The 64307-nt window shown below is 43.9% G+C and overlaps 2 protein-coding genes across 3 annotated transcripts; one reads left to right on the forward strand and one right to left on the reverse strand.

Annotated features, from left to right (window-relative positions):
• The first annotated feature begins 7089 nt into the window (after positions 1 to 7089).
• On the forward strand, positions 7090 to 37833 carry Ube2n (ubiquitin conjugating enzyme E2 N). The gene is made up of 4 exons (XM_051206280.1): positions 7090 to 7458; positions 35840 to 36086; positions 36261 to 36401; positions 37012 to 37833. Exons 1-4 carry the CDS (start codon positions 7429 to 7431, stop codon positions 37050 to 37052), a joined length of 459 nt encoding a protein of 152 aa, XP_051062237.1. The 5' UTR covers positions 7090 to 7428; the 3' UTR covers positions 37053 to 37833.
• A 5706-nt stretch (positions 37834 to 43539) lies between these two features.
• Positions 43540 to 57793, reverse strand: Nudt4 (nudix hydrolase 4). 2 transcript variants are annotated; one of them, XM_051206279.1, is made up of 5 exons: positions 57364 to 57793; positions 47976 to 48086; positions 46866 to 46910; positions 45396 to 45480; positions 43540 to 45165 (listed from the first exon to the last, which is right to left on the reverse strand). In XM_051206279.1, exons 1-5 carry the CDS (start codon positions 57457 to 57459, stop codon positions 44963 to 44965), a joined length of 540 nt encoding a protein of 179 aa, XP_051062236.1. In that variant the 5' UTR covers positions 57460 to 57793; the 3' UTR covers positions 43540 to 44962. The 2 variants fall into 2 exon arrangements, with proteins under 2 accessions (XP_051062236.1, XP_051062235.1); XM_051206278.1 differs by having other exon boundaries at positions 45396 to 45483.
• Between the last annotated feature and the right edge of the window lie 6514 nt (positions 57794 to 64307).

Genomic DNA, 64307 nt, shown 5'->3' on the forward strand with positions numbered 1-64307 from the left:
TAGGATGTTATTTGCCGGGTATTAATCCCAGCACTGGGGAGGCAGAGGCAACCCTGTGAATTCGAGGCCAACCTGGTCTAGAGAGCTAGTTCCAGGACTGGTTCCAAAGCAATACAGAGCAACCCTGTCTCAAAAAAAACCAAAGAAAAAAAGAAAAGAAAAAGAAAAAAAGAAATAGGGTGTTATTTATTCTCTTGAACCAAGATAATTTGTAGAAGTGGAAAGAGAGGGGAGACATGGTATGGGCCAGAAGAGCTGAGAAAAGCATGATAAGCAAAGTGGAAGTCGGGGTCGCCAGAGCAATTGCTTTGCTTTTCTTGACCAGATCAGATAACCTGACCTGGGCTGTCAAGCTTTGGACCGTTGTTATTCCTTGAGCTTGCTGCATACACGGATGCAGGACCTTGCATCTGGAACTTGGGATGACATGTGTCTAAGGAGCCTCTGAGGGGAGAAAACATTCCGAAGACTGTCAGGTCTGTGCCAGGCTTGACTTGATCCCAAACCATTACCCTCTGTCTCTACAGTTCTGATTGGTGCATTCTAAAACAAGGAATTGAGAGCTGGGAATGGTGGAGCGTGTCTTTAGTCCCAGCACGCTGCAGGCAATGCCAACCTGGTCTACCTAGGGAGTTTCAGGTCAGCCAAGGCTACACGGACACTGTCTCAAAACCCAAGGATTTGGGTCAGTTCAACCTAGTCTTGTCCCTTCTTCCTCTTTTTCCTTTCTCCATCTTTCTTTTCGTTTTTTATTTTCCAAGACACGGTTCCTCTGTGTAATAGCTCTGGCTTTCCTAGAACTCACTCTATAGACCAAGCTGGCCTTGAACTCACTGAGATCCGCCTGCTTCTGCCTCCCTAATGCTGAGGTTAAAGGTGTATGCCACCACCACCAGCTCCTCTCCCCACCTTTTTTTTTTTTTTTTTTCTCTTTCCAGTGCTGAGTTCGAATCCATGGCTGTTAGGTGAATAGGTGAACACTCCTCCACTGAAGAAAACAAACAAAGGTTTCAAGACTCTGCCCAGTCCTTCTAGAAGTGGGCCATTTCCTGAAGATAGGGATGCACTTGGGGGATGGGTGGGACTTGAGACAGACTGGTCATGACTGGGAATGAAAGGCAGGGGAGGCAGCTGGAACACAAACTCGGGTGGGGCTCACCAGGTGGGAAGAAATGACAGGACAGTTCAGGCTGGGCTAGCTGAGCATGCAGTCACCAGCAGATGCTCGGGGACATGAAATGCAAGACTTCTGGGAAGCCGAGAGGGTGGTGCACTGAGGCAGCCGGCAGGCCCTGCTGTTACCTGCTCCTGCCAACCTTCTTGCCAAAAACTGAGTCACCATCCTCTGGAATTCTGTTTCCATGGAGAACTGGCCCAAAGTGGAGAGGAAGGTGTGTATGGGGCCTCCCCCTCCTTTTAGCACGGGCAAGAAGTGGGTCCTACAGAATCAGGCTTCCTGCTCTTAAAGGCTCTTCATAAGCCTTGGGAAACAAAGCACCAACACAGGCAAGTGTTATTACTCAGAACCTCCTGGGACGTGTCTCCTCCCATCCAGGATCTTCTACTGACATAATGCCATTAGGGACAGGCGATGACCCGGGATGACTCTCCACACATTCCTCAGGCCCTGTGTTGCTTAACAGTTTCTACCGGGTTGACTGACTTTGGAGGCATGCGGCAGGAGGTTGGAGGCTAGGCGGCAGGCGTTTTCCCCATCTTGTTTTGTATTAGTGTTTAGCCTTTTCTTCCTCCCCACCCACTGCCTGCCTGAGTCAGCATACATGAGCCCTTCTATCACAGACACTTCTGTCTTGACCACCCACGAAACAGTTTCCCTGCACTGCCAGAAACAATAAGGGGACTTGCAAACAAATACTTCTTGCTGAAGACTGTTGTGGATTGAAGCAGGGCTTCTGTTAAGTGACTAATAGACCATTTTCCAAATGAATTTTCTTTTCCTTCGTTCCTTCTCTCTCGTTTTGAAAACAGGACTTACTACACAGCGCAAGCTGGCCTCTGACGTCTGAGTTGTAGGATTACAGGTTTATACCATCATCTCAGGTCTTGTCCTTTTGAAGCACTGGCTGTGGAAAGCTGTTACGGTCACAGGCATGGGTGGCCATGTCTATTTTTTTTTTTAACTTTATCTGCATTGTGTTTTGTTTTGCCATGGATGTCAGATCTCCTGGAACTGGAGTTAGACAGTTGTGAGCTGCCGTGTGGGTGCTGGGAATTGAACCCGGGTCCTCCTGAAGAGCAGTCAGTGCATTTAACCACTGAGCCATGTCTCCAATCCCCCTAGCTTTTTTTTTTGTCTAATAGGAGTGTTGGAGATTTCAACCCAGGTCTCCTTGCTTTCACAGCGAATGCTCTTATGCACTGAGCCTTTTCCCTAGAACCCCAAGAGACGCCTTATGATCCAAGTACACCCCATTGTGACACCAGGCACGAAAGTCTTTATTGTTTCTCTGATACCGTAGGTAAATAGTTTCCTGTTTCGAGCTCCTGCCATGATATGATGCTCCTCCTCCAGATGCCCCAAACAGCACAACAAACCATGGATTTAAACCTCCCTCTTCCTTCTCCTCCTCCTCTTTTTCTCTTTTGAGACAGGGTCTTGCTATATACATACTATGTAAGCCAGATTGGCCTGGAATCCAAAGCAATCCTCCTGTCTCGGCCTCCCATTTTGGAATTATGTGAACACCATCACCTCTGGCAACCTTCTCTTTTTTTAAATTGGGTCAGACATTTTGTAATAGAAGCTGAAAACTAACACAAGAGTATAATGTTCCCGTTTTATTTCTGTGTTCTCTACATGGCCAACACCTCTTCCCTGAAGGAATGGGTTCAGTTGGTTTTATACTTGTCATATTTCATTCCTGTTGTGTTGATTAAATAGTTCTGTGGTTGTTTTTCAAGACAGAGTTTCTCTGTGTAACAGCCCTGGCCATCTGTAGACCAGGCTGGCCTTAACTTCACAGAGATTCACCTGCCTCTGCCTCCCAAGTGCTGGGATTAAAGGCATGTGCCACCACTACTTGAAAAATAGATTATTTATTTTCATTGGTAGTGTTTTTTTGAGACAGGATCTTATGCATCCCAGGTTGGCCTCCAAATCAGTATGTAACTGAGGGTGACCTTGAACTTCTTCAAAAATTTCACTTAATTGATTTAATGCTGTGTGTGTGTGTGTGTGTGTGTGTGTGTGTGTGTGTGTGTTTACAAAGGCATGGAAGTCAGAAGACTTTTTGCTTTTACTTGTTTTTCTGAGACTAGGCTCTTCTGTGTATCCCTGGCTGGCCTATACCTCATTGTATAAACCTGGCTGGCACCAGGTGATAAACCTTTAATCCCAGCACTCGGGAGGCAGAGGCAGGCAATCTCTGCTAATTTGAGCCCAGCCTGGTCTACAGAAATAGTTCCAGGACAGCCAGAGCTGTTACTCAGAGAAACTGTCTCAAAAAACAAACAAACAAAAAAATGGGGTGGGATGGGGTGTCGGCTGCTGGAGAGATGGCTCAGTGGTTAACAACACTGGCTGCTCTTCCAGAGGACTCAGGTTCAATATCCAGCATCCACATGGCAGCTCACAACTGTCTGTAACTCCAGTTCCAGGGACTCTGACACCATTACAGCAATGCGCACAAAATAAAATGAAATAGTTTACAAAATACTTCATTTGAATGAGTGTCAAATTGGTTTTTTGTGTTTTGTTTCATGTACCTAAGGCTGGCCCCAGATTTGCTATACAGCCAAGGATGGTCTTAGACCCCTGTTTATGCTTCACTAACCAAGTGCTGGGGTTACAGCTGTGTGTCACCAGGCCCAATTTGGTCTTTAAAAAAAAAAAAAAAAAAAAAAAAAAACAGTAGTCCAGGCTGATCTTGAACTTACGGTTTCTTCTTTGTCTTGGCTTCTTAGATGCTGGAACTATAGCTGTGAGTCACCACAGCTGTCCACTTTTTATTTCTGTAGGTACATATGTGAGTGGATGGTATATGCACACATGTATGTGGAGGTATGCACACCTGTAAATGGCAGATGCCGGAGGATGCCCAATATCCTGTTCTACTGCTCTGTGCCTTATTTCCCTAAGACATTGTCTCTCGTTGAATCTGGAGCTAGGCTGACAAGCAGCAACCTCCAGCAGTCATGCTGTCTTTGCTTTCTTGACAGTGCTGGCATCATCGACGTGCACCACCATGACCAGCTTTTTACATGCGTTTTGGGGCTTTGAACTCAGGTCCTTATGCTTACCTAGAAGTAATTTTACCCATTGAGTCATCTCCCAAGCCATGCTGTTTTTTTTTTTTTTTTTTTTTAATGTGTTGATGTTCAAACTCTTTTTTTCTGAAATGTTATATTAGGTTCTATCAAATCTTTGCTGATAAAATGCAGTTCTCAGGCTTCCGCACTGAGGTAGGGAATTTGAGTGTCTGGAGGAAATGATTCAGAGATGCTCTCTTTAGCCTACCTCCAAGATCATCTAAGGCAGGTGGCACTCTGAGCAGTTTACCATGTAGCAGAAGTGTCCAAACACAGTTCCATCATTCATATTCTGGTAGTTTCTAGCATCCAGACATTCTTCTTCCAAAGGTAGGCTCCGTGTCTGTCACCTCCCCTTAGAACTGAGTAGGGTTTTTGTTGACCAGTGGATTTTGATGCTAGGATGCCATTGGCTTTAACTGTTAAGAAGGTATCGGCTTCCACTTTTGCATACCAGAATTGCCTGCTCTCTTGTAGCTCAGCCACCTGGTCTTGGGGGTATTCAAGAAACCCACTTAAGAGGAACTAACTACCAGCAGCAACTTGGCAGCACTGTGAGATGGCTGGGAATGGGCTTTTCTGGCCATCGTGAAGCTGTCCCAGCTGATAAAGCATGGAGCAGAGTTGGGTCTTCCTTGAGTAACCCAATGCATACTGTAGCTTTGCGTATTTCTAATCTTATGTTTGCTCTATCTTCCTGCAAGGGTCAACTCTCTCATGCTTTTCTAAAATCTTCTGAAGATCTCTTTGGGTCATCTCCTTTCTGGGGTTTTTTAAGCATAGAACCAACCATCCCAGATTTCTGGTTCCTTATAATTCTTGATTTCCAGTTGTCACTACTTTTCATCTAAAAGCTGGGGGACGATGTGGGCTGGAGAGATGCTCAGCAGTTAAGAGCTTTGGCTGCTCTTCCAGAGGTCCTGGGGTTTGCTTCTCAGTACCCACCCACATGGTGGCTCACAACTGGGGTCTACAACTCCAGTCCCAGGGGATCTGATGTGATCTGCTTCCATGAGCGTCAGTAGCCTTCACTGTGGTGCGTGCGCGCGCGCACACACACACACACACACACACACACACACACACACACACACACAGACACAGTATCCATACACATAAGTTAAAATTGTTTTTGCTAGGTGTTGGTGGCAAATGTGGGGACTGTATTGACTTCATTGATTTTTTGGACACCTACTTTAATTGTGGGTGTGACCTGGGCTGTATAAGTGCTAGCTCCCAAAATTCCTGATTGTGTATTCCATGTGACCAGCTGTCTTAACTGCTGTGACTATCTCCTTATAAGGGACTGTAATATTTGAGCTGAAATGAACACCTTTTCCTTTAAGTTGCCTTCATGGGGTATTATGGTAATATTTGGTTTATGATCTAATAAAGCTGGCCTGAAGATCAGAGTGCAAAGCTAGCCACAGCCATAGAGGCCAGGCAGTGGTGGCCACACCTTTAATCCCAGCACTCAAGAGACAGAGGCAGATGGACCTCTGATGGGAGATGTACTCCTTACAGACCTCTGTGAGTCCACGGCCAGCCTGGGCTACATGAGATCGGATCAGTCTAAAAGAGAAACAGGGCTCGCACCTTTGATTCCAGCACTTGGTATGATATGCCTTTAATCCCAACACTATGGAAGTGGAGATAGGAGTTATATGCCTGGGCAGAGAGGGGACTGCAAGGCGGGAGGAGGCAGGAGTGCGTGGACTCAGAGGTTTGGTGGACAGCAGTGCAGGCTGAGGTTCAGGGGATCGCCACGCCACTTAGGTCTGGGTATCGGTGGAGGGTGACAACTCTCTAGTGGCCGGCCACTTTTTCTGATATTCAGTTTTAACCCCAGCATCTGTGTCTGAGTTATTATTATTACCAATGTCTCAGTTTTTATTATGAATATCAACTATTATTTGTGCCACAGGGTATTTTATCATAGCAACAGGAAAAGAAATGGTAACACCCAACAATCCCATTTGGAACCCTCCACTTTTAGGGCCTCCACTCTGAAGGTACTCCAATTCCTTAAGGGTTACTCTGAATTCTGTGATCCTCCAGGTGGACCATTCTAGTTAGGAAATACGGTCTCCATTACTCGGCTCAGCCTAAAGTGGTGGCAATGGTCTATAATCCTCAGGGGGCTGAGGAAGAAAAATCAAGGGTTCCCAGGTAGCTCAAGGGTACAGTACATAGAACTCCAGGCCAGACCAGGTTACATAGCGAGCCATTTCTCAGAAAAGCCAATAAACCCAAAGGATAAAAATCCTGCTAGGCCTAGGCATTTAGGGGCATTACTTTTGCCTCCTCCCCTGCTTGTTGCAAATTCTGTTTTTTTTTTTTTGGAAGGGGTCAGAGAGACCCCCCTCTTTTTTGTTTGCTTATCAAAACAGGGTTTCTCTGTGTAGCCTTGGAGCCTGTCCTGGACCTAGCTCCGTAGACCAGGCTGGCCTTGAACGCAGAGACGCTCTCGCCTCCGCCTTCTGAGTGCTAGGGTTAAAGGCATGCGCCACCTCCGCCGGGCGAGGAGCACCCCCCCCGCATTTTTTTATTTTTAATGTGAAATCAAAACATTTAGAATTATGTGTTAGGGCCTTGATAACCAGTTTCACGGTTAGAAGCTTTGCCATCGAGTTCCGGCCTGCCTCTTGCTCCGGCAGACGGAAAACCGCAGCAGCGTCAGCCGGCCGCGCCGTGCGGGAGGGAGCGCTGAATGAACAAACGGAACGAATGAATGAATGGGCTGCGTCGGGGGCCGGGCCTTTGTTACGTCGCCCCCGGGCGCAGGCGTGGTCGGTCGCACGTACGCCGCTGGTGGACGACGGACACCCGGCGTCGCGCAGATTCTGCCGCGGGCGAAAAGGCTCGCCTCTGCCTCGCGCCGCCTCCCCCAAGTCCCTGCCCCGCCGCGGAGCGTCACTTCCGCCACCCCGGGCTGGGGTTGGGGCGGGGAGTGCGGGGGAGGGGGCCGTCAGGTCGGACGGAAGGCCGCCCGAAGCCCGCGCCCAAGCCGGGACTACATTTCCCGAGGGGCCTCGGCGGAGGCGGCGGCGGCGGCGGGCGCGGCGACGTCCCCCGGAAGTGGAGTCCGGGACTTCCACTCGTGCGTGAGGCGAGCGGAGCCGGAGACAAGAGCAGAGGCCGAACTCGGGATCTGACAAGATGGCCGGGCTGCCCCGCAGGATCATCAAGGTAACCGCCCAGGCGGGCTTCGGGCCTCTCGCTCGGCTGGCTCCCCGCCGCCAGCGCGCCAGGCCGTGCGGCCATCCGCTCCCCGCGGCAGCCGCCGAGCGGCCCGAGGCACCGCGGAGAAGGGTCTGGCCTCGGCGGCGAGGAAGTCGGGCGCTGAGGAGGGGGCGCCGCGGAGACTTCCGGCCGCCGCTGGAAGCCGGGCGCCGGGGGCTGTCGGGCCGCGGGGCCGCGGCAGCGGAGGGGAGGCCAGGCCGGTGCCGGGTGCCGGGTGGAGGGCGGGGCGGCGGGCTCCGCGTCCGGCGCGGGCCTCGGCTGCCTTTCTTCGCCCCGCGGGCGGGAACCGCGCCGCGGCCCGCACTGCCGGCGTGGGTTGTGGCCGGGACTGGCCGCTTGGGCCCGGAGCCCCCTTCTCTCGGTCGGCGGCCCCGGGTGCGGAATGAATGAACGGGCCCCGAGGACCGGGCGGGGCCGCGGGCCGCGAGAGGCGGCTCCGGGAGGGCCGCGCGTCCCGCCGCCGGCCGCACATGCTGGTCCCGGCTGCCCGCACTCGGCCACGCCGCGGCCCTCCGTGGTCGCTGCCCCGCGTTGCTGCCGGTTGGTTATCACTGCGAAGTGATTTTTCTCCGGTTGGCAAACTCTTTTATTTTATTTTTTACTTATCTTTTGCCAACTGTTCCGAGGTGTCTGGAGGGCCTCGGTTTTGGGGGGTGATCTGTGATAGTTCGCCTCCCGGTTTTCGTGCGCCTTACATACCGAGCGGTCCTCTTCTGGAATACTGTGTGTTGAAAAGCACCCATGGGACCGTGAAAAAAACCCTATAATGATTTCCTAAAGTCTTTACATAACCGTTGAGTCTTGACACGATAGGTATTGTAATCCAACGAAAGTAGATTTTATATATATATATATATATATATATATACACACACACACATGCATACATATATATATATATATACACACATATGTATAGTGCATCTGTTTTTTGTGAAGGATATTTAGCTAAAAATCTGCACTGCTCAACATGCCAGGGAAATGCCCAAATTTGAAGCCTTGTTTTGCTTGCTGTAATCTAGTGAGCTTGAATTTACAGCAGTGTTAACTCTGCTGATGTTTTGGGCGAAATTTGTGTTAATTAAATAATTGAGGGCCTCTGTGAAAGATGGGATGCACCTCAGGCAGTCACAAATGGGTGTGAGGTTGGGTGTGGAGAGAAAGGTGCTTAAATTAGAAAACAAGAGCATTTATAGGACAAACATTCTTAGGAAGAAAGAATAAATTGTCAGTGAGCACTGGAGTCTTGACATAAAACTTTTACTGCTATATTATGAATCTCAGATTCTCTCAAAGTCGATTTTCATTGTTAGGTCTGGCATTGGAAGGTCTTCACTGATACAGACACATGAACACTAGTGATTGAAAAATGATTGCATCCCACCAGACCATTGAGTTTTTATTTATTTTTACTTTGGTTATGGACTAAACTTAGCACAGATTGATAATAAATAGAATTTTCTAAAATTTACAGTGAACTTAACAGTTGGTGTTATTTTTCAGTTTTGCTTGGTTCTGAAGATTAATATTCTGTAGTAATATAAAAGTCTTGGGGAAATAATTCTGTGGAATATTGGTTATGAATATACAGAAATGGTTTAAAATAGAAAGTTGAAGAGCTCTTTGTTCAATTCATTTGGTACACAATGCTTAAGCATATATTCAGTGTTGCCATTTTACTATTTTATAACAAGTTAGTGGTAAACTTGTGCTGCAACATATAATCTTTACAGTATTTTATTGCAGGCACCTCTAATTTATGTACTGTTAGTTGACTTTACTACTTATAGCTTTAAAGGACCTTTTTTTTTTTCCTTTGATCACTAGGGCAGTTTAAGAGATTAGAATATTTTTTAGTGTTCATTTTTGTATTAATGTAGGTTTAATCAGTTAAAAATATTCTTTTTCTAGTGTTAGGGATTGAATTGAAACTAGTTAGGTCTTTGTGCTCTGGAAATGCTTTACCACCAAGCAACACCCCAAGCAGAAAACATACTTACATTAAAATTTATTTTGAAAAGTAACTTTTGGGCCAGAGTTAGCTCAGGTGTGATGCTTACAAGCTTTCTGAGTTCTATCCTCAATATTGCACATAAACCACTCAAGGTATTGTATGTAAGTTTGTTTTGTTTTTTGTTTTTGTTTTTGTTTTGTTTTGTTTTTCTCCAAGACAGGTTTCTCTGTATTGCTTTGGTGTCTATCCTGGAACTTGATCTGTATGTAGACCAGGCTGGCCTAGAACTCAAAGAGATCCACCTATCTCTTCCTCCAGAGTGCTGGGATTAAGCGTGCGCCACCAGTGCCCAGTGGTGGTATATTTCCTGAGACAGTGGTTCACTACAGCCCTGGCTGGCCTGGAACTCAAATTTGCCTGACTCTGCCTCCAGTGCTGGGATTAAAGATGTGTGCCACCACACCTGTCATGGTGTTTTATACTCACACTTATAATTCCAGTGTGGTAGAGGCAGGGAGGGTTTAGAAGTTGATCATCCTTGGCTGCTTAGGGGGTTGTTTATTTCAAACACATTACTACAATACAGGGGTTTGTGTCATTGGAACAGTGAATGGGTAGGGGTAGCTGAGGCCATAGGAACATACTTTCTTCTATTGGATTATTTTATTTCTTGGTAGCCTTTGGCTTTCAAAGGAAAAGATTGCTATTACTAATAGCCCTTTTTAATTTATTTTATTTTTGAGACAATAACTCCATGTAACTTCTGTTGGCCTCAAACTCAGAGATCTTCCTGGATCTGCCTTCCTGTTTTGGAATTAAAAGTATTTAGGACACTATACCTGGCAATATTCTCATCTCACAAAATTCCTGTTTTGGAATTAAAAGTATTTAGGACAGTATACCTGGCAATATTACTCTTCTCATCTCACAAATACTAAGTAGTTTGATTTAGACAATTTGGTTTGGGCAGTTATTAATATGGTGCTTTCTACCTCTTGATGGCCATTGTATTTGTATATTTCTAAAGCCATTTGTTTCTTGATGACACTTTGAACTAGATAAAGTGTTTCACACCTAGTGACAGATTCAAATGGCTTTCCCATGATCCTAAAACTGGAAGTGTGACCTTTCCATCTCTTATTTGGAAGTGACATAAGGTATGTACAAATACCTTGATAGCGCGCTGGAGAGATGGCTCAGCCGTTAAAGGCTAGGCTCACAACCAAAAACAGATACCTTGATAGCAATAAAGTGCAAGGTATCCCTGTAGTGAGATAACCATTCCAGTGAACCTGTTGCACTGAATACTCCCATTGGGGCGTGGGGACAGGTGTGGCCTGGGGGGGACTAGGTCTGGGGCCCTGGACCCCAGCTCACTCTCTTACCTTCTGGCTGGAGACAAAGATCTGGAGGCATCTTTGGAACGGGAACTTGCAGTGGTCATCTGTTTGTGGTGTTAGTGATTTCTCCCTGAATTAACATCCATCAGCCAATACTGTGTCCCAGAATCTTATTTCTCATGAGATATACCTCCCCCCTTCACTTTAGACAGGGTCTCTGTGTAGCCTTTGCTGGCCTGATTGCTGGGATTAAAGGCTTGGGCCACCATACCCAGATGAGATGACTTTTTGATACTGTTCACTCAGTGGCAATCTCTCAGATTCCTGTGTTCGATCCATTAGAAATTCTGTAGGCTCTACTTTCTTTCTATGTTAGGCATACTTTTCCCATGTGTCTGAAGCCCCTGGTCAAGTCTGTGTTTGTTGCATTAACATTTCGAAAAACTACAGTGGTTTCTCATCACATGTTAAAATCAACATCTTGACAAACCACCCCAGCTACAAAGGCCTTCATACATCTGGGATCAGCTCATCTGAACTTCCATTGTGTTGCCTTTGCTCTCCCTTGGATACTGAATGGTTAAGGTTATTCAGTCATGGGGTAATGTATTGTGTTCTTCTCTTGGAAGTCCTGTCCTTAGAAAGGGCTACCTTAATTTTAATTTGTTTCTATATCCCCATAATCCCCTCTTTTTTTGTGTGTAGCGCTTAACTCTTCTTAAAGCTGTATTATGACTTTGGGTGATTCCTGGCTGGCATTGCTTCTTAATGTCAAGAGAAACTTTGGCAAATATATGATAGATACTGCAATACTATTTGATATAGTAAATGAGATTTATTTGTAAAAAGTTCTTTTGTTTTTTGAGATAGAGTTTCTGTGTGTAGCTTTTGAATTTGTCCTGGAACTCACTGTAGACCAGGCTGGCCATCACCAAGTAGATAGCGCCATATTAATAACCACTGCCTAGCTTTTTTTTTTTCTTCATAAAACGTTTACAGGAGCTGTGATTGTATACTTTGACTTGATATTGTTGCTGTGTTTAGTAGTGTTCATTTGAACCAGCAGTTTCTGAAGAGATTTTTTTCTCTATATACACATGATTTCATGTGAACCAGGCTGGCTTCAAGGCTGAGGGTGGCCTTGAGCTTGTGTCCCTGTGTCCAGGCGCCACTGCCTAGTTTGATGTAGTGCTGAGTATTGGACAGGGCTCCCATGGTAGGCGAGCAGTCTGCCGACTGTCCTGTCCCGTGTCCCCCAAACTCATCAAGAAAACAAGACCAAGCTCTACAGGGTGCAGACAGGGTTAAGAGTCGCACATTTGGCCTTCACTACCGACACCAGTGTTTCATTGTGTCTTGTCAGAAAGACCACAGTAATTCAGCTTCTTCCCTACTCATGCAAATACTTGATATCCTCTCCACCCACCTGGCCAACCATTTCCCTTCAAGGTGACTCACTTTTTATAGAGCTGCCTTTTAGGATTTTAATTAATTGTTTGTTGATAGCTTTTAAATTGTGTCTTGCTTCAGCCTCTAGAGTGCTTGGATTATAGAGTGTAGACCACCACATCATTTGGCATTAGAATTTTTCTCAGTTCAAAGCTACACAAAGGCCTCTCAAGTGAGAGATTTATTTATTATAAAGAAGAACTTGTTATTTTGGGAACACATGTAAATCTATTTCAGCTTTTGTTACACAGATAGGATCCTCTGATCTTAAAAACCTTAATTTTTAGCAGGCTGTGGTTGCACACACCTTTGATCCCCAGCACTCAGGAGGCAGAGGCTTTGTGCATCTCTGAGTTTTGGACCAGTCTGATTTAAAGAGCAAGTTCCAGGACAGCCAGAATACACCCAGAATGTTTGTCTTAAGCCCTCCCCCCCACTTCAAGTGTGTGCATGTATGCATGCTTATGTATGCATGGACCATGACATACCTATGGAGCTTAGAGGAAGTGGGTTCTCCTTCAACCATGAGTTCTGGGGGCAGAACTCAGATTGTCATGTTTATGCTTTTTTACTCACTGAGCCATCTCTGATCCCATTTGATTGTTTTGAGACTATGTTGGTCTTGAATTTGACATTATGCATCAGCTTCCAGAGTGTTGGGATCACAGGCATACCAACACATCCAAAGTTATATTCTTTTTTTCTTTTCTTTTCTTTTTTTTTTTAAATTAGTCATGGACAAGGAAGTACTGTCTGATAAAATGGTACTGACTTACTGAAGGAGTAGACTTATTTGATAAACCTAGTAAGCTGGTGATGTGGTGGAGGTCTGTAGCTAGCTCAGGTGATAGATTGCCTCCCTAGTGTGTAAAAGCCCTGGGTTTGGTGGCTCATGGGCTGTAGTTTGAGCACTCAGGAGGTAGATGCAGAAAGATCTATCCTCTTCTACTGAGTTCCATCCAGCCTTGAATAAATCCATTTCAAAACCAGCCCGTCACCCATCGAACCTACTTACAGAGCAAGTGAGTTTCTTGAGATTAACCATCCCCTCCCCCATTTTACTTTTCCCTGTTTGGTGAGGGTTTCTGCTTCTGTCCCCTATCCTGCTCTGTCTTTTAGTTCTTTTTGAGTCAGGGCCAGGCTGTGCTGTGCAGCCCAGAACGGCTTCTTGATTTGACCCTCTTGTTTCAGCCTCCTAAGTATTGAGATTGTGGAGGCATGCATGTCCTACCCAGACACATTCTTGGGTTTTTAGTTTTTCAGTCCTGCAACTCACTATGTAGTTTGGGCTTGTTCGTTTTGCACATTTTAAGCCCAAGCTCCTACTACTGATTCATAGCCAGCCCCTAAAATATTTTGAAACATTGACTTCAGCATCTAATTGCTGATGCATCTCGGTTTAAAAAAGAAAATTGGCTGTTCAGATTTGCAAGTGCTCTGTTAATTTTGTTGTTGTTTCTTTTTTATTTTGGATTTTCTAGACAGTTTCTCTGTATTGCTTTGGAAGCTGTCCTGGAACTTGCTCTGTAGATCAGGCTGGCCTCGAACTCACAGAGATCCTCCTGCCTCTGCCTCCTGGGTGCTGGGATTAAAGGCGTGCGCCACCACTGCCTGGTGTTCTGTTTTCAGTGCTATCACTTGTTTTGTCTTTGTCAGGTTGTTTAATTTTAGAAGATCAATTTGTATTCTCACAGTCTTCACAGATTTAGGGATTGCAGCTATGGTTGCTAAGAAAACACTTCAGTAAACTAGTAAGGCTCCAAGGGTACATTTCATTCTTTCATAACTGATTTGTCTGCCTTTCTGTCTTCTACTTGAAAGTTGTGTTCTTACCCAGAGGGACTAGTAAACACAAGTATTTTGGAATAAGGTAGAGGCAGAGCAGTGATGTATTCCATAAATGTGATTTTATAGCATCTTAAAAACTTTAGGGTTGTGGCACACACGCCTTTAATCCCAGCACTCGGGAGGCAGAGGTAGGCTGATCTCTTAGTTTGAGGCCAGTCTGGTGTACAAAGCAAGTTTCAGGATAGGTTCCAAATCTACCGAGAAACCCTGTCTCAAAAAAACAAACAACTTTAGGGTTAGGATTTGTTGAAAATCATTACTATTTATTTAATCATTGTGTTCAGAGTTAGCATTAGTAACTGTTGAACAGCCACCTTGGCTACATAAGGAGTATATGGGAAGGGGGCTCAATGATTCTATATTTGCTTAACATGTTTGAGGCCCTGGATTTGATACCTACCTAGTACTACAAAATAAACTCTTGGGTAGGCCAAGGCTTATCAATTTTTAAATTGTTAAATTCAAATTTAGTCTGTGGATAATGTTCACTAGAGGGTTGTACCTTTTCTTCTCGATATGGTCTTACACTATTGGTATTGGTTTCTTTTCCTGTTGCTGTGATTAAAACTCTGCATAAAAACAGCTTAAGTGCTTTAATCCCAGCACTAAGGAGGCAGAGGCAGGTAGATCTCAGTGAGTTTGAGGCCAGCTTGGTCTACAGAGCGAGTTCCAGGGTATCCAAGGCTACGTAGAGAAACCCTGTCTCAAAACCAAATAAAAAAAACAGCAAAAAACAAAAATATCCCCAAAACTTAAGAGAATGGGTTTTTTTATTACTTTAAGATTATTTTATTTGTATAGGTGTTTTACCTTTATGTATGTCTGTACACCATGTGCTTTGTATGTGTCTGTATGCCTGGTGTCAGTGGAAGCTGGAAGAGGGCATCAGATCCTGTGGAACTGGAGTTAAACATGGTTGTGAGCTGTTCTGTGGGTGCTGGGAATTGAAACCAGGTCTCTGAGAGAGTAGTCAGTGCTCTTAACCACTGAGCTATTCTCTAGCCTGAGAAAGGCCATTGGATCACAGTTTATAAGTATGGTTCACTCTAGTGGAGAAGCTAAAGGCAAGGGTTTGAGTCACCTGGTCAAGTTGTATCTGCACAGAAAGCCAAGAATAGTGAGTGTTCACGTTCAGTTAACATCCATCTTTACACAGCCCAGAAACCAAGCCCAGGAAAGGAATGGTACCACCTTCCTTTAGGGTCAGTCATCTTCCCATCCCAATTAAAGAAATCAAGGGAGTGCCCATGTGCTAACTTAATCTCTCATAGAGTAAAAACTACGCTTGTCTTGTAGGTGATACCAGATATTGTCATATTGATAATCTGTATTACTTATCATATTCAGGCTTTCCCAACCTTACTATATATCTAGCTTTGGACTCTGCAGCCCTCCAGTCTCAGCCTTTCAAATAATGGAATTACAGGTATATGAGACACCATGCCCAGGTTTGTGGCTACTGGTCTTGAAATGAGGTTGACCTACAGTTTTTTACTCTATATAATAATGGTAATGATAACGAACTAGGCATTGTTCTAAACATGTTCTAAGAATTCATTTAATTCCATCAACAATCCTGTGAGTGTATTATCCCCATTTAATAAATCAACTGTCCTGCACAGGGGGATCAGTGATTTATGGAGAATTGATTTGAACCCAAGTGGTTTAGTTCCCTGGGCTAAGTACTACACATATTGATGCATGTATTTTTTGTGTGTGGACCAGTGAAATGGAAGCATGTCCAAGTGAAGGAGCTAGGTACTTCATTTTCTTGATTTAAAAAAAAAAATCTTCACTAGGCAGTGGTGGTGCCTGCCTTTAATCTCAGCACTCTGGAGCCAGAGGCAGGCCTGGTTGGTCTACAGAGTGCCAGGACAGGCTCCAAAGCTAGCTACACAAGGAAGGGGTGGGGTGGGGGAAGGAGAGGAAAAGGAAAAGAAAACTTACTTGTGAGTGTGTTAGTGTTTTGCCTTTATGTTGTATGTGTGCCATGTGTGTTCCTGGTGTCTGGAAGCCAGAAGAGGATGCTAGATCCCTTGGAACTAGTGTTAAGGACAGTTATTAGTTCCTGTGTGGGTACTAGGAACCCAACCTGGACCCTCTGCGAGAATAGTAAGTGGTCCTAACTACTGAGCCATCTCTCCAGGCCCTGTCTTTCTTTTTGCTCCCCCCACTAACAGAAATTTTGAAGCATTTTTTAAAATTTATTTTTACATTCCAATCCTAGTTCCCCCCCTCCCCACCTGCTCCCCAGAGAAGGTAATTCCTCCCCTAGGAAGTCGTCTAACTCTGTCCCATCATCTCTTGAAAGCAGGTCCAAGGCATCTCTCCACCCCCACACCTCTGGGTTTAGGCTGAGCAAGGTATCTCTTCATATAAAACAGGCTCCACTAAGTCAGTTTGTGCGTTAGATCTTGGACTCACTGCCAGTGGCCTCATACATTGTCCCAATCATACCATTGTCACTTATAAAAGAGAGTCTATTTCAGTCTTATTCAGGTTCCCCATTTGTCAGACTGGAGTCAGTGATCTCTCACTAGCTCAGGTCAGCTGAGTCTGTGGGTTTCCCCATCATGGTCTTGACTCCTTTGTTCATATTATCACTCCTCCCTCACTGTGATTGTACTTCAGGAGCCTGGCCCATTGGTTAGTTGTGGATTTCTGCATCTGCTTCCATCTGTTTCTGGAAGAGGGTTCTAGCTTCTCTGGGGCTGTAGATTGTAGGCTGAGTATCTTTTGCTTTAATGTCGGTATCCACTTATGAGTGAGTACATACTATATTTGTCTTTCTGGGTCAGGGTTACCTCACAGGATGTTTTTTTCTAGTTCCCCAACAGAATTCTTTTCTGTTTAATCACAGGCTTTTGCCTAATGTAATATTGAAGTTTGTTGTAGATTTGCTCAACTTCCTTGAACTAAAAGTTTGTGGTTCTTTGAGACTACTAGAAAGTACTTATCACTATTTCCTGAATCTCTCCCTTCATATTGAGATCTTGCTATGTGTGTGGCCTGCATTCTCAAACAGGCAGTCTGCCTGCCTTAGCATTCCCAAATGCTAGGATTAATTACAACCACGTGGTACCAAGTTTGGCTCTGTTCTTAAAATGAAGAGACATTCAAGTGTCATTATATCACACTGAAACCAATAAACAAAATTTTGTGGTTTTGGCTGGGCGATGATGGTTGTGGTTTATGCCTTTAATCCCGACACTCTGGAGGCAGAGGCAGACTGATCTCTGTGAGTTCAAAGTCAGCCTGGTCTACAGAGTGAGTTCCAGGACAGCCAGGGCTGTTACACAGAGAAAGCCTTTCTCAACAAACAAACAAAGCTTTGTGTTCTACTAAATAAGCCTAAAGAGTAATATTCTTTTGCTCCCATTGTGTTTTCAACTCAAGGTATTTATTCATACCTGACTCCCCCATTTGGAGAGAAGTTTTCTTCTCATTCAGTTTTCTTCTGCTTGCAAAGAATTCTTGGTGTTAGTTTAGGAAAAGAAAAAATTCACAGTTGGGAACAGCAATTTACAGCTATAAAACTTGACTTTTCTTAATCTTGGCTGTAAAATAGCTATTCTCATTAAGGCACCCCCCCCCCACACACACACACAAAGCCATGCCTGTTTTGTTGTTGCTTTTTCTTTGTTTTATTATGCTGGAATTAAAGGTAGGACCCCATGTATATAGTATTTTATTGCTCCCCCTTTTTGACTATTTGAGATAGGGTCTGGGCTGAAATTGCCCAGGTGAATTTGGGATGATATTTCTGCTTCAGCATCTAGCCATTTTATCCTACTAAGTCTAGCTTGTAGCTTAGGTTTGTTACTAGCTAACTCTTACATTTTAAAACTAACCCACATTTTTTAAGTGCGCTCTGTCATGTGGCACCATTTCTCAGTATAGCAAGTTCATCTCCCATCTCTCTTCCTCTGCCTCCTTGCCACTCCCCAGACTGCTACTCTTCTTTGAGATCTTTTTGTCTGCCACTCACACATAACCTCTACCTCTCCAACTGTTGGCCAGTCAGCATCTTTATTAAATCAATCACAGTGACATTCATGTGATGTAAAGGAACTACACCAGCTCGGGTTTTTGTTGTTGTTTTGATTTTAACACAAGATTTAGTCTGGTTTGTTTTGGTTTTATGAGACAGAGTTTCTCTGTGTTGCTGTCCTTGAACTCAGAGATCATTCTGCCTCTAACTCCAGAGTTCTGGGATTAAAAGCATGCAACACCACTGCCTGGTTCATTTGTTGTTTGTATTTATTTATTTATTTATTTATTTATTTATTTATTTATTTATTTTTGAGATAGGGTTTCTCTGTATTGCTCTGGAGCCTGCCCTGGAACTAGCTCTGTAGACCAGGCTGGCCTTGAACTGACAGAGATCCACCTGCTTCTGCCTCCCGAGTGCCAGGATTAAAGGAGTGTGCCACCGATGACTAGCCACTTGTTTTAAGGTATAATTTATATAATGTAAAATTCAGTACTTTCAAAATTTGAAATTTAGTGTTTTGTTAAAAAATATATTCAGAGCCATTTGGCTAACACCACTCATTCCAAAAGAAGTATTTCCAAACCTTGCAAAAGAAATCCTCTGCATACATATATGTATTGCTTTAGGACCTGACATATACATAGCTCACTTGGTAAAATGCATGCCTATCTTGCACAAAGCCATGAATCCAGCAATTGCTCATATACTGGGTGTGGTGGTACATGGGTCATAGTCTCAGCACTGAGGAATTAGAGCCAGAGGACCAGACGTCTGGTCAAAGTAATCTTTGAACCAGGCCTGGGTTATGGGTGACTGCATGAACAAAACAGAACAAACTGGCTTTTAGATTTACATTATTTCCTGATTTTTATCTTCACTTAGAAGGCTTGTTCATTTTATCCAACTTTGTTTTACAGAGAAAGATTTACATTTTCTGGCCTGTTCTCTGATGTTCTCTGATGTGTATCAACATAGTGTTTCTTTTGTTAGCCTCTCCAAGTGTCAATTTAGTTGTCTGTCATCCATCCCTCTTCCTCCAGATTTTTTTGTTTTGGTTTTTGTTCTCTTCTGGAATTTTTTTTTCATCACTTTTCTTCATTCATAAACACACTTTTTCACAGTGAAACATCTGAAAATGTAACATTGGGTCTCCATTGTGGGTAGGATTGGGTTCCAACTCCATCTGCCATGTAAAATCTCATAGTTGGGCTAGTGAGATGGCTCAGTGGGCAAAGGTTCTTTCTCCAAGCCTGACAACCTGAGTTCACTTCCTGGGGACGAGCATTGTGAAGAGAGAACAGATTTCTTCAAGTTGTCCTCTGAGTGTGCAATACACATACATGCACACAGAACATGAGAAGTAAAACCTTAGAATCTTCCCTTTCATCTTAATTATTTCATTGATCCTTTCTGTGCTTCCTCCCCTATGCAGTTTCTATATTGGTCACAGTGGTGAATGTCTGCTCCCGAGTTAAGTCATTCCTGGCTGTCCAGTGGGGAATGGTGATTAACTTGGCTCTCAGTATTGGATAAATTCCAAATTGGATGAATGTCAGGTGATTCTGGATAGGAAAAGAATCCTTGAGGAACAAGCTTTCTCTCAGTTTCTCTTGACACCTTCTTTGTTTAGAGTTTAACAGGCATACGGGCATACGAAGATACGTGAGAGGTGTGACTTCATAGCTGACACCGATTTTGCAGTGTAGATGTTTTTAAAGTGCCTGACATGGCCCTGCCTGTAGGTAGGAATAAGTCGCTCTTGTTACATAGTGTTTGGCTTCAGTCCTGTAGAGATTTTTGTAGGCTATTGGTTAAGCTTTAGGGGGGAAGGCTGCTGTACTTTATAGCTTTAAGTAGTCATTACATATTAGATAAAAAGACTCCTAATATAGTTCATATTCTACCATAGTAGATGTTTCTGTGTACATTTCTAAAATGTTTTCAGAGATGGTTCTGATGAGTAAGTAATTTATATGAATATACAAACCAGCTTCAAGGATTAATCCCCACATCTCAGTCTCTTTAATAGGTATTCCGGCTAAATCTAGGTAGCTTTTTTGTATTTTTTTATACTATACCTCCGGGGGTGGGAAGGTGTCAGCTTCTGGTGAGCTGACTGTAGCTTTGCAAAAGAATTTTTACAATTTACACAATTTACACCTTAGCAGGTCAATTTCCACTCAACCAAAACCTGTTGTGTGAATGAAGCTCCCTGAAGGGACAAAAGCCACAGCAATTCCTGGTCACAGGGCTTCTCAGTTTTGTGAGTCCTCCCACAGCTAAGTTTTGCATAGGCTTTGAGCTTTTTAGGAAACACTCAGGTAAGAACTTCAAAAGGTAGCAGTCATAACAGGCAGGTCAAAAAGCCAGGTGCTAACACTCCAGAATCAAACTAGCTGCAAAACTCTATGGGGACTCCTGCTACATTTAATTTTTTTTTTTTAATGTGTATTGGTGTTTTGCCTGCATGTATCTCTGTGTGAGGGTGTTGATCCTCTGTAACTGGAGTTAGAGACAGGTGTGAGCTGCCTTTTTGGTGCTGGGAACTGAATCTGGATCCTCTGGAAGAACAACCAGAGCTGCTTACTACTTTTGTTTTTGTTTGAGACCGTTCTCAATGCGATGTGCACCATCGCCTGGCTTAAATTTATTTTAAGAGTAATTTTTTTATGACTTTGTAGCTCAAACTGGTAGCATAAAATGAGTTCCATATTTATATTTTTAATTTTTTACATTTTATTGATTTATGTTGTGTATGTATCTGTGTATGTGAGTATATGCATTCTGTAGTGTGCGTGTGGAGAGCAGAAAACAGCTTTTGAGAGTGAGCTCTCCCCTTCTACCTTGTGGGTTCAGGGATTGAAGTTAGGTCCTCAAGCTTTAGCCCCTTTACCTGTTGAGTAATTTTACTGGCCCGTTTTTTAAATTTCTGACTATGTTGTATGTGAATGCAGGCATGTGTGTGCAATGGCTTGTATATCATCAAGCGTATCAGCAAGTGCTTTTTACCTGCTGAGCCATCTATCTCTCCAGTCCTTCACATCCTTAGGGGGGAAAAAGAAGAAAGAAACTAAACAACAATTTTGAGGTAGAGAGCACACACATTAATGGTGAGTATGACCTGTGTGGAAGAGGCCTCAAGTATCATCCCTCAGGAGCTGTCCATCTTGTGTTTTGAGACAGGGACCTGGGCCTTGTTGATAGGCTAGACTGGCTGATTGATAGCCCTGGAACCTGCATGTCTTTATCTCCCCAGCACTAGAGTTATAATGCATGCCTGGCTTTAGTGTAGTGCAGGGAATCAAAGCTGTCTCCTCAGCCCTAAGATCTTCAATATGCTAAAAAGTCAATGTTGAGGCTGTGTTCATTATTGCATTTGAGGGGATGCCTGCACTTAGGAGATACAACAGAATAACCAACCTAAGTTTGAGACCAGCTAGGGATACATAGTGAGACAGCTTAAAAATCTAAGGGGTGGGGGTGGAGGAAGGAAAGAGCTAAATGGGGAGAGGGATGCAAAGAGAGAAGGAAGCTGCTGGAAGAGCAATAAATAAATTGAGCCTGGTGCTCTGGCTCTAGGTTTTGGTCCTTCTAAGTGTATAATCTGTAGTTACACTGTAGAAAGCTGTTGAGCAGAAGTGTAAACAGTCTGTGGAAGTTGGGACAGTCTGTCCTATTTTCCCACCACCACTTTTTCTGCCATTTACAGCCACTTTCTAGCTTCCTAAATCTTTAGACTTGCATTCCTATTCCCAGTTGGTCATTTTCTTTTCTTCATGGAGATGCTCATCTCTTCCACTAGTATAGGATTGAGACACACATGTGGGTGTTAACTATCATTAGATTTTCCGGATAGGAGAAGTGTTGCGGAGCTAAAATATGCTCATGTCTTAGCGTTATTCTAATGCTCCAGAGTAAAATGCTGATCGTAGGGAATATGATATGTGGTTATGAATAGTCTGAGCACAAAACCCAGGGCCAGAGTCTTTTGGCTTGACTTTTGTCTCTGCCAAATAGTAGCTTGAGTAACTTAATTCGAGCTTTGTGGGGATGGATGGATGAACAGACGGATGTGCGCTCTCTCTCTCTCTCTCTCTCTCTCTCTCTCTCTCTCTCTCTCACACACACACACACACACACACACACTGTTAGCTTCAGGATGGTTAAAGTTGAAAGAACAGAGCATAACATAATGCTGAGCATTATGTAGTATTGGTTCTTACTATTATTACTGATTTTTTTTTTTAACAAAGATTCTCCTTCACTATAAAGAAATTTACTGTAGCCTACTGAGTAGAAGTTTTGAATCAGTTACATAGTAGTGCTAAGTTTAATTCTGAAATGAACCAGCCATTTTTGAAAGCCAATGATACCCACTTAGCAATAGTGGTTAGGAAAATGGGATATTTTGTATAAAAATGAGCATGTGAAATCCATTTTCTATGTATTAGAAGTTCTATAAAGAAGTTGACCCTGGAACCAGCAAAATGGCACCCAGTATACACCTAAGAAAAAGATGACATTGCAGCTGATAAATTGAACTTTTATTCTTTAACTGAAGATATTTTCAATCTTGTACATCACAGCTGCAGAGGCTGCCGTTCATACAGACAGCATTGTGAATGGTGCTGTTCTGAAGTTGTGCAGCCTTACCAAGGGAGGGAGACAACCCTTAAAACCTGAATGCCTCCTATATTACCCGTTTTACTTTATTCTCTCCCCCCCCCTCCTTCTCCATCCCTTCTCTCCCTCCTTGGCTGTCCTGTAACTCCCTCTGTGAAGGCAGGGGCTGGGCCCCAATTTAAAGGGGATTTAAAAGAGTCCACCAGACCCAAGATAAATGATAAATAGATATTTATTAGGGAAGCACATAGATAAGAGTAAATAAACTCTGCAGTCTTCCTGCTGCAGAAGATGGAGACAGCCCCTCCTCTACTTTATAATGGGGTCGCATCTGCACCTGAAACCACGCCCAAAAGGTGTGGTCACCACCAAAAGTTAATTGACAAGGCAAGATGCCATCACACCTCTAAACTACACTGGTCCTGAATTCAGAGATCTACCTGCCTCTGTCTCCCAAGTGCTGTGATCAAAGTTGTGTGCCACCACACTTGGCCACATTACCTCATATGAGTGTAACATAGTCTTTGTTTTGGGTTTTATTACACTTACTTTGGGGAAGGGGGGTGGGGACCAAAGAAAACTTTATGGGAATTAGTTTTTTCCTTTTATTATGAGTCCTTGAAGCTAGACTCACACAGGTCATCAGGCTTGGTGACAAGTGAATTTACCTTTGGGTCATCTCATTGGCCCATGGGCTCTTAATTTTCTGGGACTAAATTATGTTGGCATAATTGGATTGAGTGCAGATCTCCCCCAGTGTGTCTTTGCATGCCTCACCAAAACAAACAAACAAACAACAACAAAACCCGAGCTGCCCTACTTGCATTTTTTTCTGTATGTTACTAGAAGCATAGGTCACCTCCGTTAAGTACATCTGTTGGCACAACATTGTGTTGTGGTTGCTGATTTTGAGGTCCAAATTCAACTGAAAGAACTTATATAATGTTATGCTTGCTTTGGTAGCACATAGGATGAAACTTCAACAGTATAGAGTTGCATTGTCCCTGATCTAGTGTGATCACTAGCTTCTAGGTCATGAAAAGTTGTTTGTGGTGCAATTTGCAAAGAATATTGATTTATCTGTTATGCACCTAGTGCTAGCATTGAGGAATGAAGCTGGCAGTGTCAAAGTAACAGGTATACACCCTTAACTTTAGGGATTTTGTCTGTGTAAGAATAACAACATTCTAGAATGTGGCAGTAGTTTGGTTGATACCAATATGGCTAATTTCATATTTTATGAAGAAGTTAGAAAACAAAAACTTGGAACTTGGGTGTGGTGACACATGCTTTGTAGTCTAGTACTTCCCTCAACTGAAGCAGGATTAACATTTAGAGGCCAGCCAGGACTAAACAAGTGAACAACCATGGACGTTCCCTCCTTGTTCAGAATACTAAACATTCATATGTGCATGGGGGGGGGAATGCAATCTGTGTATAGCAGTCTTCCCCTTGATAGAAAGACTACTGGACATTACTTAGCATCAGAGACACTGCAAAAGGGGAGTGTCCAGTAACAGTAAGATTTCATTCATTCTAATAATAGAATGTTCAGTAAATTTAGTGCCAGAGAGTGTTTGATGTTCAGGGTGGGCCTCAATTTTAGAAGGTAATTGAAAAGTGAATATGTTTGTGGCAAACATGTCCAATTAATATTGGAATTAAATTAATGTTTTCTGGCTATGAGGCCCCCCCATGAAATTAAAGGGTTTTTAATTATGTAGAGGGTCTTTGATAAGAGATTATTACTCGAGGCTGGAGAGATGCTCAGCTGTTAAGAGCACTGGCTGCTCTTCCAGAGGTCCTGAGTTCAATTCCCAGCAAACATATGGTGGCTCACAATCATCTTTAATGAGATCTGGTGCCCTATTCTGGCCTGCAGACTTACATGCAGGTAGGTAGAACATTGTATATATAATAAGTAATTTAAAAAAAGAGAGAGATTACTGACTTAATCTGTTCTTCCCTAAATGGGATGCTTTGTTTTTCCTTACTCACAATCTATTACCCTCCTGTCCTACTTTGGTTTCTGTTCCTGTGATGAACACAATGACCAAAAGCATCTTGAGGAGGATTTTTACAGGTCATCAGGGGAAGCCAGGGCAGGAAATGAAGCAGAGACGTGTAGGAACACTGCTTACATTTCCATGGCTCGCTCTGTTTGCTTTCTCATAAAACCCAGGACCACCCTTCTGGGATGGTATTTAACCCCCCTTCCCCAAAGCTAGGCTTCCAACACTAATCATTAATCAAGGAAATGGCCCCACACACTTGCCTTCACGCAGTCTGACGGAGGCATTTTCTCAATTTAGGTTCCTCTTCTCAGATAACTCGTTTGTGTCAAGTTGACAAAAAACTAGCCAGCATGTCCCCTTTTCACTTCTCTAATTTTAGACTTTACCGTTACCAAGCAACTACGACAGCTTTAGGTAATTTAAGCAGGAACAGCATCTATTGCATTATTAATGCATTATTAGGCATCTCAATTTCCAGGAGCGTCAAAGAGCTAGTAATAGTGTTTAGAATTGGACAGCAGTGATGTCATTGAGTTGACGTGTACAGTATGCTCTACACAGTATACTCTGCTTTGTGTGTGCTCTTGATTGCTGGTGGCCAGTGCAGGGTGCTGCTGTTACAACTCTGCCATTATTTGTTGCCTTGGCAGTAATAGATTCTTTCTAGGATGCATTCTGTTGATTTCTTAACTTCTGGCACTCAGGATTTTTGCTGGGGTTTTATTTTGTTTTTGTTTGTTTGTTTTGTTTAAGACAGGATCTTACATAGCCCAGGTTGGCTTAAATTGGTTGTGTAGCTGAGGGTAACATTGAACTCCTAGTCCTTAGCTTCTAGCACCAAGGAGGGTGCCTTTGAGCCCAAAAGTGACTTAATATTTCAACTTCTATTGAGGGGCCAGTGGAATCCAAAAAGAGTGTGGGTGTGTTTTCATGTGTCTAGGGGTATTTATTTATGAAGTGGCCAAAGTAACTAGGGATATCTACAAGCCTCATTTTGCCATTACTGTGGCCATTACTTTGTTTTTTCTATTCTCCAGCAGTTATCTCACATTTCCATAGTCTTCTTAGTGCCTCAGCTCCAAGGAAAATAAATAGAGTCAACCTGGCACAGTCCTGGTGTCTTTAATCCCAGCACTCAGGAGGCAGAGGCAGGATGATCTGCAGAGCCAGTTCCAGACAGATAGGGCTACACAGAGAAACCCTGTTGGATGGGGGAAGATGTGAGTGAATAAAGGAAAATATGAATAATTAGGAGAATTTATTTTGCTGAAGTTCATATGTTCAGTTTTGCTAATGTATCACACAGGATTTAAGTTTGCCATGTAATAATAAACAGCTCTCCAAGTTGTCTCTGGTGATGAAGGCACATCTTTGTCTCTTACTCTACCTATGAAGTTACTACTGTCCCAGGATATAAAATATTCAAGTTAAAAAATAAAGCTAGCTTGTTGAATTTATTAGTGCTTTAGAAATTTGACATTCAGCAGTCCCAGTGAAGTGTTAGTAAGTTCGAGCCTTTTCTTTAAGTGAGGAGTAGACTTGTACTTGAAATAACAAGCACTGGGACTCATAGTAAGCAGATTTAATACACTGCAAGTGTGGGTTCCCTGAATGAACGCTGAGAGCACAAGTCACTTTTCTTCATTGGCTGAGTAACGAGGGTAGGTCTTTTGTTGTTTTATATTATGTGTTGTTTGTGCACCACAGTTAACAGGATAGTTGTTAGGTGCCATGTGGGAGGGGGGAATTGAACCTGGCTGGGTCCTTTGGAAGAGCAGCCAGTGCTCTTACTGCTGAGCCATCTCTCCAGGCCCAAGAGTCATTTTATACACCATCTATCTGCTGCCACTTTCTCGGCAGACACCTGCAGGGTTACATCTTTTACCTTCCTTTGATTTAAAAATGTTGTAGGTATGTGACCTTGTCATGTCTGCAGGGTAGGCAAGCTTGGCTGTTTATTTTCTACTCTAAATTTTTAGATTTAGTGGGAATAGATGGAAGTTAGCAGGCCTGGTTCTATTCATCTGTCACTAGGCCTAAGCTTCTGTTTTGAAACTATTTTGTTTCTTAAATTTTCATTCAGGCCTCCAAGATACCAGCATTCCTGAGACATGGAGTTCATTAAAAACAAAAAGAATACTGGTATTCAAATCACTAAGTCTCATTTTTAATTTTTTTGACTTTATGATAAAAATAAACGAAGCTGGGTGTGATGGTACACACCTTTAATCCCAGCACTGGGAAGGCAGAGGAGGGGGTGGATCTCTGAGTTTGAGGCCAGCCTGGTCTTTACATAGTGAAGTCTAGGACAGGCAGAGCTACATAGTGAGACCCTGTCTTAAAAAGAAAAAAAGCAATGAGGTGTTAACCTCATTCACTAATTTAGGAACTAGAGAAATGGAATCATTTGGATTCCTTGAATCTGACTTAGTGCTGGATAGTCCAAGGTCAATTTTACTGTGAAGATTTTTCCAAGTGTTTTATGAATGAATAGGGGATGCATCTTTAACTGTGGTTTGGAAGTCTTTTGGAAAACATAACAAGGTAGAAGTTTTATTTGCAATAAACTTAAAATACATTTAGAAATCAGCAAGAATAGGCCTAATCTTGTCTTGTTTGTACAACTGTTAAGACTCATACTCAGGAACACCCCCCCCCCCCACCCACCCAGCTCTGTGTAGCTTTGGAGGCTGTCCTGGAACTAGCTCTGTAGACCAGGCCAGTCTCATTCAGAGATCTGCCTGCCTCTGCCCAAGTGCTGGGGTTAAAGGCATGTGCAACCAACCAATGTCTGGCTTACATAGTTCTAAGTTCTCTAGAGTTACAGAATGAGACCCTGTCTCAAATAAATAAATAAGAAAAAAAAAAAAAACAAACCAGAAAGTTGATACTCCAACATTTCATAAGAAACAAGCACTAATAAACATTCATTAGTAAATTTGTAAAGTCCTAGGTTCGTGGAATATCACAAATGGGCAAAATGGTTTGCTGTTTTGAAATTGTAATAGATAATTCTAAATCAGTATGATAATATAGCAAATTTTCAAAGACTTTTCTCTTTGATTCATTTGCATGAATGGAATCACATCATTTAAGTTACTGGTAAAAAGGAGGAAAAGTGGCATTATTGCTTACATTTACTTTTGTGAACTAGTGATTATAATGGTCAGGAAACAGTCTCTTCTCAACGCCTGTCCTCTTTACTGCCCCGGCAGACCAGTTGGGCCTTTATAGTTAACGGCGTGTACCACTGAGATTAAGAAGCCAGATGGAGTAGAGCCCAAAGCCTGGATTAAGCCTGGACTCTGCTATTTCCTGGTTTGGTTCTATTTTAAGTGGTTACTCTTTGTTCCTCATTTATTAAATGAGTATGAGGATTGAGTGATTTAGTTTACGTTAGAACACTTAAACATTTGGCACAGATCATCGTATCCATTCTTGTCTGGGAGTAGTGCATTATCCCTATCCTTAGGAGCCTTCAGGGTATGTGTGTGTGCATATGCACACTAAACTATAATAGTTGATGTGTTTAGGTGTGTTTAGTTGGGGCAGAAGAATTCGGAAATTAAGAAGTTAAGCCTAATTTACAAAGACATTTTACAGGTTTTTTTTTCTTTTTCTTCTTCTTCTTCTTGTCAACACTTGGATTAATTGTAAATGCTGCTTATTCTCTTTGCTTCCTTTTCTCCCTCTCTCCTTGCCCAGCACTCAGGCTGGCCTTCCTTTTGTAATAGTCCTCATGCCTGAGCTTCCTCAAGGGCTGGGACTGCAGACCTAAGTCACCTGTCTGCCTTTAAATGTGTCTCGAGGTACCAATTGACACATGCATGTATTTACTACCTGGGGTCCTTGTCATCAGATAGTTTGAGTGATGGTAGAGTACAGGAAAGTGGAAACACAAGAGAGGTTTTCCTTCTGTTTCAGACCTGAGAAACAATCTGACCATCCATAATTAGTCTTTCAAAACTTGTTCCCCAGTCTCCATCCCCCCCCAACCTCACAGAAGTATTGATTTAGTTTATTGGGGAGGGATAAAATTAGGATGTAGATTTCTAACTCATAAATAGCATCAGGCCCCACTTATTGCTTAGTACTCTTAGTGGAGTAGAGTGCGTTCTTACCTGCTACTTAGTCGTAGGATGAACCCAGGGCCTTTTGTTGTTGTTCTAGATCCTTTGTGTTTCTATGGAGTTTTGCTTGGAGACAAGGTTTCTATCCCATGCTGGCCTTCTCACATTATAGCTGAAGATGACCCAGAGTTCCTATTACTTACTCTACCCTCTACCCTCTGGTGTATGTATGTGATTCTAGGGATTGAACTCAGGGCTTCCTTCCCACATGTTATGCAAGCACTCTGCCAACTGAGCCACTTCTTCGGCCTCCAAATAAAGCTTTTTGAGAAAGGCTTTACTACACTAGATTAAAAATCTTGGACCGGGTGGTAGTGGTGGTAGTACAGGCCTTTACTCAGAGGCAGGGGTGGGTGGGGTCTCTAACTTTGAGGCCAGCCTGGTCTACAAGGCAAGTTCCAGGACAGCCAGGGCTAAAGAGAAACTCTTGGAAAAAGAAAAATCTCAGGTTTAGTCCTTGGCACCACATCTTGGAAAGAGCCTCTCCTGTCATCTTAAAAATCCAAGGGGTAAAGGAGAAGTGGGAGTGTGTTGGGAACCATGACATTCATTTGACTTTGGGTTCCTGTGGGGCCAGCGGCTTGTCTGGGTTACAGGAGGCACAGAAGGCAGGCAGTAAGTAGCACCCAGGCAGTTGAGGGCTAGCTTAGTTTCCAGACTCTCTTAAACTCTTAAAAGCTTTTGAAATCCAGATCGGAGTGGGCCTCTTAAAGACATGCTTACACAGTGAACCTTAGCTTAGGGGGTGGCCATGTGCTGTGCTTCAATTTGGAGAGAAGAAACACAAGACAAGTTGCTGGAGTGAATGAAGTAAGGAACTTCTAAAGGGTATTGTGGTTTGCTTCACCTGTTGATGTCTTTGTCCACTAGAGGGTGGTGTTCACTGCAAGAATTAGCATTGTTTCTTGGTGATTAACCAATATTTTGTGTAGTTGCCCCTTTTTAATGAGTGAGTCATTTTCATACACAGTGTATTGACTGCAGCAAAACAGCAATTCTGATACGTTAGTGACTTCAAGTCTTCCTTTCTTACTTAGAGATTATTTTTGAAGGAAAACAGTGATAGTTTAAAGTTCTACAAAAATGTACCCACTTACTAAGTTAATGTATTCTTAATGACATGTCAGCAATAAGATTATCTTGACTTTTACTCTTTGGGTGATAGCATTTCGTGGCTAAGAAATAGTAGAAAAGTGGCTAGTGTGGATTACGTGCTTAGTGTAAGTTACAACCTGGATTTATGAAGACTCAGTGTGAAAAAAGATCTAAGCTATTGTGTTAAGTCATTTTATACTGATAGAATGTTGAGATAGTATTTTGAATATATTGGGTTGATAATGGTGTGAAAATATTAGAAGTTAATTTTTCCCATAAATTACTGTTCTAAGAACACTGTGTGTGTGTGTGTATGTGTGTGTGTGTGTGTGTGTATTGGTGACCTGAGTTCTATCCTTGGAACCCACACGGTAGAAGGAAAAAAATCAACTTTCACAGATTGTCTCTCTGACTGTCAGAGCAAATAAATGTTAAAAAATGTATGCCAGTTTTAAAACCAGCACTCCAGAGGCTGAAGCAGGTTGATTTTTGTGAATTAGAGGCTGCCTTGGTTTACATAAGAACCTGTTTCAAAATGAAACAAAATAAAAAAAATACTATTTTTAAAAATATGTTTGTGTGTTGGGGGGTGTTGCCCATGCATCATTATTATGTATTTCAACATAAAACATCTTATTATTTTTTACATACATATGTACATTCCATTTCATATGTGCATTTTAAATATTGCAACTTTTCCACTTATGTTTTGAAGTGTGAGAGAAAAATTGGCAAATTTCTTTTTCACAGTTTTACCTGTAGATGTATTATTGTTGTTTTTCAATATAAAACAATCTCACTTTGTAGGCTTGGTTGGTTTAGAACTTACAAAGATGTATCTGTCTCTGTTTCTCCAATGCTGGGATTAAAGGTGTGTGCCACCATGCTGTACAGATAATTCATTTAAGTAGTTTTTATACCTTAAAAAAAAAACTACTGAAAACAAGACCTTTCACTGTCAGTTTTCCCTCCCTCTCCTACACCCCTGCTTTGAGTCTAGTCAGGGTCTTCCCTCCCTCTCCTACACCCCTGCTTTGAGTCTAGTAGCCAAGGGTGACTTTGCACTTGTGATTTTCTTACCTCTGAGTGCTGGGGTTACAGGTCTGCACGTCCATGCCCAGTTAATATGCTAAGGACCAAAGGGTTTGTGCCAGTAGGGAAAGCACTGTAGCTCCACTCTGCAGCAGGGCCTTTACCTTTCCATAAGGGAACATCCCCACCCCCTGCCCCCATGGTGGTGCACGCCTTTAATCCCAACACTTGGGAGGCAGAGGAAGGTTAGATCTCTGAGTTCAAGGCCAGCCTGGTCTACAGAGTAAGTTCCATACACAGAAGCCCTGTCTTGAATCAACAACAAAAAAGCAAAACCAAAAGATTTTATTTATTTTTTCGAGACAGGGTTTCTCTGTGTATCTATGGAGCCTGTCCTGGAACTAGCTTTGTAGATTAGGTTGGCCTCAAACTCACAGAAATCTGCTTGCCACTGCAGCCTCCCTTCTCCCTTCCCCAGTGTGGGGTCTAAAGGCATGCGCCATCACCAAGAGCTAGTTCCATTTATTACATATGTACATCTGTGTGCATATGCACCTGGGTGCCCACAAAGCCCAAAAGAGGGAGTTGGAGCCATTAGCAGATGGTTGTGAGCCACCTGGTGAGGATGCTGGGAATCAAACTGGTCCTCTACAAGAGCAACAAGTACTCTTAACCTTGGAGACAACTCTCCAGTCCCAAGGGAAACAGGGCTTTTCTTTGGCATTTACAAATTGCAGGCATCACTGCTGTTAAACTTTGATGTAGTCATTAAACTGAAGGAGGTTTATTTGAACACACATTATCAGTCTGGTAGCTGAGACTGGTTAATGGCCAGTAGTGTAATTTTCTTGGGCAATCTAAATTCACATGTAGGTATGTGACAGTGTGAAATTTTAAGCTGCAGCTCGCTTTCCTGATAAAGCAATGGTTCTCAACCTTCCTAATATTGCAACCCTTTAATACAGTTTCTCATGTGGTGACCTCCAACCATAAAATTGTTTTTGTTGCTACTTCATAACTAATATTGCTATTGTTATGAATTGTAATATCTTTTTCAAGTTAGAGGCTTCCAGGGCTCACTACCCACAGTTTGAGAGCCACTGTGTTAAAGGGGTAGGAAAAGCCAGGAATGGTGGCACATGCCTTTGGTCCTAGTACTTTGTTAGTAGAGACAGATCAGTCTCTTGAGTTTGAGGCTGGCCCGGTCTGTATAATGAATTCCAGGTCATCTGAGTTACATGTCAGAGAGAGGATGGGGAGAAGGAGGGAGGGAGAAATTTGCATTTACTATTTTAGGAATTCTTAATTGTTGTATATGACTATGGAGTGTGTGTGTGTGTGGGGGGGCTAACCCTGCAGCATGGTGCCTGTGTAGAAGTCAGAGGGCTTCAGTGACAGAACTGTGGCTTAATGTGGCAAGCTTGACCTGCTGCACTGTCTTGCTGGTCCATCAACTAATATTTTTTGATTGAGCTTGACCAAGGATAACTGCAGCTGTGGAAAGACAGATGGACTTCAAGGGGAGAGTACCATAACTGCACAAAATACAGAGATGGAGCTTGCTCAGAAACAGTTAAACAAGTGAAGCAGTAGGAATTGCATCTTTGTTACTTAGAGACCCATACATTGGTAGTACACAACACGCCTTTAGTCCCAGTACTCCGCAGGCAGATCTCTGAGTTTGAGACCAGCCTGGTCTACAGATCTGAGTTCCAGGACAGGCTCCAAAGCAACACAGAGAAACCCTATCTCGAAAAACAACCCCCCCCCCAAAAAAAAAAGTAATGTCTTTCTGATAAAGAACTGTGTAAAATCTGAAGGTATTTTACAGTTAACTGTGTTAGACAGTAGCAAAAGAGATTATTTTATACCCAGTATTTTCTTATTTCAGTGGGTAAGGGTTTCAGAGCCTTATTCTCATAATTTATGCTGCGTTTGGGAAAAAGTGCTTCATCAGGTAATTATGGATTCATCCATAATTCCTGAAAGGAGGGATGTTTTATACTTACCCACAGTGTATGTTCCTTCTGTGCTTTGTACGTACTTGTTGTTTTTGAGATGGGGTCTTGCTGTGTAGCTTGCTGGGCCAGCCTTGAACGCAAACCTGTGCCTCACCGCCCTCTAATGTGTTCTCTGGGAACAGTGCCTAACTAAGGGTGGGTAAACGGGTGGCAAGTGAAGGGTGATTTTGGAGCTATTTTAGGATCTGATCTTGGAGGTACGTCTGGTAGTTGTTAGAGCTTTAAATAGCTGTTACTATGTATAATCAGGGAGTGGTGACTTAGATTTTTGGACCCTGTCCCCTTTTTCCAGCTTCCCTTTTTCAAGGAACGCTGGGATAAAATAAAGCAAAGTTGAGGAAAGACCAAAATGGGAGAAATATTACCATCTAGTTTCTTCACTTTTTGCTCCTATACTGATTTTTACTATTTTTTTCTCCTTAAAATAAAGGTAAGGCTCTTTTCTAGATTTTTCCTAGTTAACTGTCCTGGGGGGAAGGAGCAGTCTCTGAAGTACAATGAAGTATGCCTGGGAGGTGGAGGAACTGTAAGGAAGTGCAATTGGATTGAACAAAGGTTGGGGTGCAGGATAGCTTAAGGTGAATTGGAAAGGTAGGCAGAGAGCAGGAGTCCATTGCAAGGCTTTGACTTTTAAATATATGGGGAGGTAGACCCAGGGAGTAAGATAGTAAGGTCGAGGTCAGAAACTGGGAGAGCCATCATGTGACTTTTATTGGGGGAAAGAAATGGGGAGGGGGAGGCAGGTCTCTTGGAGACAGGTGGCAGGAGGCATGCGCATAGAGACCGAGTCAGGACCCTGAGGAGGCCAGAGTACTGCCTGAATATTAGCAAGTGCGTGCACATTTCCTGCTAGGTCCCCACTGGCAGGCCAGTCAGGCGCCTGGATGCTAACGCTCATGTCATGGTATTTCAGTCTGCCATTTGAGAGCAGGCAGGGGTTCAAGCACCCAGGTAGGAGTGTGAGAAGTAGTGCCGTCACACATAGACTTCTGGAACCTTCTCTGACTTGGCAGGGATTCTCTGTGAAACACCTTGGCCGTCCTGGAATTCACTGTGTAGAGCAGGCTGTCCCCGAACTCACACAGAAGTCCACCTGTCTCTGCCTCCCGAGTGCTGGGATTAAGGCGTACTCCACCACTGCCCAGCCAGCTTTTTGCTGTTTTTAAAAAATCAGGGTAGATATTTAGCCTACTGGTGGAGATGGGTCAGTGATGTATTAACTGATGTAAGGAAAATTTGGGGGAATGGGGAAGAGCGGAAAGTTGGGTTTGGGTTGCTGTGTTAGTCCATTTTCTTTCATTCTACTAAAGTGTTAAATCTGGGGACTTAATGAAGACAAGAGTGAGTTTTATTAGGTTGAAAATGCAAGGTCAGACAGCTTTTGTTTCTGGAAAGTGAGGACCTTTCCCACTGCTGGGAGGGAAATGGGCGTGTCCAGAAGAAGCCAAGCTTGTGGAGTGGTTTCACTTTTTACAGGAAAGCCAGCTTTACATCTCCTACAAGAAAAACACCATAAAGTTTTAATGATTTGAGAAAAGGTCACAAAAGGAAAGAATCGGTTCAAGAGAGCTGTTGGAGCAAAGTTCTTACTGGGGATTGAGGAGAGAACTGTAACCAGGAGGTGAGGGTGGCCTTGGTAAAGTGCTCTGCTAGTTGAAGGGAGCTAGTGAGAAGCCCAGCAGCATGTGGGAATGTGTGCAGATGCTGTCAGGGAAATGTAAAAGCTGTTTGCCTTCTCATGAAGTAGGAAGCAGAGTATCAGTCTACAAGCAGGGATGGAAAAGGGTATTTTGAGGTTTTGCTAGAATAGAATGTGATATGATTATTGGGGAACATTAAAGGTCCTTCACAAGAGTGTCAGTTTTAGGCTTTTCGGTGTGGGACAATGCATCCTTCCCTTACATCTCTTACACAAAGACAGGTCCTACTTTCTAGGTCTGGCTGATCTTGAACTCAAGAGATCTGCCAGCATCTGCCTAAGTACTGGGATTGAAGGGTGTGCCGCTGTCACAGTACCCGGTTTCCTAGACTTGTTCTCATCTCCAATACTTTATTATAGTTAGCAGATGTAAAAATCCCATGGGAGGAAAGTGCGAGCTTAATTTGTTATAGATACATACATAACATTGTGTTAGGCACTACAAGTCATCTAGAGATGGTTGAAATACACAGGAAGATTTCTGTATCTTAAATACAAAAACTGTTCTATTTTATGTAAGATACTTGAGCATCCAGAGATTTTGATGTCTTGAGTATTCTAGACCTAGTTAGTTCAGCCTTGAATACAAAGAATGACCAAATTTTTTATTAAGGGAGAGCTCAGTGGCTGTGGTTTTAGTAAAGTTTACAACAAGTTGCTTTACCTTTTGCAGCAATCCTAGTGCCATTTTTCTTCCCTTTTACATGAATAAAATTACCTATTTCTGTCTATCATCCGTCCATCTGTCCGTCCATTCATCTCCATATCTTTGAAAGGGTCTCTACATAGCGCTGGCTGCCTTGCAACTCACTTTGCAGACCAGGCTGATCTTAGAGTCACAGAGATGCATCTTCATCTGCCTCCCAAGTGCTGGAATTAATTAAAGGCACACACCACCATGCCCATCATAAACAGTCTTTTTAGCATTTATTTGTGAGGGGGATGTTTGTGCACATGTATGCCATGTTATGGCATGGCTTAGGAGTCAAACATTCTTTGAGTTTTACATTTGATTAGCTATCACTGGGAGATTCTTTTATGTCTAAAAAAGATGAACTTCTAATTTCAGTTTTAGTGTTTAGTGAAATAACATTTGCTTCACAAGTGTGTTTGTTTTCTTGTTGTAGGAAACCCAGCGTTTGCTGGCAGAACCAGTTCCTGGCATTAAAGCAGAACCAGATGAGAGCAACGCCCGTTATTTTCATGTGGTCATTGCTGGCCCCCAGGACTCCCCCTTTGAGGGAGGGACTTTTAAACTTGAACTATTCCTTCCAGAAGAATATCCAATGGCAGCACCTAAAGTACGTTTCATGACCAAAATTTATCATCCAAATGTAGACAAGTTGGGAAGAATATGTTTAGATATTTTGAAAGGTAAGTGTTGTTTGTCACTTACATGTGTCCTTTCTGTCTTAAGCATTCCATATTTAGATTGTAAATACTGTAATCTCATTTTATGATAACACCATTGTGTGGGAGGGAAGTTCAGCCGTTTGGGTCGGTTTTCCATGCTTTATCATTATCATACTGGGCCTGTTACCTTCGTAGATAAGTGGTCCCCAGCACTGCAGATCCGCACAGTTCTGCTATCAATCCAGGCTTTGTTAAGTGCTCCTAATCCAGATGATCCATTAGCAAATGATGTAGCCGAGCAGTGGAAGACCAATGAAGCCCAAGCCATAGAAACAGGTACTTTATTCTTTTATCTGCTTCTACTTTTCAAAACAATCTGTTACCCTTTGGTTTTTTTTTGTTTTTGTTTTTGTTTTTAAATGAGCTCAGATTAAAAGTAGTATAGAAAAGGAGATCTTGCACTGTGGGTTTAACCACATGGATCTAAATGACTATCTTCTTGTGAGCAGTGTGTGAAGGGACTAGAAAACTTGAAATTGTTTTATACTGTTTCCTTCTGGCTCATTGAAAGTGTACAGCAATTTGTAGTACATGGAATCAGCAAACTTCTTCCTGTGACAGTTACAACAAAATGAGAAACATTACTGTCTTCAGAAGTGAAAGACACAACCTTCTCCATTTGTTGAATTTTATGAAAGGTTTGAAGCTACTCCAGTCTAAATAGTGAGAACCTTAGAAAACCAAGACCTCTTTCTAATCATCTATACTGTTTGGGTAATGAAACATTCAGAAAACTGACCTGATGGAGTTTATAGGAGATACTGTGAATTTAGGAGAGTATGTATAGCTTAGCATTTCCATAGATTGTGTTCTTTGTTTATGGTGTTTGGAAAGAAATCTAATGAATTGAGTAAACTAACAGTTGCATGTTTGTTTTTATCTACAGCAAGAGCATGGACTAGGCTATATGCCATGAATAATATTTAAGTCGATCAGATCATCAAGTGTACATCACTTCTCCTGTTCTGCCAAGACTCTTCCTTTTTTTGTTTGCATTTAATGGACACAGTCTTAGAAACATTACAGAATAAAAGCCCAGGCATCTTCATCTTTGGTGATTACATGCACATTAGCAAATCTATGTCTTGTCCCGATTCACTGTTGTAAAGCATGAGCAGAGGCTAGAAGTATCATCCGGGTTGTTGTGAAATGTATAAAAGCAGCGGCTCTGCTTGGATTTGTTTCCCCATCATGGTTTAAGTACAAAGCACTGTGAATGAAGGTAGTTGTCAAGGTTAGCTGCCAGGGGTATGGGTGTTTTTATTTTTTAGGGGGAAAATAGTTTTATTTTAATTTTATGGTCTCCTTTCCCCCTTCCCCTCTTATGGGATCTAATTGCAGTGGTTAAATGCAGCTAACCAGTTTTTTTAGAATATGCTTTCTAGCCAAGTCTAACTTTAGACACTGTAGATGGACAAGCTTGATTGTCTGAACCAAAATGGGAACATTAAATAAACATCACAGCCCTCACTAATAACATTGTGACTTTGCTGTTAAGTGTAGATTCTCTGCCCTACCCCCAAAAGAAGAAGAAAAAACAAAGCTTGTGACCATTTTGTATGGCTTGTCTGGAAACTTCTGTAAATCTTATGTTTTAGTAAAATATTTTTTTGTTATTCTACTTTGCCTTTGTACAGTTTATTTTACTGTGTTTATTTCACTTTCCCGATGTGACAATCGTATTTAAAATTAAAGCGGATGGAACATTCTGTTTTGGTCCTCTCCATCTGACAAGTGATTGGCAGGCAAGAGGAGAATTTTACCAGTTTGTTTCATTGATGCAGATTTGTGTTAGGATTTACTGAGTGAGTATTTATAAACTGGCTCTGAGCATGCACGAAGCATCAGTATCTGTCCCTTTTTTTTTTTTTTTTTAACCCTCCTAGAAATTTTAAATAAATGTTACCTGATTTAATTAGGTGATCATTGGTGTCTTGCCATAATGTTTGAAAGTTGATCACACCCAACGGTCACAAAAAGGACAGGTGACTGTCATACAGGACTTTCACATGTCCACATTTGAGCCTCTGATGTAAGTTAGGACTTTTCTCTTAGTTCTTGACCGAAAACCTGATGTGTATTGTTTGTGCCATTAGGAAACCAGTTGAGGTTTGTGGAGGCAGTTTGAGTCTTGTAGAACCAATGAGCAGATCCCAAGCAAGTAAGTGTGTGTGTGTGTGTGTGCGCGCGCGCGTGCGTTTGTGTGTCTGTGTCTACGTGACCTTAGCTGTCCTGGAACTCAACTGTATAGACCAGACTTACCTCCAACTCCAGGATCTGATTGTCTCTGCTAGGATTATGAAGGTACCAGACCCTGCTACTCCTTTTATCCTTTATTTTGGTATTATTCTTTTCTTCCTATTTAAAACCATCTTTTTTCACCCTTTTCCACATTAACTTTCTGAGTGTTATTTTTTTAGTGATATCTATGTAAATGCTAACCTTACGGTCAGGAATCTGTCTCCTACAGTTGATATTGTAGCCCATCTGCATTTGCCTCACTCAATAACTTCTGGAGTTTCTTCAGAATGTGGTGTGTTTTATTGTGTTCTTATGTAAGATGAAGAATTACCTATTAAAATTACATTTTCAACATATAAGAGCTTCTGATGACTGGTAACTGGATCCTTCCACATAAATGCATACCTTGATAGTGTAAGTTTTAAAGCTCTCTTTTAGCAGTTGGTACGATTCTTGGGCAGATGACATCTTTTGGCCACAGCTAAGAAAGCTTTCTCTCATTTAAAACAAATCAAACAAAAATCCTCTGAGAACTTGAAGTAATTAGCCATGGGGTAGCATTTATTACTCCCTGAAAGCCAGTACTGCCCCTGGTTATAACTGATGCCACACAGTGACTTAGACTTTTCCCACACATAGGGTTCTAGTGTGCACTGAGGGCTAGTTTCCCCATATTACAGTATGATTTCCTGATTTCATGGCATCACTTTTTTTTTTTTTTTTTTTTTTTTTTTTTTAATTTTGGTGAGTCCCTGTTGTTCTGATGAGACTTACATTCAACCAGTTTGAAAAAGCAAAATCATTATATGTCTGGACTTTTCCTAAAAGACTTAAAGGAATCAATAGGTCAAAGTAGAGGTTGAATCCTAGCAACGACATCTGACCCATGGTGGTTTCCTTGACCAACACTGAATGGTTGGTTAAAAGCAGTGCGTGAGTTGCATGGCAGTATTTCAGAAACTCAGAATGTTCACACACAAACAGTCTAACATTAAGTGACCTACATATGTGGCAGTAGTAGATTGACCCACCATAGTTCGGGAACTGAGTAGCAGATACCACAAGGACCACACACTGTATTAACTCCCCTTTCTGTTAGGAGTTGGTTAGTCATTCCCAGCTTACCTGTTCCTGTATGGAGTCCTGTTTTCCTAAAAACCTTTGACTTTTTAGCCAGCCCAGCTGAAGGAAGAAATTCACTTGACAAAGGTATTTGGACATTTGCCTACTGCAGGTTGGGGAATGTAGATGTGAGTGAATAGCTTGGGCCTTGCTTTTGAAGGGACAGCTTAGCATGGGCCACAGCACAATAGTTGCAGCTCTGGTCCTGAAGGAAGGATGTGCTAGGAAGGCTACTTTTCTGGTCAGACAGATCGCTCCAGCCTCTAGACAGCGCATAGCGAAAGAGCTCAGTGAGAGGAGATATCCAACCTCTCCCCAGTTGAAATCCGTTCAGAAGCTCTAGTGCCGTGGTCCTCAGCCTTCCTAATGCTACGACCCTTACAATTATTTTCATTGCTGCTGCTATGAACTGCAATGTAAATGTCTGTTTACCAGTGGGAACCCCATGCTATCTGGGGGCTGAGACTCAGAGGTTGAGAACCACTGCCCTCAGGTATCAATTTGAGCTTTGTGGTCTGGATGGTTTTGTTCTGCTTGGTCATCTATTTTCCTGGGATTCACTTCCATTCACTGTGAGACTAGTTATTTTTGGTTCTCTCAGATCTTAGGCCTTCTGTATATATTACTGAAAACCTTCCACTAGACAAAGGACGTACTTGTAAGATAAGCCTCGGTGCAAACTGGTGTATCAGAGCCACGCAGATGCTGAAGGTGGAAGAACATCTGGTGTTCTGCCAGATAGAGTGAGGCCAGTCAGCCAGGAGGAGCTAAGTGGTGCCGTGGGGCATTCAGGTGGTCTAGGAGTGTTCTTTTGGCTGCTCTGACTACATCAGTCTGTATTACTGCAATAGCAAAGTTCTAGGAACACAATATAGGAAGGCTGCCCACATACAGAACTACAAAACAAGGTGAAAAGTTGGGTACCTAACTCAGTTTCCATAAGAAATATGTAATATTTCATGGGAATGTATTCTGGGGTTGGGAACATTTTGTTTAGCTATGAAGCATGCTGCCTATCCTAAGGAATTATATCAGGGTTTATATTTTAAGTAACACAAAAGCAAAACATGTTGAATGTAATAATTTCAAAGAAGTATATAATAAAAGTCTATACCAACTGGATGTGATAATTTGTCTGTTTCCTTCACTCTGCCCTCACGTCTTCCCTGTTTTCTACTGTTTCGCTGAGGCTGGGAATACTACGTTCTAAGAAATTAGCCTTTCCCACTGCTGCAGAACCCCTGTTAAGATGTACAGTGTTCTATCTGCATGTATGTCTGTCTGTAGGCCAGAAGAGGGCACCAGATTTCATAGACGGTTGTGAGCCACCATATGGTTGTCGTTAGTTGAACTGCTGAGCTGCCTTTCTTGCATGTTTAGGCAAGTAGTACTGTGACTGGTCTTTATTGCAGCCCTGACCTGTCAATCATCTGTATACAGCAAAGATGTGTGACCTCACAAGCCTAACACTGGCTGGCCTTAAGGACTCTGTCATCTGGAATTGGCTAGAATTTAGCCAGTGCCACTGGCCTAGAAGGGATTAAAAATGGAGAAGCAGGCCTTCCAGCACCAAGAGGCAGAGGAAGGCAATCTTTGCCTTTAAGGCCAGCCTGGTACAGTTTAGGTAAGCCAGAACTATTTTAGGGTATGGTAACTTTGAGTCAGAGAGCACTGTTTGTAGCTGCTATTCTGAGGCCAAAGGGTTTTGGGTCCCTGTATCCAAAGACAGTTGTGAGGCTTTGTGTAGGTACAAGGAACAGAATCCAGGCCCTGAAACCATCTCTTGAGCCTTACAAGATTACTTGTAGCTTCATTTTGCAGTGTAGGTCCATATTACTTTTTGCTAAGTAGTTTCTAGGGGAAATGAAGTCTAGGTAAGAAACAGAACAAGAAAACTGAATTTTAGGAATGTTCTTTTGGCCACTCAATTCCTAAGATTTTTAGGAAGCTTTATGCAAGCTGCTAAGTTGACTGCCGCCTCCTTGTCAAGGAAACTGCCCAGTGGTGCTAGCTGGGCAGACATGCATGCACAGATGCTTAGCAACTGAGCCTTTATGACTCCAAAAACTGAGACGCTTTCTCTGTACAACCCTGGCTATTTAGATTTGCCTGCCGCTGAGTCCTGAGATCAAGGGTTTGCACTCACTGTGTAGATCAGGCTGACCATTGCAGCCTACCTTTTCTCATGGGTTCTGGGGACAGAACTTGCTTAGCAAACACATCACTGACTGGGCTACTTTGTGAGATTTAACTGTGTGGGCATGTTTAGATTCCTGCCCGGAGGCCATTGGAGCTAGATTTACAGGCAGTTAGGATCTGTGTAGCTCTGGCTCTCCTGCAACTCTTTGTAGCCTGGTGTCAAACTGATTCCCTTTGCCTCTGCCTCCTGAGTGCTGGGATTAAAGGTGTGCCCTAATACTGCTGGGCTCAGACTTTCTCTTAGAAACAGTATATAGTCCTGGCTATACTGGAACTCTATGTAGACCCAGCTGACATTGAACTCTTATCTACCTCTGCTTCCCCACTACAGCCTCCCGGTGCTAGGATTAAAGGCATGTGCTCACACCCAGCCCAATCTGCTGTTTAGTGACGGGTCTGACACCTCTGTTCTTCGATGTGTGGTTTTTAAATGGAAAAGGAAGTGTACTAGAGCTTTGTGCGTGGGGTCCAATGGATGACAGCTAAGGTTTTACTGTGGAATGCCAGGCAGGCACTCACATGAGGGTATGGACGGCTGATGTATAATGATTCTGTACAGCAAAAGTATATCTTTGTCTAGGTATGGTTTGTGTGCGGCTGTCTGTGGCAGCCAGAATGTGTATCACCCCCCCCCCCCCAGCTTGATTTCGAGGAGATGGCAGAAAACCAAAGTCAGACCCTTTTTGAAGAGCAGCAGGTACTTTTAACCCAAACCATCTCTCTAGCCTCCTGAGGAAGGTATGCACCTGACCTTAAATTTCAGAAAGCTGATTAACTTTGAAAACACTACTCATGCTAGCTGAAAAAACAAACCCACACAGATTATGTTTCCATTTTTATTTGATGTTTCCAAATGTAAAAAAGAAAGTCAAGATTCTTACACCAGTTTGAAGGAGACCATCTCAAATGAGACCATGCAAAGCAATTATCTTCCTTTTCGCTTCATACATTGTGATTGACAAGTGGATGGCACTAAGTGCTTGGTGGAAAAAGTGACCTTTCTTTACAGAAAGGCCACACGGTGGTTTCTACCTTTCTGCAAGTCAAATTAACAGCGCTGTTTGTTTTGGAAACTTAGGCACATGGATCTGAAGAATGTAGCTGCCCCATCTTACTCAGCGACAAATAAGCACTGCACACTGCAGTGGGCTGACATGGCAAACATTACCTTTATAAGATCCAACTGCGTCTTGAGAGCACTCAATCACTTGCCCTAGGTTTTTTCCTCTATAATCTTGCTGGTCTGGGTCGGAGCCCCCAGGGGAAATTGGAAAAAAAATGAAGCTGTAAGTTCTTTGCTGTTGCATAGGTTAACATGTTGGTTTGCTACATGGCATTGGAGAAAGTCCTGACCCAGGTGACCCGGCTTCATCCAAATGTTTCCGACCAAAGAAATTATACAACATTATATATAGGCTAACTTTAGAGATGGTTGACATTAACACTGTACATATTTTACATGGCAATACACAGTCCAAGAGTTTATAAAATAAATCCATGCACTATTACCTCTCAGGATATTGTGTATGTATGACCGCCGCCCGCCCCCCCCCCCCCAAGCACTTGTGATGGTTTGTTAGCTGGAAGCAACATTCTATACAAAGCAGTCCAGTTTCTGTTGGGTTTCGTATATAGAGAAATTGCAGATCTGTGAGGGGGAAAAGTCTTGGCAACTGATAGAAAATGTCAATCTGGGCTTTTAAAATGTTTCATTTAAAAAGAAAAAAGAATACATGACCTCTGTACAAAGAAAAATATAAAAGGTCTGAGCGATCATGTGTGATTACACTACATAATTCAGAATGAATGCTACTGGTTGAGTTTTTCTACTTTACTCATTACTTTGACAGCATTAATTTGTAAACTAACATTTTTATTTAGTTCTGCTGCATTTATGGCACAAGATCTCATTTTTAAAACCAGTTTTCTTTACATCCAAGGACCATTTTCAGCTGCAATTACATTTTAAAGGTTAACAAGTTACAGAACAAATGTCTCAATGTACTTCCTGTTTTAAGCTTGCCAGTTAAGAGTATTTACAAAAGGTTAACAATGGCTACATAAAGATCCATCTCTTCCTCTTCCCACATCTGTGGAAGGCTTTCCCCTCCCCCTGCACTTCTGACCTCATGCGTAAAGGAGTTTCGCACCAGGCACTTTCACAGGATGCCCATTTTGAGCGAAGACAAGGTGTAATAACTTGGCTCACATGTTCCAGCTTCCCCACAGTTAACTTTAGACTTGGAAAGTGGGAGATAGTTAAATGTGCCCTCTGCCTTACTTAGGCCTGGAATAGCTGAACAGGAATGGCTATGTTCTTTAGCTGTGATGCAGTCAGCACTGACTAGAAATGAAGGCTAGAGATTCTAACCCTGCGGTAACCTGACTGTTTAAGTGAACAGATGTCATGAGATCAGAAACTAAAAATGGATTTTTTAAGAGTAGTCTTCATAGAGAGAAATGTGGCCTTCGTATATTCTATGTTAAAAGGATTATAAAGATAACTGGCAACTGAGCATGCTAAATGAACTTCTATAAACACCGTTTTCAGGATGAGAGGCACTCAAACCACATGCGAGTTGCTGACAGTATTTCCCTAAAATGAGACCTTGCTATGTTTTACATTGAATCACTACTGTGTCAGAGGGGAAACAGTCCTAATAGGTCAACAGTGACATACTGGCTGTGAACACTCAACTTGTTGGAAACAGTGAACTGCAGTACTTTGTCACCAAAGGCTACAGGACCATAGCAAAGAAACCAGCCCAAATGCAGTTTACAAGGGAGACTGCGACCCTCTTACACAAGTTCTGGGGTAAATATATTTCCTTTAAATACCGACAATCTTTTCAATAATTCCCAACACAAAGATCTGGTGGCTATTTGATACTGAAAGAGAAATAAAGAGGGGGGGCGCATGTGAAAATATCACCCAACAACTTATTTGACTTGGCAAAATAAACCACAGAATGATGTCAAGCAGACGAGGGGGAGGGGGATCATTACAAAATGAAACTCAAAGTAATGGGGCAGAAGGATTATAAGGCTCAAAAAAAAATCCCACATGGCTTTGGCATCTGGAAATATTTTTATGCTATTTTGTTGTTTAAAAGACTTGAAAAGCATCTGAAATGCATGCAAATTATTTGAAATCCCTGCACACGGCAAATTCAGTTTGCCATCAGCAGTCAGATGTGTCAGAAGTTTAAAAAAAAAAAAAAAAAAAAAAAAGCCTCTCCCTGTGACATGACACGGTGTGGGGAGGGTTCCCAGCTCTATCTTATACTGGATGACACCCCAGAAGGCTGTGCAGCAGTCACAAACAAGGCATTGTTATCTGGCAGGGAAGGGACCGTGGGATTTCCATTGGTTGGAGAACACCCCAGCTTTAGTTTTTCCAGGTACTCTGCATGGACAGGCTTATGACACTGGAGGACCTTGATAGCATCTTCTACTTTGAACCACTCTCTCTTCCTTCCTAGAGAGCAGGAGAACAGCAGTTACCACGAGGGCAGTTTTAAAAAAAGCATACACTATTACTACACAGTATTCCCTTGCTTTCCATTTCTTCAATGCCTTAAGGTGGGAGGGTGAGGCAATTCATTCAAATGTAGATACACACTCGCCTTCCCTTTAAAGAGACTGAAGTCAGTTATGGTGACCTGGGAAAATGTCAGTGGTGACTAAGCAAAGGAGGGGGGGGCTCACCAATATTAACAGAATCTTCCCAGTCTTCCAATATTTCAGTGACTGTCAGAACATAAACGTATGTCCTGTGCTTCCGGTCTTGATTCTGCTTGAATAGAAAAGCAAAGCGTTTTAATTCACAGGAGCTGACCATGGGTAGATGAGTCTTCCTGTGCATACGTAGTGAGTATTAAAGTGTGAGCATAGAAACGCATTTAGTAACGGATGTTTCAAGAATTCTCTGCACATCAAGGCACTGATGATCTGAGTTGGATCCTGGGAGCCTAAGTGCAGAGAACCATTCTCACAAGTTAATCCTCTACAGGTACGCATGTGCAAGTACTCCCAACTTTTGTTTAAAAATAGTGGGCATGGGAGTTAATGGCTGAAACCAGTACTTGGAAGGTGAGGCAGGAAGGATCCAGTTCCAAGGCAGCCTGGGCTACTTAGCAAGTTCCCAGCCAGCTGAGTTAAGAACCTGTCTCAAAACAGGAGACACAAACTAGCTCAGGTATTATGATGCACATCAGGCATCCCAACATTTGGGGGGGTTGTGGAGCCTGCACTATGGAGTCTCAAATCATAAGCTGGAGCTTCAGCACCGCCAATGGGAAAATTGCAAAAACATGGAGCATTCATTTATGTATGCTCAACTTTGATAGAACCTTGATCTGAGTGAATCTAAAAAGTGTAAGCCCTCACCTTTCTACTTTTACACCTGCCAAGTCAGTTACTACTTCCCAGTCACAAGTCACTAAGGGCACTGACAGCGGGAAGCAGTTTGGATATGCTGAGATACTCTCTAAAGGAAAAGCATGCTGGCTGACATTTTCTGTTAAATGGTGTGCTGTCTCTTTCACTAATAATTGTTACTTTTCTCCAAAAATTGGGCATACTGACAAAGATGTTAATTGTACCCACACATCACAGAAAATTTATGTTTCTTGGTTTCGCCAGGAGATGGTGCTATACAACTGTAAAACTGATGGTACAGGGCAGCTTTTTGGGTACTAACTTAGAACTTTTTTGCACACGGGTGTTTTCTCTGCATGTACACCTGTGTGAAGCAGATATGAGCTGCAATGTGGGTGTTGGGAATTGAACCTGAGTCCTCTGGAAAAGCAGTCAGTGCTCTTAACCACTGGCGCCTCTCCAGCCACGAGATACTCCCCCACCCCTTAGTTTTTCTCTGTATAGCCCTGGCCGTCCTGCCTCTGCCTCTGAATTACTGAATTCTGTCTGGTGACTCAACTCCAAGTAGCACATTTTAGTTTCTATATATCCAGGGTCAATATGCTGAACGGGGCAGAACCACAGGGCGGCCTTTCTATGTCGGCTCCCTCCAATGCATGGTCACGCACCGGTAACCATGGCAACACCACCATGCAAAGGAGGGAACGGCACATCCTTACCACTGACTTGCCTGCCATAGTTTGAGGACACTACCCAGTTCAGGCTGCTGTTTGAAAGTGGGGCTACTTTGTAACTCACCTCGAATATTCCCAAGAGTCTGCCCAATTTTCCTTTGACTCCAGCCTATTAAAGAAAGAGTTGGTAAGTATAATACTCATCTCTCATAGTAATTACATTTATAAGCGATGTTTCAGTTTTCCCCTGGTTGGTTAGACTGATTTTCATTTATCAAAAACTAAAATGGGGTGATAAAAGAAAAAATTACACTTCAGACAACAATTTGGGGAAAAAAAAATCTGAATAAAAACAGACTTTTCTGTAAGAACTAACAGACTCAGCCCTTCTAAAAAACCTGCTTTCTCCTTTGTCGAGGCTCCAAGAGCTATAATTCTCAGGCTTCCAATCACTGAAGGGTCTTAATTCCTCACCCCATTGCTACAGCAACCTTGGTGCTCTCGGAAGCTGGGTTGCACTTCCCTGAAAAGTGCAAGCAAGGTTCTGTACCCCCAAAGTTCAAAGGAAACACACATGCATGCCCTCCTCACTTAACCCCGACATGCTTTTTACTCAGGTAACCAAGTTCCTCAAGGGAAGGAAGGGACAAGCAGGGCACTTTGTGCATGAGGATATGACACATTTTACTGAATTTTAAGACAAGAAAACAAGCAATTGGCTTCTTTTTCTTTCTTTGAGACAGAGTTTCTCTGTGTAGCAGCCCTGATTGTCCTGGAACTTGCTTTATAGGCCAGGCTGGTCTTGAACCCACAGATCTGCCTGCTTCTGCTTCCTGAGTGCTGGCATTAAAGGTGCCACTGCCTGGCAATTGGTTCCTTTTTTAGTCTAAAATTTATGGCACACAACACAAGTGTCTCTACTCAAAATGACACTGATGCAGTTCTCAGGCAAGGCCATTATGTTATACACTGATCTGAATAAGCAATGGACAATTAATTGCATGTTAGGCTCACATTCATTTTAGCTGTTTACCACCAACAAGCACAAAACACGACTTCTTGAGCAGAATGTTAACTATAGCAACATAGCTTCTAACACCCTGCACCAGACAACAGAGGACTATTGCCTGCATTCATTCTTGCCTTTCCTCAGGGTCACCTGGGGAAAAGCCGGGGACCCTCCTGTGAAGCCCTCAGCAGTGTCAGAGACAGAACCTTCTCCTCTTCATCTCACCTCTTCATATACTTCCCTCACAGCCGCACCGCCAGGCTCCTCCTCTGGCTCCAGCCCTCCTCCTGGGACAATCCACTGGTCTGGGTAGCGACTGCTACTCACCAACAGCACCTGAAAGACCCATGGTAACCATGCGTTTAAGAATCAACACTCCAAACACTTCAGGGCTGTAACTGGGTCATCTCAAATTTCACTGAAATTACGAAGGGCACACACTGTAATACAAACGAACCGATAGCCTTTGAGGAAGGGTGATATACACGACAGCCCCTGTTAGCCATCCTGCCCTGTGGACTCATTTGTGTGAGGGGAGGTGTCACTGAGACAGGGTCTCACTGTGTGGCTTTGGCTAGCCTGGAACCCATGGGATCATTTAAACCATTAGATTTAAGAAGTACAGCTTTCTTCCAGTTCTTAGGGAAATGGTATTGAGGTCTGTTCTGGGATCATCACATTCGTTGCTTTGGTGAGTGCACGTATTCCCATGCACGCACGATTATACAGATTGTATGTTGAGTGAGTGTGGTCCTCATCACTCTGTCCACCTGGAGCTCACCTCTTGGCTACATGGGATAGCCAACAAGCCCCTGGGATCTGCCCATCCCTCTTCTCCTACCCTAAGGCTGGAGTCAAAGGTGTGTGCCTTATCCATGGATTCTGAATCCAAATGCAGGTCTTCACGATTCCCAGAACCTTACCCACTGGGCACTCCAGCCTCACGTGCCGGTTACTCTTGAGCTAGACTATTCTTCCAATGAAGATTACATAGCCACAGGCTGGTAACTGTTCAGCCATAAAATCTGAGTTCTTGAAGACAAGTACCGTGAGAAAGGAAGGGACAGGGAAATGCATGGCTGGGCAGGATTAGTTTATGCTCATGGTGAGGTAGGAAGAGGCACCTGCAGATTCCAAAGCCATTGATCAAGCTAGTCTGATAAACAGCTGTGAACTTATGGTCTAGAACAAGGCTGGCAAACTAAGTCCACCTGTTTTGAATAACAATTTGACCCTCCCTCGATCTCTCTGGTAACTTGGTATGTAAGTACAAGCTACCCTTGAACATATTCATCTGGTTCCTGAATGCTGAGTTCTATAGTACTTGCCAGGTGGGGTTATGTGGTGTTCAGATTTCATTCCTGCACACTTTCGCATACTGCCTGGCTTTCGTGTTGCTTCTGATAGCAGAGTTGTTGAAAACAGACCACACAGGATGCAAAGCCTAAAATATTCACCTGGCCTTTTATAGGAAATAGACTTCTGACCAAGAACAGCATTAAGCCATATATATTCCCTTTTAAAAGCTACTCTAGGGGCTGGAGAGATGGTTCAGTGGTTAAGAACACTGACTTCTCAAGGAGAACCTGGGGTTCAATTCCCATCAACCACATGGCAGCTCACAACTGTTTAACTCTAGTTCCAGGACACTCATGGCAAACCACCAATGCACATAAAATTACAAGAAAATTTAAAAAGCCACTCTTGCCAGTCAAGGTGTTATACTCGGTGGATCTCTGAGTTCAAGGCCAGCCTGCCTGGAACAGAGTGAGTTCCAGACTTAGTTCATAGTTTACACCAGCACTGAAGGAGTACTACACAGTCACTGCACAAATGAAAACCTGAAACTCATTATGTTTTAGAAAGGTGGTAATCACCAACTGTTTGTGAAGGTAGCATGTCTTAACCATCAACAAAATTACTGCAGTACACTTCAGCATGTTAAACAGGTCTTCCTAGGATAGGGGACACCACTCTGAACTTGCTTGAGTGGTACTTGGTATCAAACCCAAGGCCTCAAACAGGTTAGATGTCCTGGATGGCTTTCCCTTGCTGTGATAAAACTTAATAAAACCAAAAACTTGGGTGGACCAAAGGGTTTGCTTGGCTGATACTTCCAGGTTGTAATCCATCATTGAGAGGTCATGGCAGAAACTGAGGAAGAAACCACGGAATAATGTTGCTCACGGGCTTATGTTTATTACAACCCTGACCTACTTGCCTAGGGATGGTGCTACCCACAGTAGGCTGGGCCAACTCTACTTATCAGTCAAGACATGGCCTCAGTTTACCCAGAAAACCTCAGCTGTGTCAAGGTGAGTAAGATTTACCAGCACCACAGGTCAGCTGAGCTACAACCCAGTGCCCCCAACCCTGAAATTCATTCCCAATGTGGATACTGCCTTTTGACAAAGACACTAGCAATTCTATTTTTCTCCCTCTGCTGGAGAAGCTGCTGGCACCCTAGAGCTCAGAAACACAGGTGCTGACTACCTGAGAAATGATGACGTGTGTCACACTTAAGTGTGACGAGGACAGAGGTAGGTGTCTTGTGTCTTGTGCCATTTTGGGCAGCCAGCTCCTGGATCTGCCCTGCCGGTCCTCCAGCACTGACACACCCCACAAGAGCTTCTCCTGTGGGTGCTAGCGAGTCAACCCTCTCCAAGAGAGCTTCGGTTGACCATGCAACTCCAAATCCTTGTTCTTGTATGCTGTGCTGCTCACAGCTCTCCTAACCATGGAACTGGCAGGCTGGCCAATCCAGGGAAAGCCTGAAGAAACACAAAGGTCGGCAAAGTCTGCTTTGAGGGTGACAATATGTCCAAATAAAACTTACTTAAGATTTAATTAATATCTGCAAACGGCACAAATTCCTAATTAGAAACCAAGGAGCCAGAGTTGAGCAAATCTAGCTTAGCCATGGAGCTGAACTTGATGCACACATTGACTGGAGCGTAGTGACCTGGTAATGCTAAGGGTTCTTCTCTGCAAGGAACACACTCATCTTGCATCTGAGACTAGGCAGGCCCTGCTGGCCACTGTGGCTCAATGAAGTTTATTAAAATAGTCAAAGGTGTAGTGCTGGCCCTCCGTATCCAGGCTTAAGGCACACCCCATACATATGACCTGCAATTACAGCCTCTTATCCTAGTCAGTCAGAGATGTCCTGGTATTGTTGGCTGGATAAAATTTTTACTCCACAATTCCAAAGTAAGCCATTATTTAGTAAAGGAGTTTCAAAACCATTGGTATTCAGAATGTCTGAGCCTAAAAAAAAAAAAAAAAAAAAAAAAAAAATGAAACCCAGTGTCAGGATCTAGGAAGAGGAGCATCACAGTCCCAGTATTCTCATTCATGTCCACCCCCTCCCCAACACCTTTCAGGTGAGACAGGATCTAGTGTAGGTCAGGCTGGCCTCAAAACATTGCATAGCTAAGGGCTGACTTTGAACTTCGCCCTCCTGTTTCTGCTTCAAAAGCACTGGGGATCACAGGTGTGTTCCATGATGCCCAGCTCTTGAAAAGATTTGTCAGTGTCCATGTTTGGTGATGGCAGATTTGCAATCTAATACATTTCATTAGATGCTTCTCAGCCTGAACTTACATGCCCTTGATCTGCCAATTCCACTGTCCCCTCAACTTTCTGACCCAGAGCTGAGTGTGTACCAGTTGCCACTGGCAGCACATAGCTATCTGAGAAACAAAATAAAGAACTGAAGTGCTCATTCCAAGTGCCACATACTAGACAGACTACAAAGGTCCGTCCATAGCACTCACTGTGGGTCACCCTCTTCAGACGAGGTCAAAGGTGTAACTCGGTCACGCACTTCCTCCACACAGGAGAACCCTGCTCAAACTAAGCCCGTCCACTTCTACTTTACAGTCTGGAATCTTCAGGTGGGCAGAGGATAACTGTCTGCACAGTGATAAAATCAGCATAGCCCTCCAGTTTAAGGGGAAGCATGGAGGAGGAGGGCATGGCCGAGCTAACTCAGTATAGCAAAACCGAACCCAAGATTCACATTCTTGGAGAGGGGAGAAGGAAAACATAAAGCAAGGGCTAGCTTTTGTGGTTGAAACTAGAAAAAGAAAAAAACTGCTTATATAAAGCCATGCTAACAGAACTACATAAATTTTGGACAAGTGATTTAGCCTAACCCAGTAGCTTACCATTAACTTCAAATGTACCTTTCCAAAACAGGTCATACTTATGGGTATAGAAATAATTATCACATCCAACTACTAGCTTAACTAGGTTAACAGATAGTATCTGAAAAGCAGGGTTTTGTTAAGTACCCGACTTCTCATCTTAAATATTCCGTTAAGTTGAAATGAGGGCATAGCTACATTTGGGAGCGGGAAGGGAAGGGTTGATAAGAGTCCTGTGTGGTGACCCATGTGTGACCCCAGCATTTAGGAGGTGACTGGACGGTGGTGGTGTACACCTCTTATCCCATTACTTGGGAGGCAGAAGCTGGAGGATCTCAGTGAGTTCAAGGCCAGCCAAGGCTTTTACACAGTGAAATCCTGTATCGAAAAAGAAAACAAAACAGAGTTCAAACCAAAGTGGGGAATGGTGGCCACAGGCTGCATGCAAGAGGGAGGCAGAAGACCACAGGTTCAAGGCCTGCCTAAGTCAGAGTTAGGAAGCTGCCTTGGGGCCATTTAGTGAGTCTTGTCTCAAAAATAAACAGGCAATACAGTTCAGAATTCCCTTCTTCCTAGCATTCACAAGAGTGAGTCCCAGGGCTGCGACCTTTTGGGTAGGGAAGAGCAGAGAGTCAACCTCCAGCCTCATTCACGAGAAGAAGCAAGTGTTTCCACTGCGGGGCTACATCTGCAGCCCTTGTGTTCACTTTTTTTGAGATAAGGTGCGATAAAACTAACTAGCCTGGAGCCCTATGTAGAGCAAGCTGGCCTTGAACTTATCTTTTGCCTCAGCCTCCCTAGTGCAGACATGAAAGGCATGCATTCTCATGCACAATAAAAAACGAAAACAGAATGAGACCCAAGCCAGACATAATGGCTCATGCCTATAATCTCAGCAACTGAGGCAGGTGGCTGTCAAATTCAAGGCCAGCCTGGGCTACAGAGGGAGACACAGCTAACAAACTAAAAATCAATAAAACCAAAAACCAAAACAAAAAAAAAAAAAAAAAAAAAAAACCAAAAAACAAAACAAAAAAAAAAAAAAGCAAAAAAGCCAACCAACCCTCCCCCACCAAACCCCAACAACCCAGACCGGGCAGTGAGATTGGCTCAGCTGGTAAGGTCATTTGTTGACAGGACTGACCTGAGTTCAATCTCCAGGACCTACATGATATTGGGAAGGAACCCTACAAGGTGTCCTCTGACCTCCATGGCATCACCTCCCACCCAGACACACATGCAAATAGTTTTTCAAGTGGAAATTAATAAACAAGTTGAGAACAGTGAGATTTTTGGGTGCAAGCACTAGACACAGGGATTGTTTTCAATCGGTGCAGATTCGCCTTCTGTTTCATTATACCCTTGTGTTGCTGAGCAAATTAGACTTTGAATATCCTCTACACATGCAGAATCTAAAACCGTCAACACAATTTAGGGTTTGGGGGGGAGGAGGGGTTGGGGGTGTGAAGTCATTTACCCTAGCCACACACAACAGCAAACAACACTTTCTTACACCTCTATTGCCTTCAGAATGGAGCAGCTGACTATAATTTCCCTCTATCAACAGAAGACTCCAGAGAAACCTATCACAAAATAGTATCATTTAACACCCCTAAGCAAACTGACAGGCATCTGTCTACTAGGTGTACGATATGGTTAATATGCTAACTCTTACAGGCAAGCAAGCATTCAATTTTCTAGGGAAGCCATGGCTGACACCAAAGGAAAGATCAACCCATCAGGCTACAGAATAATTCTAGTATAATTCTTGTAAGACAAACAGATGCAAATAAATGTGAGGAAGTACTCCTCGCCCTTGAAGAACGGGGTTGGTTTCATGGCCTCAGGTCATTCTCTTTTAGGTCTGGGGGAGCTGCTCAGTGGCACAGACAGGGGGAAGACAAAGGGTACCGCAGGGAAAAAAGTTTAAGGGCTATCTTCGATTTTTTTAATGCTGACAAAGTAGTCTTTTTTATCTCTTGGCCAAGTATGCCAGTACAGAAAAGGGTGACTTCCGACGGGGTAAACGACAACCTGGGGTTTTATCACACCAGAATTCCCGATTAGCACCGATCCTCATAGCTCTAGTTTTTTTGTCTTGTGTTTTGAGATGCCTTTTTTTGCCACACCTTACTTTTTATGGTTTGATGTCGCTGGACTTTGATTTCCCACTGTATTAAGCTCTGCAGACTTATCTGTAGAAGCTGCAGTCCCTAACTCTGGGAGGTTAGGTTAAACAGAGCCACACTCAATATGCTCATACCTCCTCCTTGCGACTGTACCTGGATCCAACCCGGCACTGAGTCTATGTCCCATGCCCCCTCCCCAGTCTAGAATTGAAATGTACTTGTTTAAAACTAGGAGTGCCTTTCTTGCCCAGCAAGCTGTCAGGCTTACCTGTGAGGGGCTGTCTGCACCCGCCCCTCGCCCCCTTGGTAGGGGAGCTTTTCACCACTGTGGGTTTTTCCTTGCCATCCCAAGCCACCCTTGCAGACCACAGCCAAGTCATCCTCTGTTTGGGATGCTGGCCTCTCCTTTCCCATTCACCGCAGTCCAGTTTGAAATGACACATTGGGTTCCAGACCCAAAGCACTTAAAAGCGCTTTGGGGCCACTGTATCTCATTTGTTTGCCCTACTCTCCCACTATAGAACATGCCCCTTACCAGCTAAACTTCACCTTTACATCCCTGTTCAAATACATACGCAAATATGTTCAATGGAATTTATTTCTGGCTACCTACTCAAAACACGACTGTAATCTTTGTCTACACAGGCAGTGTCTCAGCCACTGTCTGGATGTTTACTGTGGGTCTGTCTGGAAGCCACACCTAAGGGGATGCTTCTCCACAGAACCAGCTAGCTAGGGAAGCTGAAAACCTAGAAACAACAGACCTGAACTCTCTCCATGGCCCTAGGACAAATCCCTTCTGCAACCTGAATTTGGTGTTGGTTCCTCTTCAAACAGGGTCTCACTAAGCAGACCATGCTGGCCTTTAGCTCAGAGATCCGTCCCCCTCTGCCTCCCATGTGCCATATTAAAGGCAAGCACCACTACGCCTGGCTCGATCCCCCCACCTCCAGACAGTCTTACTCAGGCTAGCCTCCTCCTAAATGCCGGGATTCCTGCATATCCCAACACCATGCCAAGGTCTCTAACTTTTTCCCATGCTATGTTACCTCTTAAGGCAGGAAAAGAAGAGGAAAACCAACAGGGTGGAGAAAAAGGAAGGCCTGTGTGACACACACACACACACACACACACACACACACACACACACACACACACACACGCACAATGCAAGGGACTCTACTCTCAGAAGAACCTGTTCTAGCCGGGTTTCATCCCTGCACTCAGGGGAGCCAATGGGAAGCTTTCTGTAGCCTTTTAGGGTCAAACAGTAATTACTATTTTTATTTTAAGTTACTCTCATCTTTGAAACATACATTTAAAAGTCCTAACCAGGACCTACTGAGTTCTTACCCATTAGTTAGACAGGTGGGTTCAAGCAACTTGTAGTCTAACCCTGGACCGGCAGCAAAACCATTTCAATAGGGAAAGCAAATCTTCCCTCCACATCTTAATGTTTTGTTAAGACTTCAGTCTGTAATTATCACATAGTAGAAAGAGCCTCAAGCATACACAACCAGAGAAATACAAATTCCAAGGAGCTAAACCAGATGTTCAAAGTTGGCTGTGTGTTCTGGAGAATTCCAAAGTCTTCCCCCAGAGCATATCCACTAACAGGATGGTCCAGTAGGCTTCCCAGCTTACAGGTTCCAAGAGCCAGAGTTTTACATAATGGATCTAACATACTCCAAGTCTTGCTGCTCTCACTGTACTTAAAAGTACTAGTCTCGTTTTGAAAATAGGCTGTAGCAGTTATTTTACAGGAACTTCCTGGGGGGGGGGAGAGGAAGGGGCTCAAGATTGAACCCAGGGCTCCCACGTGCTATGCAAACTCTCCACTACCCTCCCTTAGCGTGGCTTCCTTGCTTGCGGCAGAAGCAGTTGTCAAGACTTCTCTGCCAGACCCACAATTTACACCATTTTGATTTCACCCATCTCCATAACTTCCCCTAGGGGGGACACACGCACGCCACGTGAAAAACGGGGCCTGAATTTCCAACAGCATATTACGGCACAATTTCAAAGGTAACTTAAAGGCTTTGTTTGAGGTCAGCCTCACAACACGGAGCATGGACCACGCTTTACCAAGAGGCCAGCTTCTGGAATAGGAACTGGATCCTGAATTCCGACTCGACTGACGCCTAATGCTGTCAACTGGGCAACGTACTTCTTCTGCTCAAAGCTGTCTTCTCGCCCATAAAACAAGGCTGACCAGCGCTACCTCCAAGTGCTAAAAGGATTAAATGTAACAAACATTCCCCTGGCTGTGCCTAACACATTGTAAAGGCTCAGCTAAAAATACTATAGTAGAGTGGTGAACTAGTCAGACGGGATCCTGGATCTGTTCACTATTATATGCTTTTATATTTAGTTTTGCCTTGCCCTAGCAAGGCCCTTCCTTCAAAGACAGCCCCCACCCCCTCAGCAGACTGCATTCCATGTTTGTTGACGTTTTTTCTTTGTGTACGCTTTAAAAAAGCCCTTGTATTTCTCTGAAAATTCCTTTAGGATTCGGGCTTTAAAAAAAACCTAAACTGTTTTATTTCTTCAAAAGAAAAAAAAAAACCCAACCAAGCAAAGCACGCGGTTTTTGTTAATATAATTAAACGGGTGAGTGTATGCTATGCCATACTTATCCTAACTTCAGGAGCTAGCAACGAGGAAGCCATTAAATTCCCATCTCCCAGCCTTAACGCCTGATGGTTTACAGGACTCAGAATGGTAATCTTTTCTCTATCAATTCATTTTAGGCGTGGCAATACTACAAGATTTCCCCCAGCTCCCAAGTGACTTAACCGCTTAGAACAAGTTGAAAAGAGAGCCGTTTGAAAGATCGAACAAATATAACTGAAATAAACAAAAATCGCCCTAACAGAGACTACTACTCCCAAAGGCCCGTATCGATCCAGTGCAGAGGGGTAAAGTTACACACCGCTCCTTCCCAGATGTCAAGCCACACGGCGGCACAGAGCAGCCTTGAGAAACCAGAAGGGCGAGAGCTCACCCGGGCCGAAAAGGGCAACTTTGCCCGGCTTCGGGCCTATCTTGTCCCTCTTGGCGTCATTCCACATCTCTCGCTGGCCACCTTCCCCTCGGTCGTCAGCAAAGAAAACTTTAAAAGCGGAGGCCGTTTTGTAAAAGGAGACACACACATAACGAAACCGACTGCTTGCGAGCAAACGGGCCAGGGAAGCGGCAGGCTGGCGAGACCAGCCTCGGTTTGCACCCGGCTCCGGGCGAGCGGGCAGCCCGCGACCCTCCGGCCGGCCGGGCGGTGCAGGGGGTGCAGGGGGTGCGGGACGGAGCCCGGCCGCCGGCCTTTGTCCCCGCGCTCACCTCGTCCTCCTGCTCGCTGCGGAAGCACAGGCAGGCCGCCCGCTTCTTAAAGCCCTCGCGGTCGTACGTCCGCGTCTGGTTGGGCTTGAACTTCATCCTGGAGCCGGGCTCCTGCTGCCGCTGCTCCGGCCGCCACCGTGGGGACCCGGCCGCCGCCACCCCGCCGGGGAGTCGGGCCGAGGACAGTCACGGCGCTCGGGCGCCGGCGGGGACACGGACGCGGGCACGGACACGGACGGCGCGACGCGGGCCGGAGCGCGGGTCAGCGCAGCCGGGGCGCAGCGGTGGAAGCGCCGCCTCTGCTCGGGCGCCCACCGCTCTCCATGGAGCCCGCCGCCGCTCGCAGCCACTCCCTGCCTGGCCCCGCCGCCGCCGCCGCCGCCGCCGGGGAAAGAGCGAGGCTCCAGGCTCGCGCCACGCGGAGACAGTTGGAGGCGGCGGTGCCGAGCGGGCTGCGACGCCGGGGATGCGCGCCGCCCACTCCGCCCGCATTTAAGCTGGGCCCGCCCGTGCGCGCGCTCGCCTCCGCGCGCCAGCGCGCCTGCGCGCCAGGACCGTTGCCCGGGGAGGCGGGGAGGGAGGGGGCGGAGGGAGGGGACCGGGAGCGCGGGCGGCTCGGACCGGCTCGGGGCGGGGCACGCGGCCTTGCGCTCCGGCTCCACCGGCTCTGGCGGGCGGGCGCGCGCGGGGGGCTCGAGCGGCCGCGGAGGGGCGCGCTCTGCGGCCCGGGGGCGTTCCCCTTAGCGGCGGGCCCCAGCCCTGGGTCCTGGAGTGTCGCCGGCTCTGCGGAAGCGCGGCGCTTAGCAAGGTTAAGTTCACTGAGGTCGCTCTCCCCTTTCTCGAGGAGGATGCAGTAGATCGTCCTGGGGAGCCGGCTGAAGCTCTGAGATGCTCTCTGCTGTAGACAGTGCTGTGGCATCCCCCATCCCGGCTCACCCTCCACAGCGCATTCGTGAATGCCGGCTACGGCTGTTACTTTCCTGTGTTGTGTCTTATTCTACGCAAATCAACGGGATTCTTGTTGTTCGGAAGCTTGCAATCTTGGGCACTTGGGACATCTTCCCATATTCCAGTGTCATTGAAGGGCTAAGATGAAAGGTAGGAGGCCGGACATCACTGGAATTCAAGAAAACCCTAATCCAAATCAGGTGTGGAATCCCAAGTATGTAATCCCAGCGTTTGGGAGGCGAAAGCAGGAGGATTAGGAATTCAAGGTCATCTCTCATACATTTGGAGCTGGAGGCTACACTGGTCAGTCAGCGTGAGACCCTGCCTTCAAAACCCAACCCCCTGAACCCACTAAAGCTCAGATTCCCACAGAACTGTTTTAGACAGCCACATCTGTTTGTTTTTCATTCCTGGAAGGCCTCCGGTGTGCCAGGCGTTGGCATCTAACAAAACCGGTCAGACCCTGCCCCTCCAGGAGAGTAAGAATCTAAGAACAGAGAAATCCCAGGAGGACATATACAACTGCAGCGGTGATGTGGTCGGAGGAGTAGTGTAGTAGGTTTCCGAGATCTTTGACCAGAAGGGGAAGAAGCAAGCTTGCTTCTCTAGGCAGCATGTCTAGGGCCCGGGCAGCGCGGAGAGAAGACGCTAAGAAGAACAAAGAGCTGAACTCTAGAGAACAGAACGGGTTTATGCTGAGGTCAGGGAGGGAGGGACGGGGGAGAGCGCTAAGAAATGAAAGAAGAAGGCCAATGTGGCTGAGGAGACCGGAAGCTTGCGCCTCGGGCTGAGGGCTATGAGGCATGACTGAGAGCAGGACTCTCTTGGTGAGCCGGGGCACTCCTTTGACTGGAGGCTGCTGTGCCCGTATTACTCTCAGCGCCTAGCAGATGCAAGTTTGGAGAATGAGTTAATGAGGAATGAAGCTCCGCCACAGTTAGAAATCAAGCCTGTACAGAGACATTTTCCAAGCCGTCCCTACTGCAGCCACTTGAAGTTTAACTAGTTCCAGCATTTACAAGCACAGTAACCTAGGAATGCCAGTCGGACTGACATTGCAAGTGCTGTTTTTAGATCATTGATTCACACGCCAAAAAAAAAAAAAAAAAAAAAAAAAAAGAAGTGGTCTTTTTTGCTTTGTGTTGTTTTAGATAGGGTCTCCCATAGTCCAGGCTGGCCTCGGATTCCTGACCCCTGATGCCTCCACCTCTCAAGTGCTGGGTTACAGGCATGTTCCCACATGCCTGGCTTCACTGATGCTTTCAAATGCGTGAAGAAGAATCGGTTTCCCTCAGCCCGGATTCCCAAAGTGGAAAGTTCCACCTTTACACAAAGATCGGCTTCTAGTTGGTGCTCAATAAGCAGGATGCCAGAACCAAATGGTGGTTTACTCAAGTCCCATTAATTTTTTTTTTTTTTTTTGGCTTCTGTTTTATGTGTATGGATGTTTTTGCTTACATGTTTGCATACATAACCTGCACCATATATGTGTGTTCCTAACCATTGTGCCATCTCTCCAGGCCCTTTCTCATGTATTAGTTATAGGAGATGAAGCACAGGCTAGATAGTTTTAAGTAAGGAGAAGAGGGGAAGATGTCTGGAACCAAATTGCCAGGAAAGGGGGAAAGTATAGCAGATAACTGGTGAATTCAAGCAAAGGACACCTTGTTTCAGCTTCCAGGAAATGGACTTGGTTTTAAAAAAATCTTGGCTTCCATGCTTACAAGTACTAATGGCACGGGCGGTCGGTGCAGGCCTTTAATCCCAGCACTCCGGAGGCAGGGGCTGGCAGATCTCTGTGAGTTTGAAGCCAGCCTGTTTTGCAGGATGACTTCGGACAGCCTCCAAAAGCTACAGAGAAACCCTGTCTGGAAACATCCAGTACCAATGGCTACATGCAGTGTCTTTGAGCCTCAGCTGTCCTCATCTTTCAAATGGGTAGAGTATGATTTGTTGCATTTTACACAAGGTTGTGCATTCGGAAGTGCTTTGAAGTTGCAAAGAATGTGAAGAGACAGCTCAGGCTGACCTTGAACTATGAGTCCTCTAGCTTCAGTCTCCCAGGGAATACAGGCCTGTTTTGTTAGGTTTTGATGGGGGGACATTTTTACTGGAGAGCTCCCCAAGTCTGTCCCCCTTCCCACATTTAAAGAGGCTCAAGCATTTAATCTCAGCACTCAGGAGGCAGAGGCAGGAGGATCTCTACGAGCTCCAGGCCAGCCTAGTCTACAGAGCGAGTTCCAGGACAGTCAGAGCTACACAGAGACCCTATCAAAAAACAAAACAACAGCAACAACAGAGGGCTAGAAGAGCTTTGAACTGTTTGGAGAAGATTTGGAGTTTAACACTGTAATAAATTATCTAAACTGAACACTCTTTCAATAGTAAAATTACCTACTCCTACCATACCTATGCATTCTTACTTATGTGCTTGCAATTATTTGAGAAGGGTCCAGCAGGAAAGGAGGCTCTTCTGTCTAAGATGGGAATAGAGAAAGATCAGACTCAAGGTCAGATCCGCATATGCCCTTGCTGGTTCCTGTGAATCGGTGCACATGTCAGCTCAAAGCCCCAGCTTAGTATTGTTTAGAGCATTCAGCATCTGAAATGAGCTTAGGCACTGTTCAAAGCTTAGATCCTATCCACCAGGATCACAGTTGAGATAGACAGGCTGTTTTTCTTCTGTAGAACCAGTAAGCACTGGGCTATACCGGTCAGGTCAGTTGGGGACTGGAGTCCAGTTTCAGGTTAATGTCTGTTTAGTTCGTTTACCACAGTATTGTGTTACCTGGGATTTAGCACCCACGGTGCTGCTTCAAACCTTATTTCCAATTTCTCTGAACCTTCAGAGAGGGAAGTAGCTTAACGTGGGTTATATGGCTGTAGAGGGTCTTTTCTCCTGGGCTGTCGACCAAGGTAGCAGAGACTCTCCCAAGCACGATCCCGTGGGGCAGAAGGGTTCCGCTGTGCCCTGGATCCCAGTGTTGCTCTGGAAACTGTGCTCATGAATGGGTCCTTTCAGTGTCTCACTTCTGCGCGATCTCATTTGATGACCCAGCTGTAGCCCCATGGGACAGCTGCTGGGGCTTTTGTTATTTTTGTTTTGCTTTTGTCTTCTCGGTCAGGGTTTCATATATAAGCCTAGGCCAGCCTCCAACTCACTCTGTAGCTCAGCTGACCTAGAGCACAGTCCGCGTCTCAGCCTCAGGGTTTCTGGGGTCCTAGGCCTGTTCTACCACACCCAGCAGGTTTTCATTTATTCCCATTTTACAGAACACGGGACCTGGGCAGTTCTCTGCCGCCCTGCTGTTTATTACATAGTAGCTATTAGTTCACGTGTGTTTCATTCTAACATGGAGTTTGTTTTCCTTTTAAAATGAAAAAGGACCTGAGTGGAGAACAGCTTGAGGTGGCTTGAGGTGGGAAATGGATGTGGAAATCTAGCTTACAATTCCATTTGCTCTCAAGTGCTTTCTTTTACAGAGACACTAAGAAGTAAAGACCACAAAGGCATACACTTTTTTTTAAAATTATTGTTATTATTAAATTTTCTTTTTTGTTTTGTTTTGTTTTTTCGAGACAGGGTTTCTCTGTAGCTTTGGAGCCTATCCTGGAACTTGCTTTGTAGACAAGCTGATCTCAAACTCACAGAGATCCTCCTGCTTCTGCCTCCTGAGTGCTGGGAGGATTAAAGGCATGTGCCACCAGCGCCCACCTGGCACACACTGTTAAACCAACAGTTCTTAACCTATGAGTCGAGACCCATTGTGGTGGTGGTGGGGGGGGTTGTCAAATCACCCTTTCACTGGGTCACGTGTCATATTAATGATTCATAACTGTTATGAAGTAGCAATGAAAATAATTTTATGGTTGGGGGTTGACACATTAGGAAGATTAAGAACCACTGCTCTAACCTACCTACTCTGGAGGACTAGGCAGGAGGAGCAGAAATTCAAGGCCAGTTGGACAGCATAGCAAGTTCAAGACAAACCTACGGAAAACTTATTAAGACCTTGTCTCAGAAAAGGAAAGGAAAGGGAGAGGAGGAGGTGGTCTGAACATATATTTCCAGGGTAGAGCACTTGTTTAATTTATAATTAAAGCTTCAGGTTCAACCCTTAGCACTGCAAGCAATAAAATAAATAAATAGACAAAGACACATATAATAAAGGGTTGGAATTAAGATGACAGGTTTTTTAAATGACTACTTATTGATCCAACTATTATTTAAACTTCAAATGCAGACTTTCTAGTTTCTTCTTTATACTGTTTGTATACTCCTCGTTTATGAGAATAACACTGGACTTTCACATTTGCAACTGAATTCCTATTTTCTGGGTTCCTGTTCACCACCAGGGCCTTTGTTTTAAAAGCCTAGTGTTTCTAAGCAGTCCTCCAGCTGATGAAATTGTTTGCTGGGAAGCACAGTTCTCCGGTCCTTATCAGCCAAGGAAAGACATGTGCCAAGGAGTTATCTTCTTGCAAAGAGGTGACTTGCAGATCTCAGAGAACTCAGGCAGCCTCTGGCTCAGGTGCTGGTTTTTTATTTCTTTTTTATTTATTTGTTTATTTCTATACAACAGCTCTCCATTTTTCTTTTCAAGATAAAAGCAGCAATAACAAAGAGATATGCTAATTAGTCAAATACGTGGGACTTGTTTTAATCTACTTTCTAAAAAAACTAAAGGTATTGTAGAAGGATATTTGCAGGAGAGTCAGCTGGCTCTGGATACCTGGGATCACAGAATGAATATTTCATATTAAGTAACTGCTGTGCTGGGGTGGATGTTTAGAAGGGGGGATCCTTGGTTTTTTCAGCAAAATATGCTAAATACATTCACTACAGTAGCTTTGTATTTGAGTTCCTTCAGAATAATCTAGGCTGCTGAGGCAGGGGAAAATGGTGAAAGTGTAGAATTAGCAACATTGCTGATCACTATTGAAGCTGAGGTATATAGGTAGGCAGGGACGAGCTACATTCTTTGCATAACTTTGAGATGTGTGTGTGTGTGTGTGTGTGTGTGTGTGTGTGTGTGTGTGTTTTAATCTTATTTTTTTTTTTGTATTTTGAGAGGGTTTTACTATACAGTCCTGGCTGGCCTAAAAATTGCAATGTGGACTCGGCTGGGCTGGCCTCAAGCTCACAGAGATCCACCTGCCTCTGCCTCCCAAGTGATAGGGTTAAAAGCACTCAACATCATGCCTGACAATAAAAATATTTTTTTTAAAAATGGAGGCACAAGCTATTAAAGAGAGAGAGAGAGAGAAGGAGAGAAGAAAGAGACAAGACAGGGTTCTGTATTTCCTGTGGGCATAGACCCAAACTCTGACACTGCTGGAGTGGATGTTTGCACATTCGGAAGGATTGGTCTAGAACGACAAAAGGCTGGCTATACTAATTTGATCTGAAATGGATGAGAACCAGTGAAGTTCATTAACTTGATTTTAGAAATCTGAGTTAACCCCTTTCTCCCTTCTTTGTAAGGGGGAAAGGAATGTTGCTGGCATGCATAAAAACCAGTCCTAGATCGATGTGTGTTGTTTTGGAGTCCTTGTATATTTTTAGATTGTTCTTATTTCTATATATGTGTATGAGAGTTTTGCCTGCATGTATGTCTGTGAACCATGGTCCATGCCTGGTACCTATACAGGCCAGAAGAGAACATCAGATCACTGGGGCTGAAGTTATAGATAGTTATGAGCCATATGAATGGGAACTGAAGCCGGGTCCTCTGGAGGAGCAGCAGGTGGTGCTAATCACTGAGCCATCTCTCCATCCCCCACAGGGTCCTTGTATTTTTACACCAGAGACTGCCACCAGCCGAAGTCCCTCAAGATGGGCTTGTAAAAGATCAGGAACCCCTTGAAAATAGCTACAGATATGTTTGTGTAGATACACATATTTTTGGAGAGATGAATTTACAGCTTTCATAAGTTCAGGGAAATCCCCAAAGAGATTGAGAATCACTACTTCACTGTGAACTTCGCTTGTACAG

This window comes from Phodopus roborovskii, unplaced genomic scaffold (genome assembly GCF_943737965.1).
Source record: "Phodopus roborovskii unplaced genomic scaffold, PHOROB, whole genome shotgun sequence".
Classification (NCBI taxonomy): Eukaryota; Metazoa; Chordata; class Mammalia; order Rodentia; family Cricetidae; genus Phodopus; species Phodopus roborovskii.

Excerpts from the sequence above, each read along its gene's own strand:
- Ube2n (XM_051206280.1), top strand. The coding sequence starts at position 7,429 with ATGGCCGGGCTGCCCCGCAGGATCATCAAG. Across the intron at positions 36,087-36,260 it reads ATGTTTAGATATTTTGAAAG|ATAAGTGGTCCCCAGCACTG; the intron begins GTAAGTGTTGTT and ends TTACCTTCGTAG. Across the intron at positions 36,402-37,011 it reads AGCCCAAGCCATAGAAACAG|CAAGAGCATGGACTAGGCTA; the intron begins GTACTTTATTCT and ends TTTTATCTACAG.
- Nudt4 (XM_051206278.1), bottom strand. The coding sequence starts at position 57,459 with ATGAAGTTCAAGCCCAACCAGACGCGGACGTACGACCGCGAGGGCTTT. Across the intron at positions 48,087-57,363 it reads GCAGCGAGCAGGAGGACGAG|GTGCTGTTGGTGAGTAGCAG; the intron begins GTGAGCGCGGGG and ends TGGGTCTTTCAG. Across the intron at positions 45,484-46,865 it reads GACTCTTGGGAATATTCGAG|CAGAATCAAGACCGGAAGCA; the intron begins GTGAGTTACAAA and ends TTTCTATTCAAG.